The sequence below is a fragment of the Pelmatolapia mariae genome, linkage group LG16_19 (genome assembly GCF_036321145.2).
Source record: "Pelmatolapia mariae isolate MD_Pm_ZW linkage group LG16_19, Pm_UMD_F_2, whole genome shotgun sequence".
NCBI lineage: Eukaryota > Metazoa > Chordata > Actinopteri > Cichliformes > Cichlidae > Pelmatolapia > Pelmatolapia mariae.
Window position 1 is genome coordinate 20898227 of NC_086241.1, and position 71415 is coordinate 20969641.

The following is a 71415-nucleotide window of genomic DNA, read 5'->3' on the forward strand; positions in this document are numbered from 1 at the left end:
CCTAAAGGCTTATAAAGTTATGCTTTTTATTGTGTTTCAGTCCTACCAGAACCTTGAAGATCACCTCATGAATAATGAAGGAAACCCCCAGCCATATCTCCTGGCCACAGGGACTTCAAAACCACAGGTTTTCAGCTTCTACATTGTCTTGGATCGAAAGCTTCTTCCATGTCAGTCATGCACATCACTGCGTGCATTTGATGAGCTGTTCAAGTGTCACTTCGTTTTCAGTGTGAAATATGAAGACGCTCTGTCCAACCTGTACACATTTTTGCAGACCACTGTGTACAATATGGATGTAGGTACAACAGTGGAAAGTCCAAGAGTCAAAGAGTTGCGAGCAAGGCTGTTGAACAAGTATTAACCAGGTTATGTGTTTTTTCTCTGTACTTTATCCTTTGAACAAAAGTAAAGCTGTACCAGACATTTAAAACTAGTTCATGGAATATATCCTGGCAACAATTTGAGACTAAAATGTGGTCAGATAGGATGTTGTTTACAATTATCAAGTTGTTCTGGATTTAGAAGACATCTGAATAAGATACATGCTACTGTTAACATGTGTTCTGAAAAGCAAATGTAAAAAATATTTTAGATAGTCCGAGTAAATGACAAATTCATATATATATTCCCATAGTGAAAACACTCCAGTTCATTTTTAAGAATGAAAGTATTTGTGAGATGATGCAAATATGCATCCAGTCTGACACATATCAGGACTTCTGTGATGGAAGCTACTTCAAAAGTCATCCTTTGTTCTCAGGTTTGCTATCCAAGTCCAACTGTACTATGACGAATTTGAGTGTGCAAATCCTTTAGGTTCAAAAAAGGTTATACACAAAGTTGGCTGCCTTTACTTCATCCTTAGAAATCTTCCTCCCAGTCTGAATTTAGCTTTAATGAACATTCATCTGCTATCAATATTTTATGCAAACAAATATGGAATTGATGAACTACTGATGCCCTTAGTAAAGGACCTGAAAAAAGACAGGTGGGATTGCTGTTCCATTTGCTAAAGTTTCTGTATTTGGTACTCTGGCACAAATTACAGGTGATAACTTGGGTATGCATAGCATTCTTGGGTTTTTGGAATCGTTTAGAGCTAATTATTTTTGTAGATTTTGCTTAATTGATCAGGCTTCAGTTCAATCAGTTTGATCAGAGGACGACCCATGTTTAACTCTAAGATCACCAATTCTGAATAACCAACATTATAATTATTTGGTAAATAATCCAACATTAACATCTTCATTCGGCATAAAAAGAAAGAGAGTATACTTAATTCTAGGACTGGGCGATATGACCCAAAATTCATATCTCGATATTCTTTAGCTGGATGGCGATATACGATATATATCTCGATATTTTTTTAAAGCCATAAGGTAAGAACAAAAAGAGAGTTCTTAGTTAAAGCTGTGTCCCAGATCTCACACAGGCACCTTCATTAACATACAGCGTAGATGTACATGAAAAAATTACTCAGAATTATCAGCATTTATTAAATAATAATGCTCCATAAAATTATAAAATGTTGTTTTTGTGTATAACAAAAATCTCACAATTTTGTGCAGTCAAAATGTAAACTAAAAGATGCTGAGCATAATAACAAAGACAGACAGATTTCACAGCTGCTCTGTTCCCAAGTTCTACTGTGTGACTGACAGCCTGGAGTTTGAAATCCTCTTTGTAATCATGTCTCTTAACAGGTGCCCTTTGTGGTCCTTATACACACACACACAATACGGTAATATTACGTTAAAGCACAGTACGTATCACTCCGCGAGGCTCCGGACTACAGTAGCCGTAATGTTCCAACAATCCATCAAGCGGTGCGGCTTCGTAGCTTACCAAAGTCATACTAAAACATTTTTTGACAGATTGCTGAGCGCCGTGTACCACATAAAATCGGTTCGCGGTCAGTAAGCACAACCAGAATTCATACATAAGGCACACTGTCGATTCTTTCTCTTTGGCTCTCAGAGGAGGCGGACGCATCTTTCACCCTCTCCCTCCCTTATCTTCCCTGCTGCAGCTTCTATGTCTTCGTCTAGTCTCGTCTAACTCCAACCCTCAAAGAGTCTCTCAGTCTTGTTCTCTAAAACCTAAAGAATTATGGATTTGATCAACTGGTCCGGTAACGAAACTGACACCTTCCTGGGCTCGGGAGAGCTCGATTGTCCTGCGGAGACGTTTGCTGCCAGATACTCAATGGTCGGTTGCGTCGTGTGTCTGGCGACACTCTATGGAGGACATTGAACGACATCTACCAATTCGGAACCACGATAACAGAGTTCTGGCTGATTGGAGCTGGATCGGACCTGGCTTATTAAAGAACAAGAAGCGTTCGAAATCCCACAAGGCTGGCCGACATGATAGAAGATGGGCAGGGCTGTGAGTAAGACTGTTATTGATTGCAATTTGGATAACATCTTGGAGAAGAAGAACGGGAATTGAGAGAATTGGTAACCAGTGATGGACATTAGACCAACTGTACAAATTGGATGCAGTTGTTCGCACTAAACCCAAACATTCAACATCTTCACTCAAGCGGCTATCCCACTGGTGCCAGCTGAAGGCCTGCCAAGCGCGAAGCTGACTGGAACAACAAAAATTCTTCCATGATAAACAGGACTGTTGTGAGAACTCTTTGTCCCTCCTTCAAGGCCACCTGGGTCCACTGGAGACTGTTGACCTTCGCTTAACAGGGCGTAGTGATGTAAGGGCCTAAAAAGTTTTCTTCAAGTTTCCCCCCCTTTCCTCTGCTGGCTTCTTATGTTAGCTCTTAAAACTTTGTCACCAACTTTGAAGATAACATCTCTCATCATCATTTTTATTTTGCCCTTTGACCACATTGTCCTTCACCAGTTTCAACAGCTTTTGAATGTCTTGCGAAAGCAATGTCTATTATTACTATAATCTGTGTAAGATACACAGATCATAGATAAAAGAACTAGACCCCTGAGGGGTCTAGGCGGTGAGGGGGAAGTAACAAAAAGTATCCGGGTCAGAAAAAGGAGACAAGAAGGCATAAGGGTTAAATTAAAGAGTTTTATTAAAGTTCCTATCAAATACTCAACTAAAAGAGACGGACAAGCCGCTATCACCATTTAAGAAAACAAACAAGACTCAGGCGTTGGTCAATAAAGTAAAACGTAAGCCAAAAAGAAAGAGAGCAGCTCACTAGCTGCAAACACACACACAGCTCACTAGCTGCAAACCACAATAACACAGCTCACTAGCTGCAAACACAACAAACACTCAGTTCACAAGCTGTACCCAAACTAAGGGCACTCTGGCCCAGAGCTCACCTTTGCCTGGGCTTAAATACTTTTAATTACTGACGAGAGTCAGCTGTGTAAAGGAGAAAAGGTGGCACCTCAGGCAAAAGAGACTGAAGGACACGCCCACACAGGCACCTTCAGGAGGAGGCTGTGCTAGGGCCGTAACATAAAGTGAAAATTAACATTAAGTGTCTTTGGTAAGGTTTTAAGACACAATGCGTTTCTGGTACAGCTTCAGTGTATCCTGCGATTGATTGTACATGAAGAAAACTTATTGAGGGATGGAACAATCCATAAACATATTCAGTGGTGTAGTGCTTTTATGCATGCATGCATTGAAGCTGATCTGCCTGTGCCTCAAAAACTTACACAGGTTCTTTGTGTGGGATTTTCATGTAGTTTGTCACAGACAGAAAGACATACCATGTACTCTTCTGGGATTTCGGATGGATAACGAGCCTCTCTGCCAAACATCAGGTAATAGGGTGAGTATTTGGTGGTCATTTGCTTTTTAGTTCTGAGTCCAAACATCACAGCATCCAGATACTCATCCCATGATTCTGGATGGTCACCAACAACCTTACAGAGGCCTCTGACAATAAAAGCACATGGAAAACATTCATATGAAAGATCATTTTAATTTTTTAAAAGCTAAATGTCATGCATTAATGTTTAAGTTGAATGAATCCCATAAAAGTAGAACGTGTTATGCATTAAGCTGCATGCACTCCAATTTACCTCTGAATGGTGCCATTCATTCTCTCCGCCAAGCCATTTGTTTGTGGGTGATAGAACGAGCAGAGGCTTCTTTTAATGTTTAACAATCTGCATACCCTTCTGTTGAGCTGCAAAAGCAAGTAATATACACTGACTATAAGCACATTACAATAAGAATTTAACCTCTTAAGCCCCACGCCCCCGGCATTGGGGGCAAAAAGGAGGAGATCACGTTTAATCGGTTATAACGCCGGTTGAGAAATATAAATCCAGACATGTGTGATATCCACAGAAACCCCAGAATCTCAGCTAAAATGTCATATAAACCATTTCTACAACCACCAAACACACCGAAAACAAGCCGCGATTAAACGAGCAGTTACGTAAATGCGCAGAAGTCCGCTAAACACACAAAACCGAACCAGAAATTCTTCAGACTTCATGTAAGCGGTTAAAAATGGGCTGGTTAGCTCCCAGAGCTATCACTGACTCCACACACCAAGTTTCACCACGATCAGACCAGAATTCACTGAATTAGTCGCAAAAGAAGACCACAAAAACACACAGCGGCGCAAATGCGCTAACACAGAAATTGGCTTACCGTCCCGATTTCCTCCATTATTTTCGCCGGTAGCCGGTAACCACGTGATTGCTGTTATTTACCATGCCTACCTAGGTGCATCAGAGCCATCTTCCGTCAACAACCTCCATTTTAGACCCACCTACAGACACGTGACTGGACAGACGTCACATGCAGTAAATTTGGACACACGTGGGTTTTGGCATTACAACGTCTGATTGGTTGAAGTGACGTGAACGTGGCATCGTTACTTTGAATCTATTGGCTAAAACGATTAAAAAGAGGTGTCAATCATGCAAATTGACCAAAAGAAACCAAAGTTACAGCCCCTCAGAGTTTAAAGGGCCAGAGGCCAATGAAGCGCTCTATGCGCACGGCAGAAAAGGGCCATTACCATGTAAATGTGTGGTTAATTCTTCAAAAATATATTTTTAAAAAAAGCATTTTTAGGCCTGTTAATAAAATTTATTAATTTCTGCTCTTTAATACCTAAAAAAATAAACTGGCATGGTGTCCAATTGTGTGCCAAAATTGGACATTTTTGTACAACGTCTGGATATTCATGTATTGACAGGGCTGTAGTTTTTCACTGTTTTACTTTAGAAACACAAATCTTTGCACAGATTATGCTTATATGTTGGTTACTGGATTTCTGGAACCAAATATGATCTGAGGCATATTTTTAAAAGGGTTATATGCTAAAAATTACAAAAAAAAATTAGGCGAGAATAAAATCTACTTACTTTTTCTGTGTTCCAGTCTCAGTAACTTTGACAGAGTAATATCTGCTTTAATATTTACACCTCTGATTAAATGTCCCAAGTGTTAGCTTCATTTTGATACCAAGATTGTAAGGACAGAGTTTGTAATTGCAGAGAAATAATCAATTTAATTTAGGCATTGCATTTTCGAGCAGGAAGCTCAGAAACCCCCTTGGGGCTTAAGAGGTTAAATATACAACAGTCATACTAATATCTCAAAAAGAGATTAATAAAGACCAGAAATGGAACCATTTTCAAAAAATTATTCAAATATGCGTGCACATATTTTTACCAAAGACTAAAGTACTTACAGAATTGACAAATTCTTTGCCTTGGTCACTGAGAATCCTTTTTGGTGCTTCGAACTGGTGGACAAATTTTATGAGACAGTATGTCACGTCCTTGGCTGATTTCAACCTCAAAGGGTATGCTTGTGGCCATTTTGTGAAATAGTCAATAAAAACACAAATATACTGATGTCCGCTGTTGGTTTCAGTAGGTTTCCCAATAATGTCCATCCCAACCGATTAAAATGGCTGAGAAACATTAAAAAGAAAAACATAGTTACATTAATAATACTGAAATGACACAGAATGCTAATGTACCGTTCAAATTTTTTCAAGTAAACAATCAGTAGGTTTCTAAGCAATCAAAACATTCTGTGATTAAATGTGATTACTTTCTATTGTCGATGACTAACCTTAATCGGAATGTATTCCGATGGTTTTTTTTAATTGTTGCAGCACTTGCCTGACAAACTGCGCACTGGGAAACCTAATCAAAAACAAAAGCAATTCACTAAGAAACACAACAGTAAATTAATTTGAGAGATACAGAAACATTGCTGTGTTCATCTTAAAATAAGTTAGCTGTAGTAGAATTACAGAGTTTCTTTTGAGTACCCACCCAATTATTGATGTCCAATGACATCCCTGGCCAGCAGAAACGCTTTGAAATGGCTTCTCTTGTTTTTGTTTAGGTCAAAGAAAGGTCAAGCTAATTAAGACTAATTAAGACTACACATTTTGCCATTGTGTGTATGTGTTAATATATGTATCGATGACGTTAATAAACGCTACGAAGTTGCTGTTATTACCTTCAATGTCGTAAATAGCAGCTTTTCTTCGGAGAAGAAATTTCTCTTTTTTCGTGAAAAGCGCTGGATACTTGCCTTTTAGTTTATTTGCAACCAAACTGTACTCGTCTGGTTCCATCCTCTTGTGGCGTTGGTTATAAAACATATTGTTATCTTCTCGTTAGCTCAGAGGAACTCAGGTTTTCAGTTCGTGCGCACAACGTGAACTAATTTGAATAATTGACGAGGAAACCCACGTGACCTAAGATTTTGGAAAAATGTGTCAATGCTGGAGTCGAGTAGGCCTACGAAAGGTTGCCCAAAACTGACTTGCAAATTTTTGAAAAGCCCCGTTACTGACAAAGACGCGTATATTTATATGTTTGTTTGTTTTTTAATTTTTATTTATTTTCAAAGAAAAACTCTGCTAATGTTCATTATTGATGGGGAGGACACACATTTTGGCAGACGCTGCCACACAGCCTGATAAAATCTGTACCCCTCCATAACTTTTGCTGGGAGGAAGAAATCCTCTCCAAAGTTACTGTGGTTATTGGTTATACTCTGATTTATTTTGCAAATAAACTCCTTCGCGATAGCACCACTAATATGCATTACAGAAGTGTAAACCATAGTATCAACGTCTTTGTCTGGACAAACTAATCCCAGCGGGTTATTTCAATAGTCTTCCGCACGGCACATTACAATGTCACGAAGTTAGTATTAAAATCCATTCACGAATCGAGTCTGTTGTTTTCCAGTTTTTACGCTTTATTGCAGCGATTGCAGATCAGTGACAAGTAGCGTACAGAAACGAAGCTGGGCAAGTGGCTCCTCCTCCTTTGCGCGCTCTCGTAGATTGGGAAACGGTTTTTGCCGGGGGTAACTACTTTTGGCAGGACACCTGAAACACAGGAGTCATGCAGAAGTTGTTCCTCTCTGATGAAATATCCACATAGCATTGCGCTCCTGCTGGACTTACCGTGAGCCACCATGTCTCTCAGGCTGTTTTCTGCAAAAAGCCCGCTTTCCAGATATTTCCAATCTCTGCACAGCTGTTCAGCACGAGCGTTTGGGTAAGATAAATCCGAATGTGGAAGAAGAGCTGTGAAAGTAGGGTGCGGGTGATAAAAGATAAAATATATTTGTTGCTTTTCCAGCGCCGGAGCCGCCTGCCTCGGCTCGGTGAATTTAAAAGGTCGCAGCTGTCTGACTCTGAAGGATTTCAGCTCAGATGAAATCAAGAAGCTGCTGTGGGTCTCCGAAGACCTCAAGCATCGGATCAAGCACGAAAAACAGGTATTTAACTTTAATTGCAAAACTTCAGTACTTATAGTTGATGTACTCTGTGGCCTCTGGATGTGTAATTAAGAGTCATTTCTATTTCAGTATTTGCCTCTTCTACAAGGAAAGTCGATTGCAATGATATTTGAGAAGAGAAGCACCAGAACAAGAATGTCCACAGAAACAGGTGTCAGTTTTTCTATATAAGCATATGCATGTGGCCAGTGTTGGGAAGGTTACTTTTAAAATGTATTCCACTACAGATTACAGAATACATGCCCCAAAATGTATTTTGTAACGTATTCCGTTACGTTACTCAATGAGAGTAACGTATTCTGAATACTTTGGATTACTTAATATATTATCATGCTTTTTACAACTACATGAATGTACTATTGCTGTGTGACTTATTACTTTTACTGAAGGTTATTTGCCATACCAATACCAACTAGATTTTAAATCTTAATATAAAATGAGTAACAGTAGGTTGACATTAGGTAAGGCTGCACTTTTTGCAGCGATCTCCTATAGAAAACTATTCCGCACCTGTAAAACAGGTTCGCGGCTCCGAACCATAAAGGCGTAAAACCGTAAAGGGACCTCTGGCTAATACTTCGGGGTCCGTGTCGGGCTCGTAGCTGAAAAATAGCTTTACTTTGTTGTCTGAGTCTACTTTGCTAGTGAGAGACAGAGAGAGGCGTTGAAAGGCTGCTCCAACAGAACTTATTGTTTCGGAGGAAAACACGAACACAGTGTACAGTCGAGTCTTAATAGCTTACTTACAACTTGGCTCGTCAGGCACTCTTTTTGGCTGCAGTGGTTATTATTATATTTACATGCTTCCAGCTCCCGTTTCTGCTCGGTGACAGCTCGTACTTTTCTACTCTTTTTCTCCCTCCCTTGGTGCTCACAGACGCATAACGGGCATGGCAGTCCATTCTCCCTGCAGCACGGACTACACTGCCCATGAGGCTACATTATTTAAGGCAATGCCTGTAACACTCTGCCTATTGCCTTCATATTAAATAATTTTTGTGAATAATTTTTTAAAATATTTCTTCACGTCATTATGCGGGAGGTGACATGGGCCGCGAGATTGAGACACAGACATTAGAGCAGGGGTGGGCAGTTCCAGGCCCCAAGGGCCGGTGTCCCTGCAGGTTTTAGATGTGTCCTTGAAACCAACACAGCTGATTTAAATGGCTAAATTAGCTCCTCAACATGTCCTGAAGTTCTCCAGAGGCCTGGTAACGAACTAATCATGTGATTCAGGTGTGTTGACCCAAGGTGAGATCTAAAACCTGCAGGACACCGGCCCTCGGGGCCTGGAATTGCCCAACCCTGCATTAGAGCCTCTTAATGCATGTTTTGTTTCGGTTTCCACCGGCATGGAAACTAAAAATAGAGAGGGCATAGCCTAACATATGAAACGGGAAAATACTGCCATGTAATCCATTCATTTCAACAAAGTAACTGTATTCTGAATACCACCTTTTTAAACGGTAGCTGTAACGGAATACAGTTACTCATATTTTGTATTTTAAATACGTAACGGCGGTACATGTATTCCGTTACTCCCCGACACTGCATGTGGCTCAGGGTATGGGATTTGACGGATGCAAGATATTTCATTGCTATATGTAGTGGTGTGGAAAGGCTTTTGCCCCCCTATTCTGATTTCCTATTTTTTGTGTTTGTCACATTTAAATGTTTCAGATCATCAAACAAATTTAAATATTAGACAAAGATAACACAAGTAAATGCAATTTCTAAATAAAGGTGTTTTTTAAGAGGAAAAAATCCAAACCTACATGACCCTGTATGAAAAAATTATTGCCCGATAAAACCTAATAACTGGTTGGGCCACTTTTAGTAGCAACAACTGAAATTAGGTGTTTGCGATAACTGGCAATGAGTCTTTTACTGCACTGTGGAGGAATTTCGGCCCACTGATCTTTGCAGAATTGTTGTAATTCTGCCACATTGGAGGGTTTTTGAGCATGAGCCGCATTTTTAAGGTCACGTCACAGCATCTCAATCGGATTCAGGTCAGGACTTACACTAGGCCACTCCAAAGTCTTCATTTTGTTTTGCTTGTGTATCTTTATATTTTCCACGTGTTTGGTTACTCATATATTTCAGGGTTTTTTTTTTTCTAATAGTCATTTTTTTTTATTTAATATTATGTTAAATTAATGGAAACTTGCTTCCACCACTGAAAAAACAACATTTTTTTCTGTAAGTCACAAATTTAGGTTGTTATTGTGTATAAATTGAGCAATGAAACTGATTCTGAAATTTGCTCTGTGTGTTTCTTTATGCATATGATGGATGCCTTCTCCCATTGGAAAAACAACAACAAAACACACACAAAAACATTTTTGTTATCCATAACTTCACACCTTCATGACGGCCGTAACAAAACTATGAATTTTCTTAACCTTAATTTAAAATTTTCAACTTATTTCGTTCAATTTTGACTTTTTTAGTTAACGATGTCAAGATGTGAAATTAGTAACTTACACAATCTTTTGATAATAACCCGAAATTTTTATTTGTTTTATTTTTTCAAAGGCAGAAGTTTTTCCATAATTACTGTTTCAATTATACATCCCAATATTTGCTTTGTAGCCTTTTATTTCTTAGTCAGCTTTTTTATTATTTATATGTATTAACACTATCATTCTTGATTTAATATTGGCATAGATCCATACAGTTACACCCTACAGTGAGTAATATGGTCTTGTCACATCAGGCCAAAGTCAGTCTTTGTTTACATAGATGACATGTATGAATGAATGCTTGCTTTATTTCACTGATGAAAACATGCTAATGTAGCTTTACCTATAGGGATTAAAAGTACTATGGTTTTAACAATGGTGTCTAACTGCATGGAAGGTCATTAAGCCAATAATTACATAAATTAAAAAACTCTATCCTTGTGCAGGAGCCCGGCTAATGCCATTCAGTGCAGTCATTGTTAATGTAGTCACAAAAGAACTGCTGAAAGGCGACTTTCAGTACAAACCCCCACCAAAACACTGATCAGCACTCCTCATTTCCCCTCTCCACCACCCCCACACTCCCCTTAGTGTGCACTCCTCTCTATATATTCCTGCCTGCACATTTACTGTAAGTACACTTTTTAAAGCACTGGTTGACTTTTAGGGAAACTAAAAGTACCTTAATCTTGTAACTCCAGGATTTGCTCTGCTGGGTGGACACCCCTGTTTCCTTACCTCACAGGACATCCACCTGGGAGTGAATGAGAGCTGTACAGATACAGCCAGGTGAGCTGTTGGTTTATCTCAGGGAAATAAAAGCAGCTGCAGGCTTTAACCTTTTCTACAGCACTCTCCTCATGATTGTCATTGCTGTCTATAATTACTGAAGAAGAAGAACAGTTTTTCTCAACCAGATTTCCCTCCTGGCTCAGTATATAAACCACAAAGTCATTATGCATGTCTGATCTTTCACAACAGGGTTCTCTCTGGATTCTGTGATGTTGTCTTGGCTCGTGTTTACAAGCACTCGATGTTGGAGGAGCTAGATAGGGAGGCTTCAATCCCCATCATTAACGGACTGTCAGATCTGTATCACCCAATCCAGATTCTAGCTGACTTCCTCACCTTACAGGTACTCTTACCCTGTGGTATTCTGCAATTTTAGTGCACTAGTTGATAACGATGCAGTACCTTTTTTCTTTAAATCCAGGAGCATTACGGATCCCTTAATGGTCTAACGGTGAGCTGGATTGGAGATGGCAACAATGTTCTCCACTCCTTCATGATGACTGCAGCCAAACTCGGAGTTCATCTTAAGGTTGCTACACCGAAGGTTGGCTTCTTGTTGTGCTATTGGATGCATGTGATCGCTCTCTTACTCTGGTCTTTGTGTCTTATGTGTTTTTGTGTAGATTGAGGTTAAAGGCAGGCAGTCAGCCTTGAGCTTCTTATCTGCGCACTTCTTGTGTCTGTAAGATAAAGCCATATCTTTGTGTTCAGGGGTACGAGCCAGACAAGGGCGTTACTGAAGAGGCACACAGGCTCGCCAAACAGGTGAGGTCCTCTAAAACTTGCCATTAATGTCTTCTAGTTTCAAGTGTTCTGCCAAGGTTAATGTTAATAAATAATATTACATTCTGTCTCAGCATGGTACCCAGTTCATTCTGACCTCTGACCCCATGGAGGCTGCCCGTGACAGCAATGTCTTGGTCACTGACACCTGGGTCAGTATGGGACAGGAAGAGGAGAAGAAAAAGAGGCTAAAAGACTTCCATGGATACCAGATTTCTATGCAGGTAAAGAAGGACATTACTTTCAGTCAAGTAGTTACTCTCCACCTTTTTACCTGTTTTTAAACACTAATATTTTTCAGATAAAAATCAATTATTTGCTATATGTATGGGTGTGTATATGTGTGTATATATGTATTAATGATACATGAATATATAACAAAACACGGTAAAGTAAGTGTTGTTGTTTTTTTTTTTTAGATAAAGATGGATAAAGACAAGAAAACTGTATAAAAATGGTTTTTGAGAAAGTTTTGTTTTTATGCATCATGTCACCACCTACTGAAATTGGTTTTAAATGGTTTTAGTTTAGTTTTTCTGCGTATAGTATACACAGTTAGATACTTTCATATTAAGAAAACAAGTTCAAGGAAGGGAAGGAAAGTCTAAGTCACATCCCTGAAAATCCTTACACTCCATGGACGATAACACTTATCCGTGGTTTGATGCCCTTCTGTTACAGACAGGAAGTGTGGCCAAGTCAGACTGGACCTTCCTGCACTGTCTCCCTCGGAAAATGGAGGAGGTGGATGATCAGGTGTTCTACTCATCCCGTTCTCTCGTCTTTTCGGAGGCAGAGAATAGAAAATGGACCATCATGGTGGGCTGAAATGTTAACGCATAATGTGCTGTTTGAGTTTGTTTTAATCCCCTTTTAACTCCAGTTTAATTTTCTTTCAACTGACCATCACAACTGTCTTCTGTCTTTCAGGGCCTCATTGTTTCTCTTCTGACCGACTACACGCCACAGATCCCCATGCTGAAGTTTTAACATCAGTTATTAAGAGGGACTAAGCTTTTCTGTGGCATGGGATGACTTCAAAGAAGACTGTTGCAATGCTGTCATATTTTAACTTCAGGATAGAACTGCCATGTGGGAGCGTGGGGCTGTGGTGTTCTTCTGTTTATGTGTAGTAGGTCTGTGTGTCAAAGTGCATGGCAAGGTTAGAGAACCCAGGAATTCCCAGGGTTCTTATTGCTCACAGTTCTTACTTCACTTTTGTGTGACGTGTCACCACAGCTGCCATAAAACTTCAGTGAAGATGAAGAACTAGAGGTTAATACATAAATAAAATACTCCCAACAACTGTTCACTGATTTTGTAAATGTTTAGTACATATCTGGAATTTGCACCAATACACCAATGATACAGAGATACTGTTTAATAAAATGTATTTTGTGACCAAGGGCCTCACTTGAAGCCACTTCAGTCAATTGTTCAATTACTTTTAAGCCTCTGAAAATGGGGAAGTGTATAAAAATGCGCAATATTTTATTATAAAACCCTTTGAGTTTAAGCTGAAAGTCTGCACTCACAAAATCACACTATTACACCGCTTTATATACTGGACTTGCAGGACTAAATATAATGTTATGCATTAATGTGTTATTGGCTGAGTGCGCCCCCTATCGGATGGAGCCGTGAAGCCTTCAGAGTTTTCTGATTGGATGAGCGGAGGTGACGTTTTAGTGCGGGAAGCTATGATCTACGTGGGTGGTCCAGCTGGATAAAACGATGCAGCTCAGTAATTCATTCATAAACAAGCCGGCCTGTCATCAAGTAAACACTCACGCACACATTCACATGGCTTTGTAAACAGTACTATAAACGCACACGGTGTGTGTGGCATCCGCGAATGAATACACTATACTTTTATAGTTGTTCTGCACTTGTCATGACGATTTGATCACAACAAACTCCACACGGTTAAATAACGTTAGCTGGTTCAATGGCAATATGAAAGCAAGACAATGCTCTTAAGCGACCACCCACGGACGGAAGGAGACTGCTCGGGGAGGGAGTCGAAGCTGAGGTGGGAGGTGGATGGGGAGGAGGACGCCATTGCAGCCGCAGCTGGCCGTTTGTGACTCGGCGGAGGAGAGAGACATTACCAAAGTGAACAATGTCGACTGGCTTTCAGGGATTTCCCTGGCTCGGCTTTCTCTTCTGGGGCTGTGGTGTGGAAGCAGAGGAGTAAGATGGACGTTTTATCCCCGTCAAGAGTGAAAATGTGGAGCCGCAGCGCTGAGCCTAAGCAGGTAAAAAAAAAAAGAGCCGAGTTTCAGGGGGGACAATGGGGGAAAGTTTCGGCTAAACTTGGCTAACTAACGGTAGTTTTAGCTAATGTTAGCGTTACCGCTAAGTCACCGTGCTGCACCTTCTTCACATTTGCATTTATCTGCACGGAAAGAAGATGCAGTTTTGTCTTTTTTTACTTCCATATTCACGCTAAATCAAAAGGTTAACACTAACCGGGAAACAAAATAGTGAGCTTTAACAACAATTATGCTTTTCCGATGCGAAATAATGTGCAAAGATAATGCTTTCCACCAGTGAAAGGCTTTAACTGTGACCGAAGACTGTTTAATAATGAAAAATTTACCCTGGCTGTAAACAGAGTCTTTTAACGTGGTGAAATCTAGTGTTCAAATCCTCTACAGTTTTTTAAAACTGCAGTAAAATGTTGCTGGAGTTATTGTTATACATTAGTAGAGTTATATTGCTAGTACATAAACACATATGGTGGGAGGTGGTGTTTGCTAGTTTTATTTCTGACATTCTTTTTAATCTGTAAACATTTACTTTTGTACTTTGAACCTTAATGCGAAACGTGTGTGTACCACTTTACTGAAAGCCCTCACTATTTAGTATTCATATGTAGCATACATATTTTATAAATATGTAAAGTTTGTACCATGGAGCAAAATTTGGGTAAATCCAGGTAAATTCAGAGTTTACCCTCGACTGTGAAGGCAGTTCACTTCTTACTGCGGTATATCCCTGTGGATAAGCTGCAGTCCTAACCTCTTCTAGATGAGGTTATGATCAAGATTAGACCTCAACCACGTCCTGACCAGTTAGTTCTCTGGAATATATCACTCCTAGAAGAGTGATCTACTACCTACCTACTAGCACAGAGGGTGCTAGTAGGTAATAGGAAGATCTGAGGTCTTTATCTTTCTCTAAAGAGCATCTGTAATTAATATTTAGTCTTAGATGCATCTTTGTTCTGTAATTTTAGTTTTCTCTGTTGGCTGTAAACAATTCTGCAACTTGTTGTTGTTTTTGCTCTATAAGCATAAATATTTGATGTCAAACCAGGGCATCTGTTTGAGGATTGAACTTGGCCGTAGATTAGTTTGAATTCGGTTTTTTTGCGTTTATTCTTTACTCACAGAGCATTAAACACTATTGATAGTTTGTCTGCAGCAGCTGTATTATGTGTTTAACCTCTGAAGATGACCTGTGCATGTTTTTGATTGCTCAGATGCTTCCAACGCTTTAGATTTGATAAATCCTGGATTGACTACTTCATGTTACCCTAAACCTGAATCCCTTTGTTGGGCTAACTAAAGCCAGATAACAATATCCTGGGTATGTTATCAAACTTGCTTCATAGTACAGGCCCCTGGTCTTTGCTATTAGTTTTTGTGCTGCAGAAAATAGTAAAATCCATGAGTTGAGTTCCAACTGCATGAATGTAGATTGAGGGTTGTTTTTCGCTGTAATTCATGATTTTATTTTATTTTGTCTAATAATGCCTTCTCCTCAGCAGTCCCCCACCATTCCTTCACCAGTCCGGTGGCCCAGCTTCTCACCATGAACACCAGCAGGAACTGTACCACAGTGGGGAATGGCGAGGGTCTGGCTGCCCTGGAGTCAGTCTCCATTGTGACCATCACGCTGCTCGCCTGCCTGGGGAACTTTCTGATTGTGGCGACCCTTTATCGCAGGCCTTATCTGCTCACACCCAGCAACAAGTTTGTGTTCAGCCTGACTCTGTCCAACCTGCTGCTGTCCGTGCTGGTGCTGCCGTTCGTAGCTGTGAGCTCAGCAAAGAGAGAGTGGATGTTTGGGGTGGTGTGGTGCAACTTCACCGCCCTGCTCTATCTCCTCATCAGCTCTGCCAGCATGCTCACCCTCGGAGCTATTGCTATCGACAGGTTAGTGCCAGATTATACTGTATTATATTGTAGCCCTATAATCTAAGCATTTAACTTGAATTCTTTTAAAAAGTGAGCCCGTAAACGACACTGACATTAGGACATATGGTTCCCTCCGGCGGAGAACTTGTAGCCCATTTTTGGTCTCTGCTAATTTCTGAGAAAGATTTAGCTGATAAATGCATCACTATATTATTAATTTATCCCAGATGTTGGGAGATTCTGGCATCAAATGGACTAGAGCATGAAATTTAGTGTTCATTTAAGTCCTGAAGCTGGACGTAACCAAGACAATAAAGTTACAGTAAGCATAGGGAAACTGAAGGTTAGCAATTTTCCACTTCAAGCTCAGATGAACGTTACGCTGAATAAACTTTTAAAAAAATATGCTTTTGGTGCATATCTCTCTAACGTCACACTCTTGTAACTAAGAGAGGTTAACCACAGACTTAATTTGTGGTATTTTCCTGTAGATTTCTCTGATCAGGTGATGAGTATGGGCTTAAATGCTTGAACTTTAAATGCCTGCTTAAACAAATGCATGGAATAAAGCCAGTAAACATATTGCACGCAATCTTGATTATAAAAATGTTTAAGTCATAGATATTTTAAGGCACTTTATTTATTCCAACAAAAAAAACCCATCTTTGATATTTGGGATTTCCTATTTTTCATTTTCTGGTTCCAGTTTAGACTCGATCGTATTTTGCCAATATTTTGTGCAAGTACTTTGTGTAATAACAAACTCAAATGGTCATTCAGACACAAAGTTTAGTTTATTTTGCTTTGCTTGTAAGAAGGGGAGAATGGTTAACTAATTTCGGTAATCAAAAAGTATACAGTAACATACGGTATCATCTCAGAAAATGTCCTTCCAGCCCCATTATTTGTCCATCAAACATTCCCCGGCTGTGAGGTTTTCTCTATGTATCCATGTTTTGTTTGATTGCAAATTTAAATTTTTTGGGTTGTGGCTTATTTGTTCAGAAAACCATGCAATTAGGAGACACCTTTGGGACTCGAGGAAATTGTTAGCAGCTGTTCTGTTGTTTTCCTAAATGCTTAGAAAACGCCTAAAATGATTAATCTGATGTTCAGACCAGTAATCAACAATTGAATGACTTTTGAGATTAACACTAAAGTTTCAGCCCTTATTAGAACTTCTTATCCACATGCACTGCCTTTCAGATTTTCTGGAGCTACTTTTAAACCGCTGCAGTTGAATACTGTTTTAATCCTGTCGCAGAGCTACTGAGAGCTACTGTAAATTTTCTGTGTAGCGCACAGTTCCTGCTGTTCTCACTGCTCACCTAATTATCCTCAGCATCCTTTGGGAATTTTAGATTACAGAGCCTGTTTTTGTTCTTCTGCCAAGCCCGTCTGTTCTCTTCTGTTTGCAGCTTTTAGGAAAACATTTCACAGGATTGTCGGGGAGAGAGAAAAGTGCAGCTTTTAGCTTTTGTATCACTGACTCCAATCTCAGCAGCCTGTGTGTTACTCTGATCAAAAGTCTCCCTGGAGGACGGTGTTGAGTTCCTGTTGTGCAGATTTCTTCATCATGCTCATGTCTCCTCACAACAGGTACTACGCCGTGCTCTACCCGATGATCTACCCCATGAAGATTACAGGCAACCGGGCGGTTGTCGTCATCGCCTACGTGTGGTTTCACTCGTTGGTAGGCTGCCTGCCTCCTCTGTTCGGCTGGTCCTCCTTTGAGTTCGACTGCTTCAAGTGGACGTGCGTGGCGTCGTGGCACAGAGAGCCGAGCTACACGGCCTTCTGGGTCACCTGGTGCATCCTCCCACCCTTCTTCGTTATGCTGGCGTGTTATGGTGTCATTTTCCGCGTAGCCCGCATGAAAGCCCGCAAAGTTCACTGCGGGACTGTTGTTGTGGCCCAGGATGACTCCACTGGAGCCCAGAGGAACGGGCGTAAGAACTCGAGCACCTCGACTTCCTCTAATGGAAGTCGGCGGAGCCTCGTGTACGCAGGGAGTCAGTGCAAGGCTTTGGTCACCATCTTAGTGGTGATTGGCACCTTCCTCATGACCTGGGGGCCATACGTTGGGGTGGTGGGCACTGAGGCCTTGTGGGGTCAGGGCAGCGTGTCTCAGTGGGTGGAGACTCTGGTAGCGTGGCTGTCTTTCTGCAGCGCGGTGTGCCACCCACTTATCTACGGCCTGTGGAATAAAACAGTGAGGAAGGAGCTGCTGGGGATGTGCTTTGGAGATCGGTACTACAGAGAGTCGTTTGCCACGCGCCAAAGGACGTCCCGCCTCTTCAGCATTTCCAACAGAATCACAGGTGGGACTATAGCTGGGGCTCTCTGTGTCATGCAGATGTGTGTCTATATGTTGCTGGTTTTATCTTTAGTAAATGCATAAGGCTAGTTTAGATTTATATTCCTGCGGGATGTGATGATCTCATGAGAATTTGTGTTTTCAGACTTGGGGATGTCCCCACACCTGACTGCCATGCTCGCAGGTGGAGGACAGCTGTTGGCCCCAGGAAGCAGCACAGGAGACACTGGCTTCAGTTTCACTCAGGACTCATGTAAGTTGCACATGGGAAGGGGGAAATACTTGCTTTATATCAAAAACTCCAAGCAATCTCAAGTGCTGCCAAGAGCATGCCAAAGCAACAGGTGGCGATATAACCCTAAGTGTGAAGAAATGTACTATGTACAAATAACACGGTGCACAGTCTGATATCCACATTTAAGTGCAGAAACTACGATTTTGAAAAACTTCATCCTGGCAGGAGTTGTGGCCGAAAACACTGTTTACATATGGTTGAAAGGCAAGTACACAGAAAAGCCACATGTACCAAAACACCCATGTACGTAGATGTAGCACAAGCTGTCTTACCATTGTGTCCATTTTTTTACTAACAGGACATGATATCAGTACATCTTCTGGAAAGCCCCGCTAATTAAAATTCATACATTTCTGAAGCTGATCTTTCAGCAGCTCCTCTGTCGTTTTTGCCTGCGTTGTGAGCTTTTGTGTCCACAACACTGTGTTGTTTCAATTTTTTTTTTTTTTTTTTTTTTTTTTTTTTTTTTTTTTAGTGAGTTGACTAACTTCAATAATCATTGCAGAGAAATTGTAAGTGTATGAAAAATTCAAATTTAGTAAAAAACAAACAAAAACCCCTGCATATTATCATGCCTGTCTATTAGTCCAGGGGTGCTGGAGCCTATTTCACCTGCCAAAGGGTCAAAAGGTTGAGTAAACCCTGGATGCAGATGAGGATCTGAAAAAAAAATGACCATTTGTCATGTGTACCTTATTATTATCTGCTCTCTGCTACTGCATGTAGACTTTACAGATCCCCAACCCCGAGACTGAGGCGGTTTGATGATTGCAGGATTATCGTGTATTTTATCCCTACAGACTCATGAATAAAATGAAACATCCCTCAAAAGGTTGATTCTGTTCATCTGGACGTAGCGTTTTCATTGGGAGAAACGTTTTGTCACTCATCCAAGTGACTTCTTCAGTCTCGGCTGACTGCAGGTTTCCCCAATCTTATAAACAGAACATTTGCATAATGACTGAAACTAGCACCACTGAAGGAACAATGGGCTGGGAGATCAGTTCCATGATCATTAATATGTAAATTCTCATGACCATTGATCAACAACTACTGGTCAAAGACCAATGCACTGTTTATAAGGTTGGTCAAAATGTCAAAAGTGTTTGATTGGCCACCATAATCTGCTTAAGTTTTTAAGATGATAGAAAACTGAAGGTATTCTGAAAGTTAAGAATATTTACATTTTTCCAGCAGCATTTGACAGCTAATCGAGCAGTTGAGATTCTTCATAAACATACAGTATTGTCACACAGTCATCAGCCTACAGAAACTTACCAGACCGTGGAGTTTGTTAAAAGAGCTCTTTCCTACAGCAGATCTAAACACAGTGAATCGCTGCTGATGTTTGGCTTCAAATGGAATTGAAGGCATGCTCCTGTGGGTGAAATCCCTTCAGCGCCTGGTCGTTTGTTCCAGAGTACTTTCACTCTAGAAAAAAATGCTACATAAATACCTTTTCATTTAAGAACATACTGAGGGCTTATTGAGAACTTTTTGTCCAATTATGCCAAAAACATGCTGCATCGCCTAACTTGGATTTAGAATTTATGCATTTCTAGAAAGAAAAGCAGCACTTTTTTTTTTTCTCAATTTTTTTCTACAGTTAAGTTTAAAATTAAAAGAGAACAAAGCTGTAAAGATGAAGTTTGAAAATCTTACAAACCTTACTGCATCATACTCTTCTTTGTTGGGCAGCCTTCCTGTTTTCCAGCTCATGTTTTTAACTGATCCTGTAGGGAGGGCAAGTGGTATCATGTTCAACACAAGCAAATGTCTTGTGATCACCTTTGTGTGTACATTTCTGGCCATATGGTATGAAGATGACTTTTACTGCAACTTTCCTGCAATCTCTGTTAAGTTCTGCTTGCAGTTAACTTGCAATGATCCTCTATTTTCCTACACAGGCACAGATGTGATGCTGCTGGATAACTTCTCCACAGATGGCTCCTCCCTCGCGCAGCACCACGGGCCTCCGTCCGGGAAAAGGAGGAGCTCAGTCACCTTTGAAGACCAGGTGGAGCATTCCAAAGGTATCCGTCATTCATTTCCCGCTTCTACAGAAGATTAGAGAGCAGGGAAAATACCTTAGGCTTCACATGATACACAAATGACCCAAAAAAAAAGAAAAAGAAAAGGCACCAGGCAAGAGAATTGTTTACTGTAGCTTGTGTTTACCAAAGCTTTGACTGATGTTTGTTGATTTCCCCAGCTGAAAACACATCCTCAGTCCAGATCCACGCAGAGGTGCACAAATCTCTCGACATGTTCGCCTCCTGCTTGGCGAAAGCCATAGAGAGCGATGCTAAGCTCACCCTGTTTGGGGAGAGTTCAGCTCTGTCGGCAGGACTCCTCACAGCGAGGGCCGCGCCGAGGCCCAGATACCTGGAAGGCCAGAGACTGAGGCTGGAGAGTATTGATGAAGGGATCGTTAAGGATGACAGAGGTGAAGAAGAGCAGGATGGGGAGGAGAAAGCCACCTGAACACAGCGGCATTCCCACTCTTGACACTGTTACAGAGCTTTGTGGTACCGCTGATGAAATCTGCCCTCTTTACATGTGGATACTCCTTACTTGAAATGATTAGCGAACAGGAAGAGGCACGTTATTCATTCTACAATGTTGGACCCAGTGCATAGCATCAAATCTAATAGGAAGCCTTAACTACTGTAACTTCATTGGTCTGATGATTGTATTAACTTCTGCTATAGTATATATTATGTTATTGTATGTTTTTAAGCTTAATAAGAAAAATTGCCTCAGTGGGCAAAATGAAAAAAAAATGACAGCATCTTTTGACAGATTAGCTCTTTTCAGGTGGAATTTCTCTCCTAACCTTGCACTCAGTAAATCTCCACTACAGGTTTTCCACTAACTGTGGAGAATTAGACTGTGAGGTACGTGTTTACTCAGCGCAGGACAACCTGCACCTTTGTCACTCTTACTGGTACAGGATGAACTCCAGTAATTTGGATTTGCATGGGAAAGATTCCCATGGTTACCACTTTGTGCCAGATGTCAGATCATGTGACCACTTCAGAGGGTTGTGCTTCTGCAAATCTGTCCCTGCAAGGCATAAAAAAAAAAAAACTTTCCACTGATAATAATATCTGAGACATGTGGGTTGATGGTCAGGTGTGTGCAGGTAAAGGAAGTAACTGTGTGTTTACAGAAAGTGAATAGACCAGAGTCATTTTCAATATTATTATTACCACCTGTCACTTTGCCTCCTGCAACAGTGAAGCTTTACTGATTTCAGAGGCATCACTGGTAGATTTGGAAAAACTAGATCACCTGCAGGTTTAAATGTTAACATTATACCAGCCTTCCCTTCCAATGCATAGTGATCTTTAAACATAGGAAATTGGTGGATACTAAACAAGTTGCTTTGGAGTGAGACAGTTTACTATATTTATGTACTGTTCAGTCCAGAGCGATGTACTATGTAGGGAGTTCAACCATAACCAAACCACAACAACATTTGCCTCAAGGCGCTGTTTATTGTACTCTATAATAATATAGACCGTACAATAATGGGGGGGGGGAGAGATTCAGTTGATCCCCTATGAGCAAGTACTTGGTGACAATAAGAAGGAAAAACTTCCTTTTAACAGGAAGAACCTCCAGCAAAACCAGGTTTAGGAAGCGGTATGGTTATTTAAAAAACAACAACATTTAAACACTTCTAAATGACCCAATTAATATGTGCACATTCCAGTGACAATGCGATGCAGTTTGCATTTCGTTCAGTGATGTTAGTAAAGGTACGGCATAACACTTTGCATATATAAACATATTTTGCCAGCAAAAAATCTAAAATGTCTGTCAATATCTGTAGTATGAATAAGGTGCCTGCTGTAAGCACAGCTGGAGTCCTGGTATTTCATGATTACGTGCGACTGTGGGCAAACACAGTTACTGCACTTAAACACACAATGTGTATTCTTTCACTGCAGTTTCTTATCAGTGAAGACCGAATGAGCTAACAAGAAATGGAGATCATAGGAAAATGAAGTCCAGAATCAATAATCGATCTTGTTGATGTCAGAAATAAAATATGTTTGTGTGTTAGTGTTTAGTGTTGAATCAGAGGAAACCTGAGCATAGGGAATATTCATTGGTACACTGGGTTGTACCTCACCTTATACACTCTCTGTATTAGGAGAGAATTTTTTTTATACATAGAGCCCAGTTGTGGTGCTTCAGTCTTACCTCGTATGTTGAACAGGTACTATGTTTGTAAGAAAAAAATGTACACCTGAGAAGTGATGTAACCTTTTCATATACAGTAAGTGTTAATACAAATGTTTGCATTAAATTTAGTTTTTACATAAAACATTGAATTCTTTGTGTCTGCTGTGAATGAGAGCTGAAGCCAAACAGCAACCAAAACATTGAATCACTGAGCTGTTTGTTTCTCTTGTTCTGCAAACAAGCCGCAGTCAGCATCACCTACAGCTGTATTGACAGCTTGTTACCTGGATCATAAAATACTTTATGCTGCAGGGAAGAATAAAAGCTGATACCCCAAACCTCAAGACATCAGTAACATTAGTTTATCACCTCTATAAATATGAAATGACTTTAACGAAAATGTTCAATGTGTTTCTTCCTTAAAGAAAAAGTTCTTGTTTGGGCCCCAGATTTGGGCCTAAGGTGAAAGAACCTCTTGGTCTTCTTTCCAAAATTAGCTAAATCTGCGCTCGTTTCTATCAGGCAGCCAGGAGTAATCTTTGGCTCTGATTTCACTTTGTACATGTCAAACTTCTGGTTCACTCTTGTTTTTAATCACTTGTAAATTATTGCCAAGTTAAGTCCCATTGAGTCACGCTCTGAACTGGAAATTATTATTCATGTACTTATTTCATCACTGTAATTGTATTTTTACTTGTCTAAGCAAAAACATCCTTGGAACATCTGCAGGTTTCTCAGACCACTGCTGCGAGGCTTCTCACTACATATTCCAAGTTCTCATGTCACACCATTGCTCTGCCAGCTACACTGGCTTCCCATTGAATCGGAATCTGCTTTTCACTTTTAGAGCTCTTCACCTTTACACCCCATACATGCCCAGCAGGGATGCATGGAGGTAAAAGGAGCTGCCCCCCCCCCCGCCCGGATTCAGGAACACTCTCCCTCTGAGCTTGAGATCTGTGGACTCTGTGGTCTCATCTTTTTACACTTGAAGTGGGTTAACTTTGTGTTGTGGTATTTTGTTGTTAAGCGCTTTGTGAGGTTTATCTCAAAAGGTGCTATAGAATGAATCACTTTGACGAGTCACAGGGATTACTTGTCCAAACACTGGTTCACGTTTAAGTGATTTCCACAGGAAACTGGGTTTGGACTAACAGAACAGCTGTTCAGTAGAACTGTATGACACAGGTTTGACCCAAGATCAGCTGCTCTGTACACCCACAACAGCTGTCAGTATCTGTCAGCAGGTGCCGTCTGTTGCTGAAGTCAAACACTTAGTCTAAATTTTCCATCCACCCAAGTGCAGATATATTTGAGATACCATTTGGCTTTATTTTTTATTTTTTCCAGGTTTTGTAAAACATATTTTTGGGGAGAAGATCCACAGCTTTCTTCCCCCCGCCCCCCTTTCTTCTTCTTCTTCTTTATCAACAAGAAAATTAAAGCATCCGTGTTTTACTTTATGTCTGTATTCACATGCGTAACTGCCGGAGCAGCACATCAACATTTCTCAGCGCTGTGCTACAGTTTCAAAAACGTCAAACGTTAACACTGATCAAAGCTCACCTTCTCCTAACAAAATAATATTGCACTTAAACTTTCACACCAGCCACCACTTTTCCTCACACTTATATTTTGACGTCCTTGCCTTTACATTCACACAAATATAGTTTATCCTCATACAGACACATCAGTAAGAAAGTCTTCTTAAAAAACACAAGGGGCTAGAAATTACACTAATTTTCAAAAGGAAGTTTTTCTACACTATACTTGTACAAATCTCGGGTATTTTTCAAGTGCTATACAGCAAGAAGAAATAGTGTTTATTTTAAAATAAAATTCCAGCTGGCTACTGCTCGTCCTCGTTTTCCTGGCCTGAGCCTTCGGAGCGATCGCCTTCTACCCGATCTGCAAAGAGGAAGAGGCAAATATTAAAGAGAGGCTGAGATTGGTCTAACAAAAACAGTGTGCTACGTGTGCTACGTGTGCTACGTGTGCGTGTACCTGATCTGATGTGATTGAGGGAGGCCAACATTCGAAGCATGAAAGAGGCCGGGACTGTGATCGTGTTTCTCGTTTCCTCCAACATCAGCTCATTCCGAGTGATGACCTTGACGGGAAGAGAAGAAGAAAGGTGTTACGGTGGGTTTGTTTTTTTTGTTTTCTTTTCAGTGGGTTGACTCTACCTCCTCAGCGAGGACTCTGTTGAAAGACGGCGATTCTTCCAGTGGCGACCAAATCTTGATATCATAATCTATCCCTGAAGAAGCCAGAACTGAAACAAAGCAGGAAATGAGAGCAACGTCAACACGTGAGGAAACATCGTCCGGGTTCAGGCGGGACATCCGCGGGACTCACTAGGGTCGTAAGGGTGCGGCTGCAGGCAGTTGACCACGTGGTTGTCGGCTTCAAGTAGCATGAGGTGCTCTGCGGTGTGTCTGTCCCAGATGAAGATGTGCCCGCAGTCTGAACCACTCATCACAAAGTTGTTGCCCCAGAAACACGACTCCTTTATCTACACACAGTTAAAAGGAAACATTGAGTATTTTGGAAACTGCACTCTTCAAATTTCACAGAGTCTGATGACAAGTTAAAACACTCTGATATCAGAGCCAGTGGATTATTATGAGTTCACACCAGACTAATACAACATGCGTGGCCCGAGGTTTACCATTGTCCTGGAGTTGCGGTGGCCTTTGTAGACCATTTTGACTGAAGGTCTCCTGATATTCTGAGTCTCGCTCTCCTCCATCTCCCTCCTTTCTTTCCTCCTGCGGAACAGCTCCTGAATACGAGCTGCTGCTGATTGTCTAAGAAAAAAAAAAACAAAAAAAAAGAAAGAAACCCCAGACTCATACACGTGCCTGAAAGCAAACAAACCCATGCTGTCAGTGCTGCGTCAAGTCTCATGCTTCAGACCTATGCTACACAGATATTTTTTTTTAAACCATTAACAAGATCGTATCAAACAAGCTCCAAGCGAGAAAGCAGCCACTTGCAAGCGAAAGCACCTGCCTGATCCATCATAACCAACTCAAACCAATAAAAGTTTGTTCTTCTCAACCTTAGAGTGACTTCAACCAGATATACACGTTAAAAGTATTGTACACAAAGCTAAATCCAGAAATGTTTTAATGATACAATTTTCATAATTTTGACCAGACAAGCCACCAGAATAGATTTGAAAAATAAAAGAGAGAGAGGGGGCAAGAAAGACACAAAGGAAGTGTAGCCTTTCAGCTTTAATTTGAGGAAGGTAATGGGTTAGCATTTATGGAATTATACACTGCCTAATTTTTGGGTTGTCAACTAAATAATTCACTCAATTGGCATGGAAAAAACATGTTATTACTACATGAATTTAACAAATAAATAAGTAGTCTAGAGGGGATTCCATTCTTGGCATTTGCGTTTGCCAAGAACTAATAAACAGCCTGGATGATTACAGGATCCTTTCCATGATAAAGAACTCCACCACCAGAACTTCTAGTCGAGTGAAGAACTCTCAGCCACATGCAGTAAAGATCAATCTTCATGGTCTCCTTCACGTATCCAATAGTCATGGAACACCACTGCAGAGACATCAATCCCAACTCTCAGACGCTCTCCCATCTCTTCTTCTGCCTCCTTGCAAAATTGTTTTGCAAGGAAGACCATGTTCCATGACCACACAATCTCATTTCATTATTAATTTCTTCACTACAGACAGAAGCTCTTCTGGAACTTGTGGCTTGCGTCAGGGGGGTAGGGGGTGTAACAGGGAGGTGATGGGTAAATGGTAAATGGACTGATTCTTATATAGCGCTTTTCTACTCTCCTGGAGTACTCAAAGCGCTGTTTACAACATGCCTCATTCACCCATTCACACCCACTCATACAAGCACTTCCTTCTGTACTAAGCATTCACACTCCGATGGACGCATCGGAGAGCAACTTGGGCTGCATGCCCAGGATACTTGGCATGCAGACTGGGGAAGCCAAGGATTGAACCACCAACCTTCCAGTCAGTAGCTGATCTGCTCTACTACCTGAGCCACAGCCACCCCACATGGGGAGGTCTGCACAGAGGTAGCAAGGTAGTCAGGCATTAATAGTCTGCATACATCCCCCTAAATCTCCTACGAGTTTGCTCAGTAGAGAAAGGAAGTTCTTAGTGAATTGACAGACAGAGGCTGTCAGTCAGCTTGACAGCTTTGTGCTCATAATCAGGATGAGCCACCAGGGGGGAGGAAATCTACTTTGATCAAGTTTCCAAAGGTAAAGAGTTGAATATTCTGCAAAAGGCACCATAAAGGTCAAATTAAATCAAATATGATGTTTTGTCTTTAAAAAATAATTTGCGGACAGGTTATTTAGTTACATGTTCAACTACATTTGAGTCCTAAAACAGTTAAATAATTATTTTCAATCCCCTCAAATTAAAGCTAAAAGTGCTCATGAGCTGCCACTTTCATTTCAAATCTACTGAGATGGCATACAGCGTGAAATGTATGAAAATGGCACTTCTGTTTAAACCTATTTTGACCTCGCTTTACCTCGTTTTATATTCGTTTGGCTCCTTTCTGCAAGGATTTCATGCATGACACTCATTTCTTCTCCATCTGTTCTACAGAAAATGCAGCTGTGATGCTTCTGTTCACACCATTTGTGGAGTCAGTACTCACATGCACAGCACTCTACAGTCAGCTGTGTGTGTTATTAGTGCACTGTGAGAGAAACCGTCAAACCAAGACAAAAGAAAAGAAGTTATCCGATTACTGCACATCACATTGTGCTTTTGATTTTAAATGCTCCGCAGCATGTCACACTCCTGATGCATTAGATGCGTTCACTTTCCAATGCAAACACATTACCTGATCATCCTATCTCCTACTGCAGATCCTCTGGAATTAAATCTATATTTGTAGTAAAACAGTCAACAGCAAAGCATCACAAATTCTAAAATCGGCACACCAACCCCCTTTTTAACTGAACTAAGGAATGCGAAATGATCACCTGCATTCAAACAGAGTTTTTCTTACTTGTAGTAAGAAACATTATGCTCTCAAACACACCTTTGCCCCTGTCCTCTGAACCTTGAGGGGGGGATAAGAATAGGATCATCATCACTGTCATCAGAGTCCTGGTTGCCGCGTGCGGGCTGACTCTGGCCCTCCTGCCCCTCCTCTGTAGAGGGCTCTGCTCGCCGACAGCCCCCTGACCTGTCCTCTGTACCTTCCGGCTGACTCCTCTCCTGCGGCGAAGACGCCATGCTGTCTCCCTCAGAGGAGCCCTCTGCTGGAACCTGAGCTGCTGAGCTGCTGGGGGCACTGGAGCAGGAGGCATCACATGCTGGCTCTGTGGAGGAAGCCAGCAAACTCATATCATCGCAATCAGGATTGGAATACAGTAAGCCATTCATTGTGTCATGTTTACTGTTCTAGATCAGACAATGTTTGAGATAGAGGTGTTTTCATGATGCTGTAGGAGACGACTCACCCTGCTCTGATACCGAGCTCTCTGTCGACAGACTCTCTCTGCTCTGTACAGCTGCAGCTTCTGATGTTTTGGGGCCTCCACTGCCCATCGAACTGGACGTGCTGCTGCTCCTGTAGTGGAAGAACAAGAGTTACCATCAGTCCTTTTGGGGTGGTTTTTCTTGAAAATTATTCATATTTATCTGAGGAAGAAAAAAAAATATGGGAGGACACAAGTATCATGCAGTTACCCCGACTATAAGAAGAGCTGATCCCACAGGGGATCCTAATGAGTTACCTGAATTTGAATGGAATGAGTGAAGTTGCACTGGAGACCTTTGCTTTTCATTCTGTCTGTAAACAAGACAGCTCGAAAAGTTCTGAATGAATTCTGATAAAACTCTGTCAGGGTGTAAGGTGGGTTCATGTTAACCCTCCATTAAAGTTTGGCTTACATCCACCAAAGTCTTCACTGTCAACTTATTGATTTATATGTCCAAAAAAAAATTGACAAAAAGCCTGATAACTTAAAAACTATGATTCTCACAAGCGTGGTGTGTGTTGTCAACATATACAAACGTATACAAAGCACCGTATAAAGATTTAAAAGATCATGTCAACCTTAATTATCTGAAGGTCAACATGATAATGTTATATAGAGCCAAATTAAATTTTATTGTCATTGATTGTATTGATGTACAGGTATATAGAGGAGGAGATATGAGGATTATAAATATGAGATTATAAAGTTCATCCAAGTATAATGTCACATTCGACCTCTGACCTCACTTTAAAGAAAGTACTGTCAAGAGAAAGGGAATGAGCTGCCTAGGTAGTTAGAAATATACTGTAGTATCATTATATAATAAGCTCAAGTTAATCATGTCCACTTATCTACAAATTAATACCTGTTATCCATTACCTACTCCTACATCATGTGTGTAATCACAGTAAACATCTTCCATACAATCTGATTATTACTGCACTGCAAACTTAAAGTTTTAAAAGAACAGAAAACAAATGCATATATACAAAGTACAATGCTCTTCCCATAAAAGTAAATACTGCCCAGAGTGTGAGCTGCTTTGGTGAAGGTCTGCGCTCTCTGACTGCTTCTTGTTTAGTTATTTATTTTTGAAAGCTCAAAGCTCTTCCTCAGCAGCATGCGAATGACCTCAGTGTTGATCTCTTAGGAAAAAAAAAAGAAAGAATCTCCAGCACTGACATTTCATCTTAATCACTGTAATTTTAATTTTTTTTAAAGGAAAACTAAATAAATAAGAAAAACATTATTAACCCACATGAAATTACACTGGCTGTGTCGTGGGTTTATCAGTTATCTCACACTGTGTCATTTATCTTCAGTGTGCTTTAGGAAGCTGACACCCACTGGCCATCGCTCACCACTCATCAGTGAAGTCCAGTTTGATAGTGCTGGTGGTGGTTCCCTCTGAGCTGTAGTGCAGGCTGAGGACAGGCTCTGCTGCACTGGGTCGACTGGTGGAAGTGGAGGTGGAGATGGATGGGATGCTGCTGGCTGGTGCAGCAGCAGATTCATCAGCAGGTGAAGCTGTAGCTTCGGCTGCTACTGAGAGAGGAAGAAGAATACACACAGGCAAAACAAGCAAGGGGGGCTTACTGAGACGCACTGGCTGTTCAGACTAAAACTCTGATCAAAAGTAACTCTTCCTGTCGTTTGCAGTGTGCAGCTGGTCATTTAAAAACACACCACAAATATGCAACTCTGTGTTGCATCCATTCCCTCTGATAAACAACATTAAACAGAAATGGGAACATGCAGCAAACGTTAGACAAAACCACAAAGGACACGTCGTAAAAGACACATATTGACAGACAGCCACAACAGCAAGACACAAGACCCACACAAACACACACACACACACGTCAAAGGCCCTAAAGGGTCATTACACCCGTTAGCTGCTAGCTACACTGAAGAAAAGGAACAGGTTTCCAGGGAAGATGAAAATTTGAGCTGGAGGACAAAGAGGGACTTGTTGCTAAGATGCTACATGCTATATCTCTGTCAGTATGCACTGCCAATAATCAGAGATGTAGTGCTTCATATATAAAGCTATACAGTACACACAAAGTAGCTTGATATTATACTGTTGGTGTTGTATATAAAAAGTATTATAAATACCTCTGGACTCAGACCCTTGTCCTAGAGTAGTTAGAAAAGTTATTTATTAGTAGTAACTATGACAACAAGTCAGGTAAAGGAAATGACCTAAACAGCTCAGTATGTTAAAGGGAGCCGTATGCTCATGTTAGCTTTGCATTTATTATTAGACTGCAGCAGAGCAGGTTTGCTTTTGGAACCATCATTTATCTACCTCAGTACAGTCTGAAATATTAAACTTTTACCCCCTTATGTCATGTTTGTTCTGATTGGCTGCCCCTAGCAACCAGAAGGAGGTGGGTGGAGCTTGGGAGTGTGCCGATGGAGGATGATGTCGGCGATCGTGAGCAGTGATAGCTCCAATCAAAGCAATAATTTTCTATAATTTCCCCAGTGATCCATTAACTTATCATCATTATTATGCCTCGCTCCATTTTCCCAGTTGCATCTCCATACATAAACATCTGCAGCACAGGCGTGTCTGGGCATGCACATAGGCTTATGCCTGGCTTCTTGGAAGTCAAGTATGTGTGTAAGTGTAATAGTTACACTGCTCCACCATCACGAAATGAGACAAAAAGATTTTTCTGGTGCGCAGTGAGGATTTTATCAACCATCAGCGATGCCAAAAGGGGACTTTACTACTGTGCAAGTTGTTCAACCCTAGTGGAGCACTGATCACAGGTATACCTGCATATTCTAAAGCCTAGAATTACTAACATAGCTCAATATCCAAATCTCTGATCAAGCTTAATATGAGCATCATCCTCTTTTAATTATCCTCTTTAAATTACAACACAGTAAAACTTTTAGATTAATTAAACTGAATATGACATTATTTTTAAATGAAACAAAGCTGTGTAGATGGACCACTCTGATCAAGCGAGATCAAGAGTGAACCATTGGGGCTTTTCAGGGTTGTTGTGAAGTGTTTATGTAACAACATATGTGCCTTAAAAAGACCATTGTTTTGCTTTGGCACTATACAAATAAAACTGAACTGTTAAAGATGAAGCCACATTAAATCTGACTACCAATGCTAATCATTGCAAAGGAGAAACGTGAGATGTAGTAGGGCATTTTAGAAAAAGCTAAATATTGCACAGATGGTTCAGCAGAGAGCACTGAAATATATATATGTCTGAGTAGTGCTTTTCTTTGTCATCCAGTTGAACTAATTTTGGAGATATTGTTTATTACATTACTCAAAGCTCTAACTTCTTGAACAATTTTATTAAATCCTTGGGCCAGAGCAACAGTAACAGTCAGACACATCCACATCTGGACAGTAGAATATTGAACAGTAAAGCAGTGGATACAGAGAAAACAAAAACATGAAATCGATGGAGGACAAACAGTGGAGTGGGACAGTATGAGGGAAAGTGGTTAAGACAGAAGGTGGAGAAGACAAAGCGAGTGGCAGGGTGAGGGTCAGGGAATGGGGTTGGGGGAGGGAAAGACGCACCCTGCTGTTCATCAAGAGTCATGGATCCCAGCTGTTTGTTTACCACAGACGAGGGGGAATCTGGAACACAAATGAGACCAACTAAACATTGAACAAAGAGGTCAAACGTGAGGGCTCACACAGTCAAGGCGCACACGGGTTAAAAACTTCTAAATCACGTTTAAAATAAATGAATAAATAAATAAATCCAAGGCCAAGCAGAAAGAGCTTTCACATCAGCCAAAAATAAAAAAGCTCCTTCATCTGATAACAGCTGTGATCGGTTTACAGAGTGTTGGGGAAGCTCAGTGAGAATCAGCGATTAGTAAATCTGAACGGAAAAAAGAACATGATTTTCATGCATGCTTTTTACAGATGTGCAAAGAAATGTTTTATATCTGCCGTGTTATATAGAATCTGGAAATCCCAACCATCAACAAGTGCTTACTTGGGCTTGCCACAACAAAACAACAACAACAAAAGAAAAAACCCAACAACATCTGTTTGGCTACTGGCTACACAACACACTTCTCCAAGATATCTGTGACCAACTAAAGCCAATTAAGTGAGAAGAAGCAATTTAAACATTGTGTCTACTGAACTGCACAGTAACGTGTTCAATAAAAGCTTTCATAAAAGATGCCTCATTATGTAAAGCCAGTTTTGTTGTGTTTTTTTTAAAAATCGGTTTATATCTGTAATATTAAAGTTGTACCTACATTTTTAGAGAAAAGAGCTGAGCTGAAGAAGCTCTTCAGGTTAACTAAATGCTATCACATTAAAACTGAAGCAGAACAAACTTAAAAAATAACTTATTAATAAACATATATTACATAATCATTATTTGATTTATTGCTTTGCGCTCGTGCACAGACCCCCCCCAAAAAAAATCAGTTAAATAAGCCACAAATTGTTGAAAATAGGAAAACCGAGCAATAGTTCTGCAGTCTTTCCGAAGCCAATTTAGAGTTAGTCTGTGGACTCCAAAGTGGATGCTTTTTTGCTTATTTTCACTCCAGCATTTCAGAAAATTTTGGGGTTTTTTTTGTTTCAAGCATTTTAGTTCAACTCAAGTAAGTAACATCACTTATGTCTGTTTATTTTTTTTGTTTGTCCACCGGCTTTTGAGTATCGAGATGCATTTACAAAACGGGCAACACTAACTGATGAAAATAACCTTAATTTTAACATCAGCAGCAGGTGAAGCCAGTAATGTGACCTATCCAATGACATTGAAAAGAAAAAAAAAAAAAAAGGCAAGTTATATCATCAAACATGGTTGAACAACCACATGAGCCATGAGGCCAAAGCAAAGCTTCATACCGTCTGGTGCCACTCCAGCAGGAGAGTTTGCAGGTGAAAACTCAAGCAACAAGTGGAAAGATGGAGTGAGAGCATTAGTGAGTTAAGGGCTGAGCAAACAGTGGAGAGGCGACACACTGGACTCTGGAGTTTAGAGGAAGTAAGGGGTGAATAATAAGAGAGCGGGGAAGATCAGTGTGTGGTTAGTGGTCAGTAACAGCAAGACTGGGTCTTTCTGGAGCCTCTCTACAACAGACATGGCTGTCTTTGCTTAAAAGGCGGGGACGGGTTAATGGCAGGGGAGCAGCCCTTATGGAGGGATTGCTGCAGGGTTGATGAGCTCGGAGGGGTGGGTAACCTGTACGGGGTTGGTTCTCAGGAGCAGCAGCGGCAGAGGTAGCAGCTCTTTGCGACTGTCTCTCAGGGGCTGCAGAGGAAGAAGAAGGTGAAGAAGAAGAAGAAGGGGCCGCTCGCCGACCCCGTCCAGGTGGGTCGGCCAGCCGGAGCAACCTCTGCAAACGCCTACACACTAAACTTATGGGCAGCCGATGAGGACCATACTCTGACAAAGGGGCAGAGGAAGAGAGGAAGAGTGGATGCACGATTAGAAGACTGACGGAGGATGTGAGGAGAAGATTCGGCACAGAGAATCGGGCAAAAATGAAATAAACAAGCAGGAGGAGGAGGACAACAAGATGCTGAAGGAAAATAAGGTGAAGTGAGGCTGCTGCTTGAGTGGAGTGGCTCCAATGAACACACACCCACACATACACACACTCCCACACAGAGCAGTTAACCCTCCTCATTGGACTGAAGGCTTACATGTGAACAGTGAGTGTGGTCCTGGTTTCTTACCTGAGAGTGCGGGCTCAGAGGTGGGCGTGGCCGTCAGCGTCGGGGTCCCGGTTGTGTCACCCTGACTCCGCTGCTCTGAGTCGGGGGACGACGTGAGAGGGGAGGAAGAAGTGGCCGAGGTCTCCACTGATGATGAGCTGGAAGGAGGAGGTGCTGTGACTGTTGATGATGACCCTGAGGAGGAAGAGGAGGTGGATTTAGGCATGGGCGCAGTGGTGGCCGCTGCGGGACTGGCAGGTACCTCTGGGGAGTCCGTCCCCACAGGCCTCTCGGGGGCGCTGGACTCCTGACTAGAGTCGCCTGTTGCGGCAGCTGGAGCATTCAACGTCCCCTCGGGACGAAGAGCTGTACCTGAAGACAAAAAAAAAAAAAAATCAAGCAATGATTTTAGATTTTGACTAGTTTACAGTTTATTATCACAGAAAGATTCTTAACAGTCAGTCTTACTGAAGTTTAAGCACATTAATGAGTCAATAGTCAACAAATTCCTCCATAGTGACAGTTTTAAGTGCAAGCCAGAGTGAGGATGTTAGGTCTTCTTAACGCAACATGAAAGACTGAGTGATTAATAAATTAGGTAATTCTTCCTGAAAGGGATGTAAACGAACAACACCCTGAGACTACAAATAAAGCTTTAAAGATGTGAATCTGCTCGGTCTGAACTTCATGGTTTTATCCAGGAGATGAAGCTGTGAGGTAAAAAGAGTATTATTTTACTATTTTCATATTACTATATATTCAGTAGTGATGTGCATTTTAAGCTACATGTGCATTTGCTGCCAAATGCAGTGGTCTGATTGGTCACATTTGTTCATTTGCACAAAAAAAAAAAAAAAAAAAAAAAAAAAAGGTGAATAAACAAGCGGCATTCTCATTACTCTGCACTACTTCATTTAGAAAAGCCAAACATCAGATCAACCTGACGCACAGATCAGGTTCAAGACACAAATAAATAATTTAAAGACACTTTTTGGCCCGTTTGAAGACTGGAGTATTGAAGCCTCACCTCGGGGCCGCGTTTGAGGTCGGGTTCCTCTGCTACTCTGGGCTTCACTGGCCTCCTCAAACCACCGGGATAGCATGTCCGACATCCTCTGCATCAGAGACACGTTCGGACTCTGCTCCCCTGGAACAAAAAAGGGAAAACGTCTTTAGATCATGTCAAGCTTTTCGTTTTGACACAGTCCATATTTATAGAAACAACAAAAATAAATTCGAGTATTTATACTCAAAAGAAACTGCTTATCATAACTGATCATATGCAAGCAGAGGCTCATTAAGACCCGCACAAGGATGACTCATTTCACAAAATATTGATTTAATATATGAGAATTTAGGGAAAATTTATCCCCAAAAATGACAAACAAAATAAAAAAAACAAACAAACAAGAAATCCAACTAGAAAAGAAAAAAGTCAACTTGTGAACAAAGTAAAGCACTCTGAAACAGTCAGTACCTGAAACCCTAAGATGAGTTTTTCCTCCGTTTGACAGATTGTTTTCTTATTTCTGAACAAAATAAACCACAGTAACAAAATAGATTAAACAACTTAAACTACGTTCATCTATGGTGAAAAAACCCTGCGGCAGGAGACCGCTCCAAGTCATTTGCCTCTAAGTGAGGTTTCTACTCTCTCTGACCCAAGCAAACTTTGATACACTATAATAAAGACGTTCAGCTTTTTACACACATTTTCACCTGACTATGTGAAATATAAGCTGTTACTATTGCCCCAGAGCTTTTTTACCATTTTTCAACCCAACCATTATTTTAGTTGGATGTTTGTTCACTCTTATTGCTATTGTGTCTAGTTTGGGCTTGTAGCTGTTTTCAGACACGAACCCCCACTCTGCACCGTAATATCTACAACAAATGGCAGCCAAGGCCAGATTTTTGGAACAAAAGTTAACAGAGTCCAGAAACCGGGGGGGGGGGGGGGGGGGGGGGGGGGGGAGAGAGCTGTAGTATGGATTTGCATTTACCAGGTGGTCACATTAAGGATGTTGCTCCATGGCGATCAGCTGTTTGTCAACAACTTATATCAACTTTAAAGGAAACACTATAAATCGGGTTTACATACTCTGAGCTCCAGTTAAGTTTAAAAGGTAAACTTGATGGACGCATCAAGAGAACTGAAGCTCAGGAAGAACAGCAGGACGTCCACAGGTCAGGTTGGATCTACGAGACAGTGAACCCTAAAAACTCAGATGTATTATCAGTGTGAGCGTCTGTGCCAGAGAGAAAGCACTGCATCAAAGAGAAAAAGTGCTGTATGAAAGTGCCCGTTACCTGGTGAATGTAGCTTGTGCTGAAAGTACTCTGAGTGTTCAATAAGATGGGAGTTGGGATTTAAATGCATTTACCACAGATCACTGCACTGTTGGTTCTCTTTTTATTGGTTATGTTCATAAGTTGCAGAGTTGGTGGTGAGCCAGTTTTATGGCCTGATTTCTTCTTCGTCTAAGATTACAAAATCAATATGGGGAAAATATATTGCTAAAAATGAAGGAAACGCTTGAACAACTTTAACTTTTTGGTGTGTTTTTGAACCCAGTCCTCAAAGAGTTGATGATTTTAACCACTGTCACATCATTTTGCTCTCAAAAATTACACAGTGAATGCCAGTCAAGATTTCCAACTTGAGGATTTCGTTCCTAAGAGATCCAATGTGTGATGCAAGTGTTCCCTTAATGTTTTGAGCAGTATATAAAAATATATTTTGCAGGTTGGTGTCTTCTCAGAGTTTGTCAGAGGTCGGGCCTGTCATACGAGACCATCGCTGTAGACGAGCAGGAGCACATACTGTGATCTTACCATCTCTCTCCCTCTCGCTCTCAGGGCGAGCTCGGGGTCCAGTGTCAGACCAGTCACCTCGTAGACGGAGGCGCTTCACTGGAGGCTGCCTCAGCTGTGGAAACACACACACATTCACAGAGATTAGCAGTTTGTCAGTCAAGGCATGGTCAAAAATAGCTGCGCTGCCAAAGCAAAACACTACTCGTCTCTATCAGTGTCCTCTTTAAAGTGTTCCCCCCACCCCACCCCCTCCTCCTGGCAGCATGACTGAGGTTGCCTGCCACTTTCCAGTCCCCCTGGCTGCAACAGGCTGAGAGCCAGAAATAGGAAAAAGAGGTTCTTAGAGCAGGGACTATCCACCGCTTCAGTCAGGAAATGTGTGGACAGGTGGTGAAAAGGAGCAGAAGCTGAAAGACAGTTGAATAAATCAGATAAAAGGATTAAACAAACAAGGTCGCAGGTAGAGGAAAACAGAGGGGTAAGGAACACTGCTCCTCGCCTGCCCCAAAATCAGCCTGAACTATTTTGGTGGTTTGAGGAACGCTGCCTGCGTCGCTCGCTGTATTTGGAAAGGAATGCGTGTGGTGGTTCCATCTAGACACAGCTGAACTCGCCATGGCACCGTGATCCAGCACATTCGGACACACGTGAAGACCACCACCAAGCGTAAACACGCAGTTTCCTTGATTGTTCAGTTGTTTGAATCTCAAAACTAACAAAGGAAATATAACTAAGACCCAAACAGATCAGGCAGTAATTCATGACGCTGTTTCCATCCTCAGTGTGTTTCTTCCTTCTTTGTATTGGGTTTGTTTTTCCTCAGGGTCATTTGCTCACCTCCCTGCACTGCATCAGCCACCACAGATTTAGCACTGATGTCTGCAGGGCCCAGAGGAGCAACAACAAGGTCAGCTCTGTTTACAACAATCGGTCCTATTCACCCCCAAAAATCAGCCGCATGGACACCTCCGCTCAGCCAGACGTGATTATGTTTATTTTCTATAGAGTCAGAAGGCCGTTAGCACCCTTAACAGGAGACATAACATGTGAGGCCTCCATTAACCTTCTCTGTACATGTTAACTTGAGATCTACACTCCAGTAGTCAGTCAGCTGATCAACAAGAAAAGACAGAGACTCTTGATTGTTTTGGGTATTTTACCAATTTTTTAAAAAGTGGTAAATATTTTTGGATTTTGCCTTAGACTGACAGATAAGGCAGATTTTTATTTTGTAGATCAATTATTACACACTTGGAATAATGGAAAACTGTCTAAATGACAGCACAGTGTCTGAACCGATATAAACCTTTAAAAGACACAGTTTGGGAGAAAAGAATGACAGAAGAAAAGTTCCCATCGGGATCTCACCTCCTCTCTCCTCTCCTCCGACGGGCCCTTGAGCTCTCGAGCCTGGTCATCTTTGGGATTGAACAGGTAAATGTAATCGGAGGAGTAGCTGACCAGCACCTCCTGACCGTCCTCGCTGTAGCAGAGAGAGGTCACTCTGCACGACTTGTTGGACAGGTGAGCGGGAACAAACCGAACACACATGCCCGTGGTTCCCCGGCCCATGTAATTACCTAAAAAATGAGAGAGAGTGTGCGACTTAGCCAATGAGTCGGTGAACAGGATTCTTAATTATATTTGTGGATTTGGCCCAGAGGATTCGGTGGATTTGATATAAATGATATGTCAAAAGCAATTGAATGTGTTGAATGGGAATGTCTGTTTACTGTGCTGAAAAACAGTTTGGTTTAGTTCAACATTTTTGATCTGGGTCAGAACAATCTAGTCTTCACCACTGGCTTCACTGCACACCAACTCTGAGGTTTCAGGCTGTTTCCCACTATATTGCGATACTTGGCAGCGTTGCTGTCTTTCACTATTCCTCTATAGAATCCGTAGCCACTGCCTTTAGAGCCGAGGAAAGGGTTACTGATGTGATTAGATACACATCCTGTCAGTCAGTTGGAATTTGGGTCAGATTTTAATCCTTTCCCTTTCGTTCAAGCCACACAACTTACCTACTTGAGAATCAAACTCATGTGTTTTAAAAGGATTTCTAAAAACATCATTTTAAAACTCTGTTACAAAACAAGAGCTGGCGTGCTGAGCTTTACTGCCCATTAGTCACTGGAGGAGTGAATATAATCAAGATGAAAGGTTTACCATGCCATCCCCGTCTACCCAAGTCTATTGGGCAGCACAAATAGCCAAATTAATAGACTGGACTTCTGCCTGAGGTGAAAAATCAAAGTCCTGTCTGAGTTAGCAGGGGATTGGATATCAATCCAGTAACTGCTCCCTTTTGTATGTTTTTTAAATGAGATCAACAAAGGCCAAAGGGAAACGACTTCATATCCTTAACCATGTTGTAGAACGCACCTTCAAAATCTGGTTCCAGTTTAGAAAACATGTTTGCATCAATCAGCTATGCTTCGTTTCTCCTGTGGTGAACACTTGTCTTTTCTCATTGTCTCAAACTTACGTAGTTTTCAAACTTGCCACAAAAATGGTCTGTATTTATTTATTCACTTTCTTAAGGATGTATTTGTGTTCTAAGGAACACTCGTTATCTCAGGCATTACACAAAAGTTATAACAGTCCAAATGAGAGTTTTTCAGATGCTCATAAATATGAATTTTTCTTATTAAAACATTTTACTCTCCCATATTTGCTGGCCAATAATATTATTAGTGATATACTAGATTTAGACCCTGGCACAAAGAGCAACGCATCTAAAATGTACAGTAGGATCCAGAGTAATAATCCACCCTCATTATCTAAACACTGAACTCCCAGTGGAAGTGTAGCAACACTGCCGAGAAATGGCCCGAAGACTTATTCAATAATTAATCAGACAAATCTCCATCTTTTAATAACTGGATCTATCAAAGAAAGTCTATGGAAAAATTCAGAGCGACCTGGTCACTATGATAACGAAGCTACTGCTGGTCTTGTTAGTGTATGTAATTGTGGTATACTCAAACTTATTGTTGAGTTAAGGAGAAAGGTCCATACTTTTTTCGTCATACACATGTACTGTGTTTATCCCATTAATATCCACATCGATTTATTAAATCAGTGTTATTCTTTTTCTTTCTCCATTACATTTGTAATCTCAGTGGGATAAGCGATAGGGAGAATTTAAGTGTTTTGTTTAGCTTTGTTTAGAAAAACTATGAATAAAGTTAAAAAAAAAACAACTTGTTGGCATGCCTCACCTTACCCTACTGTTTAAACAGTCTGTTTAAAAGTCTCTGAATAAAAACACTGACTTGCATTCTGTGTAGGAACAACACTCCATAAATACCTTTTATAAGCAGTTGTCAGAAGGATTTAAAACACACAGGAAGAAGTAAAAATACTCGTGAAAGTATCTAAAAATAGAAATGTCCAACAAGAGACGAGGCACAGCACAGCAGGCTGGGACCAACAACTCAAAGGGAGATCCTCCCCCCACTACCTTCATGTAAACGGGAAACTGGTTGAACATTCAAAGCAAAAACAGACATTGTAAGTTTAGTTTCTCCACCACAACAGGCTGCGTTTACCTACACATTAACACGAGGACAACGAATTTGTGACGTGTAGAGTGGCTAAGTCCACCGTGCAGAGTGGCTAAGTCCACCGTGCAGGGCTGCTTACCCGTCGCTCTTGTGCCCAGCATGCGTCTGTCGTAGATTCGCACCGAGCTGTCGGAGCAGCCCACGGCCAGGTAGTACGGCACCAGCGGAGAAATTGATATGGACGTCGCTGCTCTTCTGCAGTTTATCAGGATGTCCTGAAATGAAAGAGAGCAATGAGGTCTGGAAGTCACTTCTGCTCAGTAATGGCAGACATCACTGACTGAGAATAAAAATTTTAAAAAATGATGTAAACTAATGTAAAACTGATGCCTGCAATAAATCCTGTGTTGATTCAACTGTAATCATTTTGAGAGGTACAGTTTTAGAAGCTCAAGAGGTGTTTCTGTTGCTTTGTGAGACTTTATGAGACCGCATTAACATCACTGGTCAGACTAAAGACATTTGATGTCAAATGCCAAACTGCTGTATCACTCTGAAGTAGTTGCACCTAATAAAGTGCCAACTGAGTGGAGCAACTGCACTACCAGGTCTGACTACTGCAGGCTGATGATGGGGAGGCAGAGGGGCCGGTGACACCAGCTGGTAAAACTCTTCTGACAGTTTTAGGGTAACAGGTTCTCATCTGGAGCACGAAATACAAGAAGATGCAACATAATCTAGGAGGACACGGTTTCTCTCTCACACACACTCATCTATCAACTGAAGCAGGCTGGTTTAAAGCCAAAGAAACTGCTTCCTAAAGGAGAGACCAAAAGCTGTTTGTGAAGAAAGCAGTGAAGTAAGAAAGGGAGGGGGGGTCCATTATCAGTCCTGCATGAATACAAAGCCCAGTGAGCTATTTTCGAAGAAAAAAAAAAAAAAAAAAAGATATATCCACAAACTCTTATACACTAAACACTGTGAAAAACTCAAGGTCAAGTTCCTTAAATGGGCTATATAAAGATTATTTATATAGCTCAATGAAAACAACAGTACAATATAAACTTATATAGCCCCAGGAAAAGCTACACTAAAATCCAGAAAACAAAATAAGCTCAATACATGATATTAAAATATAATAAAAACATTTAAAAAGATGTCACACTGGAGCCAAAACCCAAAGAGAATAAATGCATTTTTAATAAAGACTGTATCAACTAAGCTGTGGAGATACAGAGAGGTAGATTAATCCATAGATCTGATAGTGTTGCTGCAAAAGCTCGATCACCTCTCTGTTTTAATCTGGTTTTAAGGGCACCTGCCAGGGTTTCCACAACAAAATGATGGTTCTTCAATCGATCCCTCCCCAAAGCTACAAACACATTGATCCTGACCCTGACTGATGATGGATCACAGACAGAAAAAAGACAAACATCACAGATGTCACCCGTACATCTTTGCAGTCTTCTTTAGTGCAGCTAGTTTTCATGCGAAGGTCAAACCACCGCACCGTGCCGTCCTCCCCGCAGGACAGGAACGTGTAGGGGTCGTTCGGTACCGTCATAATCTGAAGAAACAAAGCGAATCTTAGAAGACAGGAGGGTAACTAGTAAGAGAGAAACCCTTTTCATCAGCTTCTGTGAATCAGCACCTCATAAGCGGTTCCATAATGGCAGGTGAACTGACACTGTCTGTTGTACTCAGGACTCTTCTCAGTGTGGGTGTAGTAGATGATGCCGTCTCCAGAGCAGGAGACAATTTCCTGATCGTTGGTGTGGGGCATGAACTTCGCACTGAAGATGTTTGCCCGATGACCTGAACGTATAGACTTCTTGACCTGAAGCAGAGAAGAAGAAATGCATGATGACAGCTGCATCAGAGGGGATGCTGGACCAGAGGCAGCAAATCAGCAGATGAAAGGGTATAAAATGTTGACATCTTGGGATTTTTTGCACACATTTACATAATTTTAGACACTAATGTGTTCATTTGTAGTATTTAGAGTTGCTGGTAATTGGACTCTGGGAGCAATGCCATGCTTTTTCTGACTGTTTCCAATCTTTGTCTTAACCCAAGCTGAAGTCAGGTCCCTAAGTATTTGGACAGATCCCATTTTTGCTGTTTTGTTTCTGCACACTGCCACAGTGGAAATTCAAATAAATAAAGATGTGTCTGAATTCAAGGTGTTTAACAAAATTATTGCATTTAGCAATTACAGCCAATTTCATATGCCATTGGCAGCTGGTTGTAGCTTTTTATTTTATTGCACTAGCAATAGACCAGACATACATTTCCATCCTGCAGTTACTTCAGTTTGGCATGCTGCCTAAAAAAAAATCCAAGTAGTTTCCATGAAGAAATTAAAAGAAAGACAAAGCGGCCCAGCATGAACTACACAAAGACAGGAAGGCTTATTATTTAGCGGTTAGCCACAAAATGCGACGCTGCTGCTAGGTTTGGCGTTTGACATTTTATTTTGTTCTTTTTTCCTTTTCCCCTCATATGACATCATTTGAAAGTCAAAATATGTCAAAGAGAAAGAGAAACCAAGGGAACCACAGAAACTTCTCTTACCACTGTTGTAATAACAAATATGAAAACACTCTCAAGACTCTCATAGATTGTTAGACACTTATGTAATTTTAATGTTTACCAGTTAGAGTTTTATGATGAATACAGACTCAAACTGGAGACTCGGCTTAATTTAGATGAACCTAACTAGACAACTACACAGACCGGGAGATCTCCTACCTCTATATTAGATAACAGTTACATTTATCCCAGTTTTAAAGACTAGCACCACCCTCCAATTCACCACATTTCTGTTTCAGAAAAATGTGGGCAGATTAAAAAGGTTCAGAATATTGTAGGACATTTTTGTCCAAGCGAAACAAACCTTCAGTGGGTAGACATCCCTCACAAAAACAGTTGTGGAACATCCATCCATTAAATAATTCCTTTAGTTTAGTATCTCAACTATGCTCTGCCAATTCAAGCTTTTTGTCCTGTTTTATGGCTAATTTAATATTTATGCGAAGAATAACTGTTGAAAATGATCAGTTTTGGTGTTCCTCCATAAACAATGTCAGACACATTTGATTACAACCTTTTTGTTGTAAGGGTTGGTGATGACCAGGAAGGTATCGTCCGACCCTGACAGGATGTATTCACCCGTGTCGTTCCACGATATAGTGTTGACCTGAGGAGAGATCAGAGAGAGCGCTTACATGGTGATTTACACTGACAAACGCAAGTTAAATTCCGACATCCATTCATTCCAGCTTCATAAACGTGACGACTTGCTAAATTTCTTCATTTTATGTAATACAAATAGTTAAAAATAAATAAATAAGTAACTCAGTCCAGCCCCAAAATGTGGACACGTGAGAGAGGATTCTGCATGACGAATGTGAATTACTATCAGAGAAGCAAATAACAAGAAACGGCATGTCCCTGCACAGAATTACATTTATATTATTGTATTTTCTGTGCTTGTTAAGCATCAGCAACAAAGAAAATCCCTGAATGTCTTTGCTTCAATCAGTAAGAAAATATGGATGCCATTGTCCAATTCAAATTAGGTTCATTAACAGTTTGATCAACTGAAATAACCACCAACATAAGGCTAGAAAATAAGCTAACTGTGGATCTAAGGAACAGCAAAAGAAGAGTGGTGCATCAGGTCAGTGTTTGCTGTCACTCTGTGGATCAATATTTCATTAACACCTGCAGCCTCCGTCAGCGCCTCATCGTGTCAGACTGCCTCTGCTGAGACATTACACTGTGTGTATTCCTACATGCAGACCTCACGTCTGAATCAGGTTTTTAACATGTTTGACTCAGTTTCTGAGATGCTGCACATCATCTATAGTTAGATTTATGGTGGAGTGTAGGTGAGGCTCCTCCTCACCTAATGAAAGATTAACAGATGGTTACAGATGAGGCAGGAAATGGTGTTATTTATTTATTATGATGGCATTTTTAAACACAGGGTAGGGTTAGGATCGCATGTAATGTGGTACAATGCAGAGTCAGATCAGGTCAGGTGTCTCACGGTATGCACTGAAAAACTTCTGTAACTCCCTTCCCCCATTGGCGGAGCTTAAAATTTCTATAATAAAAGTAATCAAAGTATTCACAATAATTCATATTCACTAATATTATTTCTTCTGATGCTAAAATCTGCTAAATTGACACATTTTAGGTGGTGCAAATAGAAAGTCTTTATCTGATTAATAACTTAAAGTGGACCTGTTACACTTATTGTTTTCTGTCACATTTACATTGTTAAAAAGGTGGATGTTCATATTGGCCATGGCCACAGCCTTAAATAGTGAGGTCAGTGTATATACAAGTAATCCCTATGAGCTTACAGCTGGGGTTTCAGGCTGCTCTGAATGGTGCGTTTCAGACTGTTTTTTCCACTCTTGGATGCTTTAATGTCAGGATGTCTGATATCCCTCATAGACTTACAATGAGCACAACAGCTCCTGCCACTTGTTCAAGTCATCTGTTTATAAGAAGCAGTCAATCAGTAAAGGAGCTAAAACGGCTCATTTCAGAACATGGCTGAAGGCCAAGTATAGCTAAATAAAGATTATTTTGAAATGAATCATACAAGTCTTGTAGAGTCCAAGACAAAAACAAAACATACACTGTGTTAATACAGAAGCTCTTAGCTACTTAACTAAACGCAAACTAACATATTCAGAAAATGCAATAATAATATCTCAATCATTGTGGCTAAGAGATGCACTTTAATGCAGCTCTCCTGAGACCTGCATGCATGCAATGCTTGTTGTGGTGTTTTGGACAGGCTGATGTCCTGCCCTGTAGTGTGACAGGACGTGTGACTGTTATGTCAGCTTCAGGTTTCTCAGAGGAATTAACCACCTGACCTGATCTGATCTGTTCAAGGCTCCACCAGCAAGCTGAGAAAAAGTGACGTGGCGTGTTTGGCAGGGAGAGGACTTCAACCAATAAACACGAAGAGACGGATAAAAATGTGGGGCACTTACGCAGCCATCGTGTACGTTCAGTGTTGCTTCGAGTTTAAGCCTCTGGACAAATTCTCTTCTACCTGTGAAAACAGAAATATGTAGATTTGAGAAGGCTGTCAGGCTTTAAACTTTAATTTGAATCGCATTTATCTACCAGTCTTCACTTCAGTGCAACAGGAATAAAATGTCACATTAAACAGTGGCTCTGTAGCTTGTGTTCCATTATTCATGCAGTGGAAGCCTTGTTTGCACCAACAGGAAGAAACAAGGCGAGTACAAACAAAACCGCTCTGCAATAAGACTCGAAATACAGGAACAGTGGTTTGATAGTTCACAATGTCAACCCTTAATATTTTATCTTATTTTTGTGAACATCTTTCTATTGTGACTGCAGGGCAAAAACACACACACACACACACACCTAAGATTTCCCAGGTGTTTGATTAATTTAGCAACAAAATGACGTTTAACTGGATGAGAAATCAATTCAAATAGCAGATATTAAAACACCGTTTTGGAGTAAGCGACTTTAAAGCTTGACATGATATTTATTGGTGGTCCAACACAAAGAACAGAGACGTAAGTGACCCGGAGGCATTTGAAAGGTTTTACAGGAGGGGAGGTAAAGAGGACACAGTAAAACAAAAAGAGATCAAAGAGTCAAACACACAAAGGGGAAGGAAACTGAAGTAATTACCCGATTAGCAAATCACAGGAAGATTCAGGCCTCTGGATAAGTAGCAACAGGATGTGTGTTCTTCAAAGCATGTGCTACTCTAACAAACAGCTTCAGGGTCAGGGTCTCACTTTCTAAAGTCATCATTTTTGCAGTTTTTTCATTCAGTTACAATCACCGATTTTAAAACAGCAATATGGTCGTCCTGATGAATAAGTTAAAAAATTCTGGTTTTCTGATCATCTGCGTGCAAGCACAGCTGGATTTCTTACTATCTAAGGCACAGGTGTCGAACTCCAGGCCTCGAGGGCAGGTGTCCTGCAGGTTTTAGATGTGTCCTTGATCCAACACAGCTGATTTAAATCGCTAAATTACCTCCTCAACATGTTTTGAAGTTCTCCTGAGGTCTGGTAATGAACTAATCATTTGATTCAGGTGTGTTGACCCAGGGTGATATCTAAAACCTGCAGGACACCGGCCCTCGAGGCCTGGAGTTCGACACCCCTGATCTAAGGCATGTCGTCAACAAAAAGATAAGAAATACAGATAAGGTGGTTATATTTGGCAGTCTCCTGGATCCAATAACATTTATCACACTGTGCACAGAGCACAGAAAGCTGGTATGCATCACAAGCATCTCCATCAACAGGTTCAGGCCGATAAGCGCACACCCTGAATGAGCCACACATGTCAAACTACTTCTATTAAAAGTCACACACACGGAAGAAGGAAAGAAGTTCAAGGGTGCCATTGAAACATTTAAGAATTGGCTCAACCTCTAATGGTGGAACCGGTTTTCCACTAATAAACTTCAAGACAAACACAGAGGAAATCCACAATAACAGTGGTAAGATCAACTCAAAGACAATCAACAACAAAACAGCCAAGGATTTGAGTGAAAATGGGAAAATACCCCCGACAAGGCAAAAAGCAGACACTGTAGTCACTTCATCTGGATTATTGTTTAAATTTTAATAATGTGTCAGTTCATTCATTATGAGCCGAATTTCCGTCAGTTTATCTGCTGTCCCCAACTTCCCCTCTATGAGTTTCACAACTTCTCCTCGTGTCACTCTCATTTTTTTTGACAAACACCAACATGGCTCACCATGTAGTAGGGCCTACAGGAAGTCTACCTGGCAGGAGTCCATTAAAAGCATCTGCATGTTTGAATCAAATTTGGTAATCACATCTAGGAGAAGGTCAGAGTCCAGACTAAAAGAAAGAAATGTTACTGGGAGGCCTGGAAGGAAAACGGCACAATCAGGACAATCCTGAAAGGAAGAAATAACCAACCTGTGCCTCAGATAAAAAAGGAAGAGACGCTTCAGATAAACCTGAATAACATGTTTGATATTAACAACGCTGGCGCGGTTGTTTTAAGATTGTGAATTCCTTAACATCCAATGTGAGCCAGGGCGGTGTGTTTCACTGTCAATGTCAGCAAAGGACTACCAGAGAAAGCAGGACATTCCTTCATCATTGCAAACTGTCACTTAAAGGGTAAAGCCTGACAGGGAAAAGCAAACTGTGCCAAAGCTAATGTCCTCATGCAGCAGCAGCAATCAGGCCACTGATCATTATTATAGCAGTACTGCACAAATGATGAGCAGAAACGGCAGCATCTGCTACAAGACGCTGAGCAGCAATGTCTTCACATCCCTGATGGGGTGAGTGCACAGGCTCCCATAAGAACTGATCATACTTTATGGACTCTTCTTTGTCAGTCAGTGTGGTTGGACCAACTACTAGTCACCTAGATCCTCAAAAACTAAAACCCCATGTAACAGTAGTCAATAAACTTCTTTGTGCTAATATTTTTCTTTTATAAAGGTGAACTATTTTAATCAAGAAGAATTTGCTCTCACAATTTAGCATTTATTGTATTAAATAAAAAACATATCATTCCAGTGTGAGAACAGCCTTTAAGGGAAGAAAAACAGAAATATTTAATTTTAAAATAACGTAGCTGCTTTCCTTGTGTTTTCCTTTATATTTTTAATTACTTTAGTAATAATGAAATGACTCCGTGAGCTGTTGCGAAAGTCTGGTGGCTTATATACCAACAAGAGCCTTAACTTGCTTCAGCAGGTGTTATGAATGTTGCAGAAATAGTCTGGGAGTGATTCACTTCAAAAGCTTCTCTGATATCACCAATCGCAAGCACAGTCATGTCACCTATAAATGGATTAATGATGAGTAATGTACTAAGTACAGTCATGCCTAAATCTGCAACAATACTCAGATTTGCTATCAGTTCACCAAATCAAATGCAAGACATTTTACATTCTGTTTAAAAATGTTCACACACAAAAACAGTGCAATCAAACTCGTCTCTGCTTTTTTTCAGAAATATTGGTCTAAGTGGCTTCATCGAGCCTCGATCGCCAGCTTCCACTGAAGTTTTAGAAAAGTTTTATAAGAGCACCTCCAAACCTGAGGCCTTGGTTGTCAGTTAGAAAAAGCTGGATTGCCCACTTGTTGGACCAAGTGGACGAGTCCAAGTATCTTGGGGTTTGTTTACGAGTGAGGGAAGGAGGGAGCAGGAGACTGGCAGGTGGACTTGACCAGAGTCGTATCAATCTCCCTCTCTGTGTAAAGAGAGTGGAGCGTGAAAGTAAAGCTGCCAATTTATCGGTCGATCAACATCCCAAACCTCACCTTTAGCCATGAGCTGAGGCTAGCGACCAAAAGAATGAGATTGCTGATGCAATTGGAGGAAATGAGCTTACTTTGCAGGGTGGCTGGACCCTCCCTCAGAGCTGAATGAGGAACTCGTCATTAAGGAGAGACTCACAATGGAGCTGCTACTCCTCCACATTAAAAGGAGGCAGTTGAGATAGTGCAGGTATCTGACTGGGATGCCTCCTGACACCTCTTAGTTAAGGTGTTTTTGCATATCCAACTGGGAGGAGGACCCAGGGAAGACCAAGTACACACTGGAGAGATTATATCTCTGCCTGAACCACCTCACTTTTCGAATGCCTCGGTATCCCCCCTCAAGTGGCTAGGGAGAGGGATGGCTGCTGCCCTCATGAAGCAGACTCAGAGAAGTCATGAAGTCATGAAGCAGACTCAGACTCGAAAAAGGGTGGTTGGCTTTAAAAATGGACTAAGTTTGCCTGTTATTTGTTTTCTTTATCATTTGTTTCTAATTTCTTTTTTAAACGATTTTGTTCTTCTACCTATACAGCTTTTGTCAACAATTGTTGGTTTTAAATTTTCTTATAAATAAAATGACTTACCATGATGTAACTTAAGATGATTAAAAATAGTAATTCCTAGTTATATGAATCATCTCTTAATTCAGCCGGATTCCATGATCCTAGGCCAATCGCTTTTTAAAGCAGCAAAACCTCAAAGGGCTTAAACATATAAATTCAGTTGTTTTAGCATTGTGTGACAGATAGCTTATTTTCATAAGACACAGGCCAGACACAGTCTAAAAAAACACAAATAATAGTAATAATAATAATAAATCATTCTGCCGTTTCATTTCAGTTCCATTTCGTATCATAGCCTGCATCCATGTCAGCATGTCCACGTGCTTTTTGCTTTGCTTCCTTTTGTTCATCAGTTTCTGTAAGTTTTAGGCGTTTCCTATCACAGTTCAGGGAAAACCCTACAATATAGAAGACTTTAAACCTCACAGGACATTTCTCAGTTTCAGCTGAATACAAACCCCCAACTTGTTCCCCTCTAACGCTTCTTCTAAGCTAAATTTATCCTCCAGGAGCTGTGACCCACACATCACAGCATGTATCCTCTACACGATAACAGCTCTGACTATCTCTCAGACACGCTAAATACAGGACTGACTAAACCTCTGAGGCACCTGCCCCACCTCTACGGGCTTATAAAGCCGTGAGGTACAGACTTTCTGACAGTTTTATCTCTCCGAGTGCACCACGGGCAGCATCCTCTGTTCTCCTGCACTGTCCTCTCACAATCAACACTGGAAAATAACTATATCTGCACTTTTTTTTAAAAAAAAAAGAGACCTACCTTTACACATTCAAATTATGACTGTGAATAATTTATCAATATAGCAACTTTCAGCAACCAGGACTTTAAAATTTATATTTAAAAGTCCTTTCCAGAGGACTTAAAAAAAAAAAAAAATGATAAAAACATAACTCTTCCCCCCCCCCCAAAGTTTAAATGCATTAAATGGAGCAGCAAAGAGGAAAGCCTTAAAATGCAATGATTACATTTCCTAGCAGATCAGTGATGAGCAGGACCAGAATGCTGTTTCTGCCTGCAGGAAGCAAGGATGTAAGAAATAATCAATGCAGTGCAACGCTGTGACACATTTTATTGACTGAAATTATGCAGTCCTATTACTTTTACTTAAAATCGCATTAAAACCTTAATAAGTTGCTGCATTTCATTCAGTGTGAGATATTTTTGCCTTCACCATTTCCAGATATTGACCTAATATTTATATATAATTTTTTTGTGTCTACTTTTATTGTATAAAACCTGTCATTTTAATTTAAATATTAATAAAGTAATTTTTCCATTTAAGACATTTTGTACCATTTTTGGTCCTTTAAGCTTGCTTCCAGTTTGGATATGATGCTACAACGCACAAAGGACGTAGTATTACTGATAAATGCTCACGTAATGTAAAAATCATCAGTGCCAACATATCATGATCCCTGCTCAAAAGTTGTAAATATAGGCAATTTGAATTGTTACCTAGATTATTATTATTATTATTACAGCATCTTTACTTGCTGGACTTATTTTCCTTGTGTTCCTTTCTTTTGTACAATTTAACCTTTCTGAGCCATTTTCCTTTGTCAAATGTAAACTCTTTGGTTATGTGGCGTGTTAAATGTTTTGACTGCTGTAACATGGGAATTTCTTGGCTGTAACGTTGAATAAAAATATTATTATTATTATTATTATTATTATTATTATGTCATCTTAGCTCATTTATTTTGATAGTCAAACAATTGCAAACTAAACCATTTTAATTTCCTCTTCTAATCCTTCCCGTCCCTGCTGGTTGTGCTACTTTCAGCACCTTGTGGCCTTTTCACGCAGCAGTAATGACACATCGGTTTCTGTGAGTGTCTTGAAAAGAAAGCCTGATGCTGTCAGCACTTTCTACTGTTAACAGACTCCTGCCAAACTCAGAGCACTTTTATTTTTAATGCACCAGCCTCTCATAAACGCATTACATGATTGAACCCTGCTTTTATTGCATTATTTGTGCCATTACAGGGATATACTTCAGACTGCTATATATGGTGGTGCTTTCTACAGATGATTGCACAATCCTGTGATTGCACTGAAATGAGATCTACAGTGCATTTCCTTTGAAAAAGTAACAGAATGTCTGTATGATGTGATGTGATGAACAGGCCCGCACTGCTACAAATTAAGCACAAGTCTGAACCTCGTCTTTGTACTGTTTTAGCTCCTTCACTATAAATAAAACGTGCAGGCTGTGTTTACACTGTGTAGGTTGGGGGGGGGGGACGGGGGAGCGGGGATAGCGGCAGCTGTCTGTTATTAAGCAGGTAGTGTCTTGGACTGGGACACAGTCTTCCTGTCACTTCTTGTGATTCAGCAGCACACACACAGTCTGCAGATGCACACTGCTCCTACACGTTTCCTCATACATGTCAGTGTTAGCAGTAAAGAGGCTTTGCTTTGTTCTTACCTAAATAGTTGGTCCTGATGGCGTTAGGCTCGCTGTATCCAATTAGGCGTTTGTTTACATCCCAAACGAGGTTGCCAGTGCAGGACATTGTGACCATATGTGGTTCTGAATTGACAATAACATTGAAACAGAGCTAACCCTTCCCCTTTTTTGATGTCGCCTTTTATCTCCCGTCGCCTCGGAGCAGTCCCTGCCCGTCGGGACGCCGTTGACGTTAGCTGGAGGAGACACTCAGTGTCCGCATTGCTGGAAGGGAAAGAGTCGCTCCTGTCCGGTCTCCGCTGTCCCCCCCCCCCTACTGAGCTGAAGCCCGACTGTGTTCCTGTTCTCCGTGCTGCTGCTAACTATCTGTCCTGCTAGCCTAGCCTGGTTTATTTCTTCAAGCGGTCAGCTGTGTCCAAATAACGCGAGAAACTGCGTGCTTGGCCACAGAGGGGAGGTGCGCTCGATTTGAGCGCCTTGAAAGCTGACGGGGCGGGTGCATCCAGTTTTTATTAGTATTTCTCTTAGTGGCCAAGTTAGCTTCAGGCTTGTCTCTTATTCAGTTATTACCGGTGGCTATGAATTGAATTAATGTCTTAAAGATTTTTTTTAAAAGTATTGACATGAGTGACATTTTGTATATTTATTATTTATTTATTAACCTTTATTTAACCAGGAAGATCCCACTGAGATTAAAAACCTCTTTTTCAAGGGAGACCTGGCCAAGATAGGCAGCAGCAGGTGTCTCACAGTTACAGAAATTACTCAAACACAGGCAGCAACAACACACATGCAACAATAAGTGAAAGAATACAAATAAAATAAAATAAAATTCAATAAAATTCAAATAAAAATAAAAAAGTCAGTTAAAATGACAATCAATCTAATTGAAACAGTTGCATGTTATGGACTTGGCCTCAAGGATTCGTAGTTTAGATTTAGAAGCACTTAATGAAATGAATTCAGTCATTTTCCATTCCTTCTGCAGTTTGTTCCAAGCCAAGGGTGCTAAATGGACAAAAGCTCTTTTACCAAGTTCAGTTCGGGCAAATGGAACAGAAAGCAACAAGTAACCATGCGGACGAAGAGAATACCGACCAGCATGTTTCATTGCAAGCAGGGAACATATATAAGAAGGCAGCAACCCAAGTATCGCCTTATATATAAAACTGTATAAATGAGAGTTCCTCCGACTTACCAAAGCAGGCCATCCTACCTGAGAGTATAACTCACAGTGGTGAGTCTGAAATTTATGGTTAGTGACGAACCTCAGAGAAGCATGATACACAGAATCAACCATTCGAAGACATTGAGCAGAAGCATTCATATACAGAATATCACCATAATCCAGCACAGGCAAGAATGTTGCAGCAACAAGCCGCTTCTTTGTATTAAAAGAGAAACACAACTTATTTTGAAAATAAAATCTCAGTTTTAACTTCAGGTTTTTCACAAGATTCTCTACATGTGGTTTGAAGGTGAGCGAGTCATCAATTAAGATTCCCAGATATTTATAGGTGTGAACCAACTCTATTTTATTACCTTCAAGAGTGGTTACTGATGGGATTGTTTGGGCCCAATTCCTTGATTTAGAAAACAGCATGAGCTTTGTTTTGTCTGCGTTGAGAACAAGTTTAAGCTGAAGTAATGAGTGTTGGACAGCAAAAAAGGCTTTCTGCAAGGAGTCAATGGCTTGGACAAGAGTTGAACCACAGCTGTAAATAACTGTATCATCAGCATAGAAGTGCAAGTTTGCATCTGGCACATTTAGACTAAGATTGTTTACGTAAATGATAAATAGAAGTGGACCTAATACAGAACCCTGTGGCACTCCGTTATGCACTGTAACAAAGTTAGAACATAAACCGTCAGATTTTATGCACTGAGACCTGTTACTGAGGTAGTTTGAGAACCATGCCACTGCTCTCTCAGAGAGTCCTGACTGGAAGAGTCTAAGTTTTAAAATACAATGATCAACAGTGTCAAATGCTTTTGACAAATCAATAAAAAGGGATGCACAGTGTTGTTTTTTATCAAGTGCAATAGTAATATCATTTACCACTCTAATTGCAGCTGTGATAGTACTGTGATTCTTCCTAAAGCCTGATTGATATTCAGATAAAATGGCATTGGTGTGTAAAAACTCCTTTAACTGCTCACACACAAGAGCTTCAAGAACTTTGGCCAGCACAGACAGATTAGATATTGGTCTGTAATTAGTTAACACTGCTGGGTCGCCCCCTTTTAATAGCGGAATAACAAAAGCTGATTTCCATACTGAGGGAATTTTATTCGTATCCAGTGTGAGGTTGAAAAGTGTTGTGAGAGGCTCTGCCACAAAATCAGCTGCCAGTTTCAAGAAGTAAGGATCTAGTAAGTCTGGCCCTGGAGATTTTCTAGGATCTAACAGTTTAAGAGCTTTACAGATCTCCTGCACAGAGAAAGGAACAAAGTTAAATGGCTGACCAGTGTACACCGGAAGGTTTGTGCCAGATTTTACAGAGACTGGGTTCAGAGAGTCAAACAAAGAGCCAGAAGATATAAAGTGCTTGTTAAAGCAATTCATAATCTCCTTCCTATCATAAACAGGAACAGAATCCTTAAAAACATAGGTGGGTAGAGCGTGGGAGCTTTTACTCACTGAAAGAGACTTCATGATTTTCCAGAACTTCTGTGGATTATTTAGGTTCTCAGTGGTGACAGACAGATAATATTCTGTTTTAGCTTTCTTAATAGAGGAAGTACATTTGTTTCTTAGTTGTCTGAGAAGTCAGTCACTGGGGTAGCCTGTTTTCCTAGCTTTGGCCCGAGCCAGGTTGCGCTCATGAATGATATCTGCCAGCTCTGGGGAGAACCAGGGGTTTTCACCACCTTTTATCCGATATCTTCTTAATGGAGCATGTTTGTTCACAATTTGCATAAACCCATCCCTAAAGAATGCCCACGCTAATTCTACATCAGGGATCAATCCTATTTTCTTCCAGTCATAATTTGACAAATCATGATAAAATGCTTGTTCATTAAAATGTTTAAGAGTTCTTTTAAAAATAATACGATGTTGTGACACTTTAGTATTTCTAATAGCAGCAACAACACAGTGGTCACTTAAGTCGTTACAAAAGACACCCAAAGATGAAAATTTATGAGGAACATTTGTCAAAATCAAGTCAATCAAGGTAGACTTTTCGGGGCTTTTGAGATTCGGCCGAGTGGGTAAATTGACCAGCTGGGTAAGACTGATAGAATCACAAAAAGATTTAAAATCATCTGAAACAGTTTTGAGCCAATCCCAGTTAAAGTCACCAGCTAGAACAAGCTCACCATAATTTAGTCTGGACAGCAAAAGGTTTAAAGAACGCAGAGCTTCTGTGGAGGCAGAAGGGGGTCGATAGCAACAAGCAACTGTTATGCAAAGACCCTTTGCAATATTCACATTCAGAGCCAAAAATTCCAATTGTTTGCAAATTGATTCTGATAGAACTATTGTAGCATCAAATTTTGACTTAACATAAGCAGCAACACCACCACCTTTCTTACGCCTATCGGTGCGATAGATATTGTAGCCAGCCATGCTAACATGTTCATCAGATATATATTTAGACAACCAAGTTTCAGAAATGAGGACAATATCTGCATCTGTTGATTGAACCCAGATCTTGATCGTATCCATCTTGGGTAACAAACTGCGCACATTAAGATGAACTATCTTCAGCCCAGGTGAGGATTTAAATTCAGATGGTGTCTGACTACATATGTATGTATAAAGGGATGATAGATAATAGCCAGAAAAATTTAGATATCTTGGCATGGGCAATTGGAGTACAAAAGAAGTAACAGAGCCAAAAGTATCTACAGTATACAGCAATGAACAATATGTGAAAGATTTGTCCTGAGAGACTGCAGCGAAGACCTGAAACATAATATAACCATAACTCTCGAGTAAGATAAAAATGATATCTACACGGTAAACAGGAAGATTTTTGATGAATTGGTCTGGCCAGACACAGATGATACAAACACAAAAAGAAAATATGATGTAAAGCTGAGGATTTCCCTAGAAAATATAAAATGTATACAAAGATATACAGCAGTAATATATAACACAAAATACTAATCCAAAAACACTATATATCCCACAAGACTGAAAGAAAGAAAACTCAGTTTTGCGAAAATTTATTTGCAAGTACCTTTTGTTGCTGATACTTTTACACTAAGTTTCTCAACGTTTTTTACCCAACGTCATCAAGATCGTAGTGTATGTATGCAAGTTTGTATGTTCCCTATCTCCTCCGAGACATGTGGGGCAATCTTAACCTTAGTTATGGTTCATACTAGGTTTTGCAATATTATTTTATAATTTTACACATCTGAGTTTCTTATACATTTCATTACTTTACTATCACTTACCACACTTTATAATTTTATCAAAACGTTTTTTTCTTATAGCATTTTGTGAGGTGATTGTGATCCTATTTTAATAACTACAAAAGGACATTTTAACTGTATAAACACACTGAACAACCAACAATGAAAAGAATAAAAATAAACTTCTGATCCTGTCACGGTTGTTTAAAGAGTGGACTCAGGCGCAGAGCTCAGAAATAAAGATAGTGCGTTTATTTACAGTGCAGCAAGGTGACAACAGTTCAAATGTGCAACAATGGTGATAGTGCGTCCTTCCTTCCGTGTAAGCCCGTGCGTGGTAGTGAGTGCCCGTCTCTCCTCCAAGTGCTTCCTTAGTGTACGTGAATCCTCCGTCAATTCCTGGGTGAACACACACACGACAGCAAAATGAGTACGTAACTCAGACAATACTTCAATCACGCTAGCAGCTCGAAAACACTACCAGGCTTAGTGCAATACTCCAACGCTGTCTGTCGCTCAGCCACACCATTAAGTAGCCCTGCTGAAGATGGTAGTTGATTGGCAGCAGCTGGTGGATTGATTGCAGGTGCGGCAGCTCCGGGCGACAGCACTTCCGGGTCGGAGGTAGCCTGTTGCTAGGTTACCTCCAAACACATGACAGCGGAGTCGGAGGGGAAGACAGGACGATAGGAGAGACACACATACACACGCACACAAACATACACACTGGCAGGTCGACCGGTCAGGGCACCGTCAGATCCCGACAGATCCTCTCAAGGCGCACCCTTGTAGTTTAATCAGGTGCTCGTCGGTTTACAGAATTTTTCTCTGAATGGCTGACACCCTTACCAAAACACAGAGTAAGTTTACATTTCTTAAATCCTACTTGCCCCTTAAAAACCCTCAATAAAATCAGAAATTCAAGTTGGTCTCAGCCGCTCTCCACTCTGGATTCTTTAATAATTGAGATTTCAGTGGTGATTCTGTCTGATCTCAGTTGCCACGCACTCGCCTTCTCCATACTGTGCTTGGACATAAGCGCTCTTTCAGACTCATTGAATGTACCTGCAGGTTTCCCGGAATCAAACTGAAAGCAGAGAACAAAAATCACTCAAGAAAACTCATCCTCGTCACCAAGATTGTTGTGGAAAAATACATTGAGCATCGACCCAAACTGACTTTCTCAGATTTATCGAAAGAAACTTCAAACCTCTGCAAAGGGATCAACACAGCACGAACGGGGTTCGTACCAGCACTGACAAACAGGCAAAATAATAACAGCTCCTTTATAGCCATCGTGTGGATACAATCTTTGTCTGTTCAGCAGTTTAAAAATTCTCACCATCATGTAGACACCAGCTTGACAATGACGTGCGCCATGGCTTTGAGCAAAGCTTACGGTTCGATTTTTCTCTTACCCTCTTTTCTTTGTACAACAAGGTTGCAATCACATACCAATAGTACACAGGGGTTAAAAGAGGTGAAACACTAATTTTCCACCTGGTCTTGTACCTCTGTGCTTCTGTAACATAAATCACGAGCCCACAGATTTCCCACGACACCACCCACCCGCTCATCGCAATCTCGAGTTTACCTGCACACATCCTGTTCACTCCATCAGCTGTTTAGCACCTGCTACTGATTTAGGAAACAGCCCACATTAACTGGTGATGGTCACGGTTTAACGTGGGCGGCTTGATGCTCAATACAACTTAACGTCGTTGCAATATTCTGGACAAAATATGCAAATGCACCTTGTTTCCTCAGCTCAGAGCTGCTGGAGATTGTACTTACCCTCAGAGTGACTGATCTAGTTTAAAATTGATAAACGGGAATTAAATGGAGGGAGCAATGGACACTGAGCAGCGAATAAGTCAGCGCAGAAACAAGCTATAAGTGTAATGCACCAGACTGGAATCATTTGTTTCTGATCATTTTTGTTCATTCCTGAGGCTTTCCACTTCTGACAAGTAAGGACAAACACACCAGTATGTGAGGAAGAGGAGGAGAAAGTCGGGCCATGGATCACCAACCGAGAGATGCAAAAGACAATGAGGGAGAACAGGCAGATTGTTCCCGCTGTGAATGTATTAGAGGTTCCAGTGTTTATAGACGCTTTCAAACATTTCTATGGGAGAATAAGAAATAATCAGATACAAAAGAATACAGATACAGTGAAAATGAAAGTGTTTTTGAATTTTATTTTCTGTAAATCATTTGATTTATTTAATACATTAAATATTATATTTTAGAGGCCGTTCTAATCTGATATTCCATTCTAGGCAAATTGACAGCAAATAAAACTAAGTACACTTTTAAAACTTTTTTTTTAGTTAATTTTTATTTGAATTCAATTCAATTTTATTTATATAGCGCCTAATCACAACAACAGTTGCCTCAAGGTGCTTTCTATTGTAAGGTAGACCCTACAATAATACAGAACCCAACAATCATATGACCCCCCTATGAGCAAGCACTTTGGCGACAGTGGGAAGGAAAAACTCCCTTTTAACAGGAAGAAACCTCCAGCAGAACCAGGCTCAGGGAGGGGCGGCCATCTGCTGCGACCGGTTGGGTTGAGAGAAGGAAGACGGAATAAAGGACAGAAAAATGTTATAATTTAATGTGGTGAAATTATTATCAACCAGGTGGTTCATGAGACAATTATTTTAAAGTAGTCTGGTTTTAACATTTGCAATGAAGAATTGTAATAAAAATGTAATGCATCTAGGCTACGTCCACATGTACCCAGGTATTTTTGAAAACGCAGTTTTTTAGATGCAGGTGTCAGGTAAACTTTAGAGTGCTCGTGAGAAAACCCTAGAGAAGAAATTAGGTCTCTTCAATGGGGCATTTCTTTTGAAACTTTTGACAATCACGTTGTCAATATTGTCTTGGCCATTAAACATTAACTCCAGCACAGTGTTTGGATTTTTCCACTTTTCCCGGAGTTCATTGTATACTTTCACACTGACTTCTTCAGTGTTCTCTAAGGACATTTTAAGGTTTTGGGACAAAATTTTAGCCCAAATCCTGTGGGTAAACCTGTTCATAATGGCTTTATCTGCCCCTGGAGGCAATTCCCTTGCCTCATTTGCGTTGCTTATAGCGTGCAGAACCAAATCTTTAGTGAAGCGTTCAACAACTTTTATGTACTCTTCTCGGTTTTTATATATAGTGAGTACTCTTTTTGGTAAAGCCAACAGGTGTTTTGTAAATGTTGGGACAGTAATATCATCAAGCCGTTCGCTCAGATATAAAATCAAATATTTCTCCTTGCAGTTATGTGCTTTACAAAGATTGGTGAAAATGTCCCTGTTGATATTGGTCAGCCTTTTTGGAGATAGATCCAAGTCTTTCTCGTCAATTTGAGGCCAGATTTTTTCAAGCAGACGATCGCTGATGGAGTCGGGATTGTGGCACCGTGTGAAGTCCTTGTATTTAGACGAGGTTTTGCTTGTGGCCTCTGAAACTACCAACTGAATAACTTTGTAAACACACATCTTTTCTTCAGACAGATAATCAGATGCCAGAGTGATGTTATAAGAACCAAAATCTGAATCACCATTACCGACTGACACATGTATAGCTTTCTTCACAGACTTTTCCAGGGGGCAAGATTCTATGTTGTCCAAGTTTTTTGAGTAGTTTTTTTTCCAACAGCTCTTCTTCAGTTCTACTGTGGCTGTGGTTTGGGTTTGAGGAGGAAACATCTGAGACGACACAGACGTTTCTTCCTCAGATGACTCACTGCTGAAACCAATAAAAACATTTAGATATATGTTGGGTGGTGTAGGTGCACGATTCAGTGTTAGAATTTCTCTATTTTCACTGTCACCTGTGGATGTTTCATCAAGACTGCTCTCCTCTGCAGTCAAATGCAGCTTGAGGTTTTCTGAGTCGGAAGAGTCCTCCAGTCCTGGAGTTTCTGTTTCTTCTTTATCACCGTGGTCATCTACAGAAATTTCTTCCAGGATGCTGTCCTTTGCTCCTGTTTCTTCTGTTTTCTCATGGGACTCTGTGTGCACTGAGTGAAGAGAGAGCTCATTAGTCTGCGTGGACACTGGATTTCCCTTCTCCACGGTTGTGTCCATTGCATCCACTAACATGGAACAAAGTTTCAACATGTCTTCCAGCAAAGTGGAAGGCAGTTCAGTGTTGCAGTACTCTGGGTTGAACTGCAGAGACTGCCACTGTGGTACAATTGTACCAAAAAAGTGGTCACTTAAGGACTTCCATGTTTCCACTGAAGTGTAACTGTGTGGAGTTGTCATGTTTAAGTTTGTATTACTATTTCTCTGACTCTGAAATGTAGAAGTGGAAATAAATTGTTGGGTGCTCTTGGTAAACTAAATGCTTGGGATTCTGGACGGCCCCTATATAAGGGTTTAAGCCCCGCCCACGTTCAGCTGCAGCCACCGTGACATCATCCACTTTTCTTTGAAGTTGAACCTTCAAAGGTTTGGGGGCGGGATTTAAGATAATCTCTGACACAGCTGCATGACATTTAAATGGCATAAACTATTAATTTAAATTACACATTGTAAATGTTGTTCTTAAACCAGACTGGTTAATAATAATTTCACCACATAATATTATCAAATTATTTTTTATTTGCTTAAATAAATACATAATTCAAAGACAAGTTCGGTGATTTTTCATTGTATATCAAATTACAGTTGGACATTTTAGGTGTTCCCTACATTTTAATGTAGGCATCAGGAAATAGATATTCTTTATTTTGCTTCTTTTTATTCAGATTCAAGCTGAGTATGATTAGAAGTTTTTTTTTTAAGTTAGACTGAAGTTTGTATTCCTGTCTACTGATATTAATTCATTGTTATCTTAATATAGCTCAAGGTGGGGTGCATGCATATATTTGAGCCTGTATGTATACTTTTCACCCTGTGTGGATAAGAAAAAATCTAAAAGTAAATTCAAACTACTGCACCCAATTCTTCTTTTTTAAGGTCATTAAAATGCATACTGTAAAGTTAGAGAAATCATTAAAAGCCCCAAATTACAATATAACATTCATATTCATGATAAGAGCCTCTAAACCACAGGTGTCGAACTCCAGGCCTCGAGGGCAGGTGTCCTGCAGGGTTTAGATGTGTCCTTGATCCAACACAGCAGATTTAAATGGCTAAATTACCTCCTCAACATGTCTTGCAGTTCTCCAGAGGTCTGGTAATGAACTAATCATTTGATTCAGGTGTGTTGACCCAGGGTGATATCAAAAACCTGCAGGACACCGCCAGTGTTGGGGAGTAACGGAATACATGTACCGCCATTACGTATTTAAAATACAAAATATGAGTAACTGTATTCCGTTACAGTTACCGTTTAAAAAGGTGGTATTTAGAATACAGTTACTTTGTTGAAATAAATGGATTACACGGCGGTATTTTCCTGTTTCATATTGTGGCGGGTCAGGACCAATCAGGACTGCTTGGGTTTTGTTTGACAGGTATGTTCTGTTGTTCCAGGCGGCAGTGTTACGTTGCCATGGTTACAGGGTGACGCGCGCTCTCTGCGACTGTGTGTTTCCTGGGTGAGAGAGTGCCTTTTTGTTGTTGTTGTTGTGCTAAGCTAATAGGTAGAATGCTGCAGGCATCGCCTTAAAGCATGTAGCCTCATGGGCAGTGTAGTCCGTGCTGCAGGGAGAATGGACTGCCATACCCGTTATGTGTCTGTGAGCGCGAGGAGGGAGAAAAAGGAAAAGTACCAGCTGTCACCGAGCAGAAACGGGAGCTGGAAGCATGTAAATATAATAATAACCACTGCAGCCAAGAAGAGTGCCTGACGAGCCCAGTTGTAAGTAAGCTATTAAAACTCGACTGTACACTGTGTTCGTGTTTTCAATAAGTCCGTTGCAGCAGCCTTTCAACGCCTCTCTCTGTCTCTCGCTAGCAAAGTTGGCCCAGACAACAAAGTAAAGCTAGTTTTCAGCTACGAGCCCGACACGAGCCCGACATATTAGCCAGAGGTCCCTTTACTACGGTTCGGAGCCGCGGACCTTCAGTAATGGTAATAAATCACATTCATGTAGTTGTAAAAAAGCATGATAATATATTAAGTAATCCAAAGTATTCAGAATACGTTACTCTCATTGAGTAACGTAACAGAATACGTTACAAAATACATTTTGGGGCATGTATTCTGTGATCTGTAGTGGAATACATTTTAAAAGTAACCTTCCCAACACTGGACACCGCCCCATGAGGCCTGGAGTTCGACACCCCTGCTCTAAACCTCTCACCACATCTGTATGAAACTCCTGGCACCGTTTTTGGTGATCCCAGCATCTGTTGACAAATTTGGGGCGGACGTCATAGTAATTTAACCTTAGTTATGGTTCATACTAGGTTTTGCAATATTATTTTATAATTTTACACATTTGAGTTTCTTATACATTTCATTACTTTACTATCACTTACCACACTTTATAATTTTATCAAAACATTTTTTTCTTATAGCATTTTGTGAGGTGATTTTGGTCCAACTGTAATTATTACAAAAGGACATCTTAACTGTATGAACAACACACTGAACAACCAACAATGAAAAGAATAAAAATAAACTTCTGATCCTCTCAAGGCGCACCCTTGTAGTTTAATCAGGTGCTCGTCGGTTTACAGAATTTTTCTCTGAATGGCTGACACCCTTACCAAACACCGAGTAAGTTTACATTTCTTAAATCATACTTGCCCCTTAAAAACCCTCAATAAAATCAGAAATTCAAGTTGGTCTCAGCCGCTCTCCACTCTGGATTCTTTAATAATTGAGATTTCAGTGGTGATTCTGTCTGATCTCAGTTGCCACGCACTCGCCTTCTCCATACTGTGCTTGGACATAAGCGCTCTTTCAGACTCATTGAATGTACCTGCAGGTTTCCCGGAATCAAACTGAAAGCAGAGAACAAAAATCACTCAAGAAAACTCATCCTCGTCACCAAGATTGTTGTGGAAAAATACATTGAGCATCGACCCAAACTGACTTTCTCAGATTTATCGAAAGAAACTTCAAACCTCTGCAAAGGGATCAACACAGCACGAACGGGGTTCGTACCAGCACTGACAAACAGGCAAAATAATAACAGCTCCTTTATAGCCATCGTGTGGATACAATCTTTGTCTGTTCAGCAGTTTAAAAATTCTCACCATCATGTAGACACCAGCTTGACAATGACGTGCGCCATGGCTTTGAGCAAAGCTTACGGTTCGATTTTTCTCTTACCCTCTTTTCTTTGTACAACAAGGTTGCAATCACATACCAATAGTACACAGGGGTTAAAAGAGGTGAAACACTAATTTTCCACCTGGTCTTGTACCTCTGTGCTTCTGTAACATAAATCACGAGCCCACAGATTTCCCACGACACCACCCACCACCCACCACCCGCTCATCGCAATCTCGAGTTCACCTGCACACATCCTGTTCACTCCATCAGCTGTTTAGCACCTGCTACTGATTTAGGAAACAGCCCACATTAACTGGTGATGGTCACGGTTTAACGTGGGCGGCTTGATGCTCAATACAACTTAACGTCGTTGCAATATTCTGGACAAAATATGCAAATGCACCTTGTTTCCTCAGCTCAGAGCTGCTGGAGATTGTACTTACCCTCAGAGTGACTGATCTAGTTTAAAATTGATAAACGGGAATTAAATGGAGGGAGCAATGGACACTGAGCAGCGAATAAGTCAGCGCAGAAACAAGCTATAAGTGTAATGCACCAGACTGGAATCATTTGTTTCTGATCATTTTTGTTCATTCCTGAGGCTTTCCACTTCTGACAAGTAAGGACAAACACACCAGTATGTGAGGAAGAGGAGGAGAAAGTCGGGCCATGGATCACCAACCGAGAGATGCAAAAGACAATGAGGGAGAACAGGCAGATTGTTCCCGCTGTGAATGTATTAGAGGTTCCAGTGTTTATAGACGCTTTCAAACATTTCTATGGGAGAATAAGAAATAATCAGATACAAAAGAATACAGATACAGTGAAAATGAAAGTGTTTTTGAATTTTATTTTCTGTAAATCATTTGATTTATTTAATACATTAAATATTATATTTTACAGGCCATTCTAATCTGATATTCCATTCTCAGCAAATTGACAGCAAATAAAACTAAGTACACTTTTAAATCTTTTTTTTAAATTAATTTTTATTTGAATTCAATTCAATTTTATTTATATAGCGCCTAATCACAACAACAGTTGCCTCAAGGCGCTTTCTATTGTAAGGTAGACCCTACAATAATACAGAACCCAACAATCATATGACCCCCCTATGAGCAAGCACTTTGGCGACAGTGGGAAGGAAAAACTCCCTTTTAACAGGAAGAAACCTCCAGCAGAACCAGGCTCAGGGAGGGGCGGCCATCTGCTGCGACCGGTTGGGTTGAGAGAAGGAAGACGGAATAAAGGACAGAAAAATGTTATAATTTAATGTGGTGAAATTATTATCAACCAGGTGGTTCATGAGACAATTATTTTAAAGTAGTCTGGTTTTAACATTTGCAATGGAGAATTGTAATAAAAATGTAATGCATCTAGGCTACGTCCACATGTACCCAGGTATTTTTGAAAACGCAGTTTTTTAGATGCAGGTGTCAGGTAAACTTTAACGTGCTCGTGAGAAAACCCTAGAGAAGAAATTAGGTCTCTTCAATGGGGCATTTCTTTTGAAACTTTTGACAATCACGTTGTCAATATTGTCTTGGCCATTAAACATTAACTCCAGCACAGTGTTTGGATTTTTCCACTTTTCCCGGAGTTCATTGTATACTTTCACACTGACTTCTTCAGTGTTCTCTAAGGACATTGTAAGCTTTTGGGACAAAATTTTAGCCCAAATCCTGTGGGTAAACCTGTTCATAATGGCTTTATCTGCCCCTGGAGGCAATTTCCTTGCCTCATTTGCGTTGCTTATAGCGTGCAGAACCAAATCTTTAGTGAAGCTTTCAACAACTTTTATGTACTCTTCTCGGTTTTTATATATAGTGAGTACTCTTTTTGGTAAAGCCAACAGGAGTTCTGTAAATGTTGGGACAGTAATATCGTCAAGCTGTTCCCTCAGACATAAAATCAAATATTTCTCCTTGCAGTTATGTGCTTTGCAAAGGTTGGAGAAAATGTCCTTGTTGATATTGGTCAGCATTTTTGGAGATAGATCCAAATCTCTCTCGTCAATCTGAGGCCAGATTTTTTCAAGCAGACGATCGCTGATAGAGTCGGGATTGTGGCACCGTGTGAAGTCCTTGTATTTAGACGAGGTTTTGCTTGTGGCCTCTGAAACTACCAACTGAATAACTTTGTAAACACACATCTTTTCTTCAGACAGATAATCAGATGCCAGAGTGATGTTATAAGAACCAAAATCTGAATCACCATTACCGACTGACACATGTATAGCTTTCTTCACAGACTTTTCCAGGGGGCAAGATTCTATGTTGTCCAAGTTTTTTGAGTAGTTTTTTTTCCAACAGCTCTTCTTCAGTTCTACTGTGGCTGTGGTTTGGGTTTGAGGAGGAAACATCTGAGACGACACAGACGTTTCTTCCTCAGATGACTCACTGCTGAAACCAATAAAAACATTTAGATATATGTTGGGTGGTGTAGGTGCACGATTCAGTGTTAGAATTTCTCTATTTTCACTGTCACCTGTGGACGTTTCATCAAGACTGCTCTCCTCTGCAGTCAAATGCAGCTTGAGGTTTTCTGAGTCGGAAGAGTCCTCCAGTCCTGGAGTTTCTGTTTCTTCTTTATCACCGTGGTCATCTACAGAAATTTCTTCCAGGATGCTGTCCTTTGCTCCTGTTTCTTCTGTTTTCTCATGGGACTCTGTGTGCACTGAGTGAAGAGAGAGCTCATTAGTCTGCGTGGACACTGGATTTCCCTTCTCCACGGTTGTGTCCATTGCATCCACTAACATGGAACAAAGTTTCAACATGTCTTCCAGCAAAGTGGAAGGCAGTTCAGTGTTGCAGTACTCTGGGTTGAACTGCAGAGACTGCCACTGTGGTACAATTGTACCAAAAAAGTGGTCACTTAAGGACTTCCATGTTTCCACTGAAGTGTAACTGTGTGGAGTTGTCATGTTTAAGTTTGTATTACTATTTCTCTGACTCTGAAATGTAGAAGTGGAAATAAATTGTTGGGTGCTCTTGGTAAACTAAATGCTTGGGATTCTGGACGGCCCCTATATAAGGGTTTAAGCCCCGCCCACGTTCAGCTGCAGCCACCGTGACATCATCCACTTTTCTTTGAAGTTGAACCTTCAAAGGTTTGGGGGCGGGATTTAAGATAATCTCTGACACAGCTGCATGACATTTAAATGGCATAAACTATTAATTTAAATTACACATTGTAAATGTTGTTCTTAAACCAGACTGGTTAATAATAATTTCACCACATAATATTATCAAATTATTTTTTATTTGCTTAAATAAATACATAATTCAAAGACAAGTTCGGTGATTTTTCATTGTATATCAAATTACAGTTGGACATTTTAGGTGTTCCCTACATTTTAATGTAGGCATCAGGAAATAGATATTCTTTATTTTGCTTCTTTTTATTCAGATTCAAGCTGAGTATGATTAGAAGTTTTTTTTTTAAGTTAGACTGAAGTTTGTATTCCTGTCTACTGATATTAATTCATTGTTATCTTAATATAGCTCAAGGTGGGGTGCATGCATATATTTGAGCCTGTATGTATACTTTTCACCCTGTGTGGATAAGAAAAAATCTAAAAGTAAATTCAAACTACTGCACCCAATTCTTCTTTCTTAAGGTCATTAAAATGCATACTGTAAAGTTAGAGAAATCATTAAAAGCCCCAAATTACAATATAACATTCATATTCATGATAAGAGCCTCTAAACCACAGGTGTCGAACTCCAGGCCTCGAGGGCAGGTGTCCTGCAGGGTTTAGATGTGTCCTTGATCCAACACAGCAGATTTAAATGGCTAAATTACCTCCTCAACATGTCTTGCAGTTCTCCAGAGGTCTGGTAATGAACTAATCATTTGATTCAGGTGTGTTGACCCAGGGTGATATCAAAAACCTGCAGGACACCGCCAGTGTTGGGGAGTAACAGAATACATGTACCGCCGTTACGTATTTAAAATACAAAATATGAGTAACTGTATTCCGTTACAGTTACCGTTTAAAAAGGTGGTATTTAGAATACAGTTACTTTGTTGAAATAAATGGATTACACGGCGGTATTTTCCTGTTTCATATTGTGGCGGGTCAGGACCAATCAGGACTGCTTGGGTTTTGTTTGACAGGTATGTTCTGTTGTTCCAGGCGGCAGTGTTACGTTGCCATGGTTACAGGGTGACGCGCGCTCTCTGCGACTGTGTGTTTCCTGGGTGAGAGAGTGCCTTTTTGTTGTTGTTGTTGTGCTAAGCTAATAGGTAGAATGCTGCAGGCATCGCCTTAAAGCATGTAGCCTCATGGGCAGTGTAGTCCGTGCTGCAGGGAGAATGGACTGCCATACCCGTTATGTGTCTGTGAGCGCGAGGAGGGAGAAAAAGGAAAAGTACCAGCTGTCACCGAGCAGAAACGGGAGCTGGAAGCATGTAAATATAATAATAACCACTGCAGCCAAGAAGAGTGCCTGATGAGCCCAGTTGTAAGTAAGCTATTAAAACTCGACTGTACACTGTGTTCGTGTTTTCAATAAGTCCGTTGCAGCAGCCTTTCAACGCCTCTCTCTGTCTCTCGCTAGCAAAGTTGGCCCAGACAACAAAGTAAAGCTAGTTTTCAGCTACGAGCCCGACACGAACCCGACATATTAGCCAGAGGTCCCTTTACTACGGTTCGGAGCCGCGGACCTTCAGTAATGGTAATAAATCACATTCATGTAGTTGTAAAAAAGCATGATAATATATTAAGTAATCCAAAGTATTCAGAATACGTTACTCTCATTGAGTAACGTAACAGAATACGTTACAAAATACATTTTGGGGCATGTATTCTGTGATCTGTAGTGGAATACATTTTAAAAGTAACCTTCCCAACACTGGACACCGCCCCATGAGGCCTGGAGTTCGACACCCCTGCTCTAAACCTCTCACCACATCTGTATGAAACTCCTGGCACCGTTTTTGGTGATCCCAGCATCTGTTGACAAATTTGGGGCGGACGTCATAGTAATTTAACCTTAGTTATGGTTCATACTAGGTTTTGCAATATTATTTTATAATTTTACACATTTGAGTTTCTTATACATTTCATTACTTTACTATCACTTACCACACTTTATAATTTTATCAAAACATTTTTTTCTTATAGCATTTTGTGAGGTGATTTTGGTCCAACTGTAATTATTACAAAAGGACATCTTAACTGTATGAACAACACACTGAACAACCAACAATGAAAAGAATAAAAATAAACTTCTGATCCTCTCAAGGCGCACCCTTGTAGTTTAATCAGGTGCTCGTCGGTTTACAGAATTTTTCTCTGAATGGCTGACACCCTTACCAAACACCGAGTAAGTTTACATTTCTTAAATCATACTTGCCCCTTAAAAACCCTCAATAAAATCAGAAATTCAAGTTGGTCTCAGCCGCTCTCCACTCTGGATTCTTTAATAATTGAGATTTCAGTGGTGATTCTGTCTGATCTCAGTTGCCACGCACTCGCCTTCTCCATACTGTGCTTGGACATAAGCGCTCTTTCAGACTCATTGAATGTACCTGCAGGTTTCCCGGAATCAAACTGAAAGCAGAGAACAAAAATCACTCAAGAAAACTCATCCTCGTCACCAAGATTGTTGTGGAAAAATACATTGAGCATCGACCCAAACTGACTTTCTCAGATTTATCGAAAGAAACTTCAAACCTCTGCAAAGGGATCAACACAGCACGAACGGGGTTCGTACCAGCACTGACAAACAGGCAAAATAATAACAGCTCCTTTATAGCCATCGTGTGGATACAATCTTTGTCTGTTCAGCAGTTTAAAAATTCTCACCATCATGTAGACACCAGCTTGACAATGACGTGCGCCATGGCTTTGAGCAAAGCTTACGGTTCGATTTTTCTCTTACCCTCTTTTCTTTGTACAACAAGGTTGCAATCACATACCAATAGTACACAGGGGTTAAAAGAGGTGAAACACTAATTTTCCACCTGGTCTTGTACCTCTGTGCTTCTGTAACATAAATCACGAGCCCACAGATTTCCCACGACACCACCCACCACCCACCACCCGCTCATCGCAATCTCGAGTTTACCTGCACACATCCTGTTCACTCCATCAGCTGTTTAGCACCTGCTACTGATTTAGGAAACAGCCCACATTAACTGGTGATGGTCACGGTTTAACGTGGGCGGCTTGATGCTCAATACAACTTAACGTCGTTGCAATATTCTGGACAAAATATGCAAATGCACCTTGTTTCCTCAGCTCAGAGCTGCTGGAGATTGTACTTACCCTCAGAGTGACTGATCTAGTTTAAAATTGATAAACGGGAATTAAATGGAGGGAGCAATGGACACTGAGCAGCGAATAAGTCAGCGCAGAAACAAGCTATAAGTGTAATGCACCAGACTGGAATCATTTGTTTCTGATCATTTTTGTTCATTCCTGAGGCTTTCCACTTCTGACAAGTAAGGACAAACACACCAGTATGTGAGGAAGAGGAGGAGAAAGTCGGGCCATGGATCACCAACCGAGAGATGCAAAAGACAATGAGGGAGAACAGGCAGATTGTTCCCGCTGTGAATGTATTAGAGGTTCCAGTGTTTATAGACGCTTTCAAACATTTCTATGGGAGAATAAGAAATAATCAGATACAAAAGAATACAGATACAGTGAAAATGAAAGTGTTTTTGAATTTTATTTTCTGTAAATCATTTGATTTATTTAATACATTAAATATTATATTTTACAGGCCGTTCTAATCTGATATTCCATTCTAGGCAAATTGACAGCAAATAAAACTAAGTACACTTTTAAAACTTTTTTTTTAGTTAATTTTTATTTGAATTCAATTCAATTTTATTTATATAGCGCCTAATCACAACAACAGTTGCCTCAAGGTGCTTTCTATTGTAAGGTAGACCCTACAATAATACAGAACCCAACAATCATATGACCCCCCTATGAGCAAGCACTTTGGCGACAGTGGGAAGGAAAAACTCCCTTTTAACAGGAAGAAACCTCCAGCAGAACCAGGCTCAGGGAGGGGCGGCCATCTGCTGCGACCGGTTGGGTTGAGAGAAGGAAGACGGAATAAAGGACAGAAAAATGTTATAATTTAATGTGGTGAAATTATTATCAACCAGGTGGTTCATGAGACAATTATTTTAAAGTAGTCTGGTTTTAACATTTGCAATGAAGAATTGTAATAAAAATGTAATGCATCTAGGCTACGTCCACATGTACCCAGGTATTTTTGAAAACGCAGTTTTTTAGATGCAGGTGTCAGGTAAACTTTAGAGTGCTCGTGAGAAAACCCTAGAGAAGAAATTAGGTCTCTTCAATGGGGCATTTCTTTTGAAACTTTTGACAATCACGTTGTCAATATTGTCTTGGCCATTAAACATTAACTCCAGCACAGTGTTTGGATTTTTCCACTTTTCCCGGAGTTCATTGTATACTTTCACACTGACTTCTTCAGTGTTCTCTAAGGACATTTTAAGGTTTTGGGACAAAATTTTAGCCCAAATCCTGTGGGTAAACCTGTTCATAATGGCTTTATCTGCCCCTGGAGGCAATTCCCTTGCCTCATTTGCGTTGCTTATAGCGTGCAGAACCAAATCTTTAGTGAAGCGTTCAACAACTTTTATGTACTCTTCTCGGTTTTTATATATAGTGAGTACTCTTTTTGGTAAAGCCAACAGGTGTTTTGTAAATGTTGGGACAGTAATATCATCAAGCCGTTCGCTCAGATATAAAATCAAATATTTCTCCTTGCAGTTATGTGCTTTACAAAGATTGGTGAAAATGTCCCTGTTGATATTGGTCAGCCTTTTTGGAGATAGATCCAAGTCTTTCTCGTCAATTTGAGGCCAGATTTTTTCAAGCAGACGATCGCTGATGGAGTCGGGATTGTGGCACCGTGTGAAGTCCTTGTATTTAGACGAGGTTTTGCTTGTGGCCTCTGAAACTACCAACTGAATAACTTTGTAAACACACATCTTTTCTTCAGACAGATAATCAGATGCCAGAGTGATGTCATAAGAACCAAAATCTGAATCACCATTACGGACTGACCTATGTAGTTTTTTCTTCACAGGCTTTTCCAGGGGGCAAGCTTCTATGTTGTCCAAGTCTTTTGTATCAGCTGAGTAGTTTATCTCCGGTTCTACTGTGGCTGTGGTTTGGGTTTGAGGAGGAAACATCTGAGACGACACAGACGTTTCTTCCTCAGATGACTCACTGCTGAAACCTATTAAAATATCTGGATATATGCAGGGTAGTGCAGGTACACGATCCAGTGTTAGAATTTCTCTGTTTTCACTGT

The 71415-nt window shown here is 40.6% G+C and overlaps 3 protein-coding genes and 1 long non-coding RNA gene across 8 annotated transcripts; 2 read left to right on the plus strand and 2 right to left on the minus strand.

Annotated features, from left to right (window-relative positions):
- Positions 1-3792: 3792 nt before the first annotated feature.
- LOC134645873 (uncharacterized) lies at positions 3793-5758 on the minus strand. Its single transcript, XR_010096592.1, has 3 exons — positions 5651-5758; positions 4020-4126; positions 3793-3873 (listed from the first exon to the last, which is right to left on the minus strand). It is a non-coding gene; the product is annotated as an uncharacterized LOC134645873 (long non-coding RNA).
- A 1566-nt stretch (positions 5759-7324) lies between these two features.
- Positions 7325-13120, plus strand: LOC134646025 (ornithine transcarbamylase, mitochondrial-like). Its single transcript, XM_063499695.1, has 10 exons — positions 7325-7490; positions 7575-7713; positions 7804-7885; positions 10901-10988; positions 11181-11334; positions 11413-11535; positions 11703-11756; positions 11849-11998; positions 12456-12593; positions 12705-13120. The coding sequence occupies exons 1-10, from the start codon at positions 7408-7410 to the stop codon at positions 12762-12764; spliced, it is 1071 nt and encodes a 356-aa protein (XP_063355765.1). The 5' UTR covers positions 7325-7407; the 3' UTR covers positions 12765-13120.
- A 713-nt stretch (positions 13121-13833) lies between these two features.
- gpr161a (G protein-coupled receptor 161a) lies at positions 13834-23595 on the plus strand. Of its 2 annotated transcripts, none has more exons than XM_063499692.1 (6): positions 13834-14032; positions 15547-15937; positions 17519-18240; positions 18382-18489; positions 20439-20564; positions 20744-23595. In XM_063499692.1, exons 2-6 carry the CDS (start codon positions 15594-15596, stop codon positions 21013-21015), a joined length of 1572 nt encoding a protein of 523 aa, XP_063355762.1. In that variant the 5' UTR covers positions 13834-14032; positions 15547-15593; the 3' UTR covers positions 21016-23595. The 2 variants fall into 2 exon arrangements, with proteins under 2 accessions (XP_063355762.1, XP_063355764.1); XM_063499694.1 differs by having other exon boundaries at positions 15550-15937.
- A 454-nt stretch (positions 23596-24049) lies between these two features.
- On the minus strand, positions 24050-51951 carry dcaf6 (ddb1 and cul4 associated factor 6). 4 transcript variants are annotated; one of them, XM_063497512.1, is made up of 19 exons: positions 51578-51951; positions 45246-45307; positions 43334-43426; positions 41879-42064; positions 41681-41794; positions 40367-40502; positions 38087-38298; positions 36737-36830; positions 34929-35048; positions 33923-34273; positions 31787-31846; positions 29586-29769; positions 28204-28313; positions 27780-28062; positions 25397-25535; positions 25084-25240; positions 24912-25000; positions 24730-24835; positions 24050-24633 (listed from the first exon to the last, which is right to left on the minus strand). In XM_063497512.1, exons 1-19 carry the CDS (start codon positions 51672-51674, stop codon positions 24575-24577), a joined length of 2652 nt encoding a protein of 883 aa, XP_063353582.1. In that variant the 5' UTR covers positions 51675-51951; the 3' UTR covers positions 24050-24574. The 4 variants fall into 4 exon arrangements, with proteins under 4 accessions (XP_063353582.1, XP_063353583.1, XP_063353585.1 ...); XM_063497513.1 differs by having other exon boundaries at positions 29586-29766; positions 51578-51950; XM_063497515.1 differs by lacking the exon at positions 31787-31846 and having other exon boundaries at positions 29586-29766; positions 51578-51950.
- Positions 51952-71415: the final 19464 nt, after the last annotated feature.

What these genes read in the sequence shown, in the direction of transcription:
- LOC134646025 (XM_063499695.1), top strand. Translation starts at nt 7,408, where the DNA reads ATGTCTCTCAGGCTGTTTTCTGCAAAAAGCCCGCTTTCCAGATATTTC. An exon ending in CTGACTTCCTCACCTTACAG is followed by an intron (nt 11,335 to 11,412) that starts GTACTCTTACCC and finishes CTTTAAATCCAG; the next exon opens with GAGCATTACGGATCCCTTAA. An exon ending in TTAAGGTTGCTACACCGAAG is followed by an intron (nt 11,536 to 11,702) that starts GTTGGCTTCTTG and finishes CTTTGTGTTCAG; the next exon opens with GGGTACGAGCCAGACAAGGG.
- dcaf6 (XM_063497512.1), bottom strand. Translation starts at nt 51,674, where the DNA reads ATGGTCACAATGTCCTGCACTGGCAACCTCGTTTGGGATGTAAACAAA. An exon ending in TTCAGAGGACAGGGGCAAAG is followed by an intron (nt 25,536 to 27,779) that starts GTGTGTTTGAGA and finishes TTTTTTTCTTAG; the next exon opens with ACAATCAGCAGCAGCTCGTA. An exon ending in ACAGAGTCCTCGCTGAGGAG is followed by an intron (nt 24,836 to 24,911) that starts GTAGAGTCAACC and finishes CTTCCCGTCAAG; the next exon opens with GTCATCACTCGGAATGAGCT.
- gpr161a (XM_063499692.1), top strand. Translation starts at nt 15,594, where the DNA reads ATGAACACCAGCAGGAACTGTACCACAGTGGGGAATGGCGAGGGTCTG. An exon ending in CATTTCCAACAGAATCACAG is followed by an intron (nt 18,241 to 18,381) that starts GTGGGACTATAG and finishes TTGTGTTTTCAG; the next exon opens with ACTTGGGGATGTCCCCACAC. An exon ending in CCAGGTGGAGCATTCCAAAG is followed by an intron (nt 20,565 to 20,743) that starts GTATCCGTCATT and finishes TGATTTCCCCAG; the next exon opens with CTGAAAACACATCCTCAGTC.